Below are 51,863 nucleotides of genomic sequence, written 5' to 3'. Positions count from 1 at the left end.
ATCTTCCTATTCAGAAGGCAGAATTTCCAAGTTCTGAGTACAATCAAAAGCACCACGACTGCAGTTTTTGTGTTGGATGTAAAAAGCAGGCTAGAATCATGGCGGCGGTCAACGACGGTCCAGGCGTGGGATTTCTCTCGTGGAAATGTGCGCATTATTTTTTCCTTTCTATTGGTAGGTGGCACAGTGCACTTGTGGCAAGTAAGCAAGCTAGAAGACTGGCAGTCTGGCTGGGTATCCAGTTACGGAAGCAACACATTAACAAGAGAATTCTGAGTAAAACCAAAGTTACTTTCCCTAGTAACTAGTTACTTTGAAAGTAACGAGTAACTTGAAGTAACTGAGTTACTTTTTTAGAGAAGTAACTAGTAATGTAACTAAGTTACTAATTTAAAGTAACTTACCCAACACTGCTAAGGATCATTCATGCCTGTTACAGATGTTAAGACATATTATCAGGAACATGATGAACACTAACAAATGTTTACTCTGAGGAGCGATAAAGATGTTTCCTAAATAAACCTGCTTTACGTTTGAAGAGTCCAAAAAATGAACTCCTATCTGCTTTTCCGAACCACTTTTCCTTGTTCTTGGTGGAAAATGGTACAAGGTGAAGGAGGACAAATAAGGACTTAGGACAAGAGATAAGCAGTGCACTGAGGGTCCGACTGCACCTACACTCAGACTCCATGACAGCGTCACACTGGTAACACAATAGAAACTACAATCTGCAGAAGGCGGACTACAAAATGTTCATGTCACTTCACTCCAGTGTTTTAACGCTGTTGTTTTATGCAGGTCGTGTAAAACAGATCATGTGTGAAAAGTTTCCTTTTATTACTCATGTTGGAATTTGAAAGAAACAGGAACAAGTAGGCGGAGGGTCGGCCTGTGACTGTGGACGGGTGTTTGTGAGGGTGGAGTTAGAGCAAATGTGTCTGAAGCAGTTTCAGTTTCACACTGAAAGCCATCAGAATCACACAGTTACGGAGTTTTAGTTCATTTTAGTGTTTTATAACTGCAGACAACTTCGTGCTCTTGATCTTTATGTTGTTTTTTTAATTTCTGCAGAATATTTATTGAAACCAGAAGCTAGTGAAGGAGGTCCAGCTCGTTTCTCATATTCAGCTCTTTTGGCTCAACACTCTTAGATGGTGTCACTCTTGATTCATGCATTTATTCATGCAAGTTATTTCTTTAATTCAAACACTGTGAGTTCTTTTTGGAAGTTTAGGTGCATTTAGATTCATAAAGGAGGAAGAAACAGGAAAAGGTTGAGTGATGTTCCCTCTAAGCTGCGCGCGTGCACACTGCTGGCACGGTCTCTGCGCACAGGAAATCTGTATTGTGCACAAAAACAAATCTAACCTGAATTGAAATTAAAATTAATCCTTTAAAAATTCTGTTTTGCAGTGTTAGTCAGTAAGTAACTGGCTGCTCCTGTATGGGATTAGAACGATGCCACCTTATCCTATAGTCCAGCCAATAATGCGATTCACATTCGTATATACGCAGCTAATCAAAGTGGTTGACAGGCTATGACAGCGTCCTTATGTGCCGACACCGGTGTTTTAGCTAGCAAAGCGGCGTGGCTGATGTGGAGTGAAGCCACGTTAATGACAACGTGTACAACCATTGGAGATGTGAGCAGGACAGACGGAACAATTGACGGAAAAAGTGTGGACTTCATACCAGTTTTGATTTTGTGTTGATAGGACACGTAAAACCAGAGTTATGATTAAAAAAATGTATGCAATGTTTGGTTTTTTCCTATTGTTGTTTATTTTTACTGCGGAAGAAACGGTAAAACACCTTTTTATAAGGAAAATGCTGGAAAGCACTCTCCGCCTGTGAGCAAAAACAGCCCCCCTCCCAATTCCCCCAGCCTTTCCTATTGGTGGAAAAATGTACCATCTGGATCAATCAAAAACTGATATGGCAACATGGAATTTTGTTGTTTAGGAAGGGGGAAGTTTTAGGAGTGATGGCGGTGTTTTGAGATGTGAGAGATTTGCGATGTTTAGAGCAAATCTTGTGTAGTTAGTGTGTAGTGTAGTCAATAGTTGTGTTGTGTGTGTCAGAACAATGAGGCAGCTGCTGAATGTTACAGGAGTTACAGCAGTGATACATCTCCTGTTGTCAGGCCTGCAGGTATCAGGCTGTTGTTCTCCTTTATCTCATAGTGGACAAATTATTTTTTAGAGTGGCACAAATAATTTGTGTGGCATCAAATTTGATGCAGAACAGCTGATTGTTCTGTAAATAGTTTGAGATGTTTCTTTAAAAAAAACACCTTGGCTGCATTTTAGGTAAACAGCTGCAAAAAACTTTGTTGTTTGCAACACTCAGTTACTTTTTTGAATTAAATAAATAAAAAAAAGTTGTGTTTTCAAAATTGGAGTCCAGATTATTTTTACTTCCAATAGTGTTAACATGCTACACAGGTCATGAACAAGATTTTTTTTTTTTTTTATTTTCATTGTAAGTGGGATAAAGCAGTTAATTAAAAGTAGTCTAACATAAATGTAAATGCTGTAATTTTATTATTTTAATAAACCATGTAACTTGGATGGATTAGATGCTGGCGTGACCACAGTGCACATGTCTGATGTTGCTCACAGTCGTCCAAGGGATCGCTCAGGGAGTTTGTGTGTTTGCTCAGACACATGAAAAATTAGAGGGAACATTGAGGGTGAGTCTTTGATTTTTATTTCCTTCCTCTCTTTAGTCACCTGCTGACCCGGGTTTGTGTCAGTACAGCCTAACATTTCTTCATGTGACCGGCTGTGGGCTAACAGGACGAGTCTAATGATTACTTTTTTTAAAAGTAATGAGTAATCTGTAGCAGCTGTGTCTCTGCTCCCATCCTCCTTTTTTCTACACGCGCCCAATAAAAGCTTCATTAGTGTGTCTGCTCTGCAACCACAGAGCTGCTCTTCATGTGATGACGTGTCCTTAAGAAATGATAGGCCACAGTGACCTTTGACCTTTAAGCTCTAATCAGTTCATTCTTGGGTTCAGGTTATTGTGCTAAATTGAAAGAGGTGTGCTCACAGTGCTGAGCAGCTGTGCTGTTCATGGCCAGTGTGATGTCACATGAAGGACAGCATTTAAATTTTACAGTGATGATGGTGAGTCTCATTTTCACTCAGCATTCACAGATGACACCTTTACACTAGCTTTATACTGACAGTTATAATGAGCCCCGTATGGGAGGTCAGGTAACACAAGCTTTGATCTTACCGACCTCAGTTTAACCCACACAGAGCAGCAGCAGCTCAGCTGATCACAGCCTTAAACTAAAGTATCTCACAAAACAGATTATTGATATTTACAAATTATTATTTATCCCTCCTCTGCATCACTGCACGTGAACTTTGACCCCTGCTGATGACACATTTTATGTTTTTCTGATAGTTTCAATTAAAATCTGCTTGGTTTTTCTTTTAGCTTTTCTGATGTGATTAGGTGTTGTGATCACTTTTTCAATGAGTTATTGATCCCAGGAGTTCAGCTATTTGAAGCTTCATCCTTGTGAATTAAAATGTTTTTAGTTTAAATGTTTATTCTCATAAATTAGTTTTATTCAATCATACTTCTAAAGTAATTAGTAGTTATTTACCTGCAGTGGCTGCCTTTCTTCTGTACCTCCTCTCTTTGGTCCTCCTGGTACATTTTAGAATCTCGACCTCCTTCATTATGGAGTCTGTCACTGCGTCAGTGGGCAGAAGTAGACATGGAAACACAAACTGAGGAAAGGAAACCAGCAGTGAGAATAGAGCTTCTTAAAAAGATTTTTTTTAAGTAGATTTCTCTTTTTTATTTTTAGAAGTGACATAAAATGGAAATATTCAAGTATATATATTTAAATTTTCATGCAAAGCATCAATAGTCAAAGTACCTCAAAACTGTACTCAAAGTAAAAGTACTTCTCAGTCTGTCTAAACTGTAGTAAACTCTGGCCTCAGTGGTACATGTATTACATCTTAACTTTTTCATGTCCTTGAATCTAAAATCTAAAATGTGAGGCGGTGCAGCTGCAGACTCACAGTGCTGTGAAATGTTTATGAGTGGATGAGTGGGTCTGTTGCTCTCTCTTAATCTGGATAAAAACAGATGAATGTAAACTCAGTCACGTGCAGGCGGCTTCACTTTCTGAAACAGGGAAACATGAAGCACCATAAAAATCTTTATTTCTTTTACATCACGCACCCACTCGCGCTGTTAAAGACAAACCTGCAAATATGAAGCCGCAGGGGGCGTGGCCTCCATGATGGTTCGCCTTACAAAGGCAGTGGTGTCAAACATATGGCACATGGGCCAGAACTGACCGGCCAAACAGGCCAATATGGCCCACTGGGTCGGTTTAGATAACACGACCGGAAACGGGGGCATGGATCTGAAATTTTCAATTTATTTTTATCAGGTTTCAATTTTCTGACCAATAAAGACATCGCTTGTGATCTGTAACACACAGAGTTAAAGACAAATAATCAAATCACAGACTGCTCCTGTGATTACACCAGCTTTACTTTATAGTGAAGAAAAACTGAGACCCAGCATTAAAGATGTACTTCATTTACTTAATAAATTAAACTGTGCATCCAAAATTAATCCGTGAAAGAACAGCGGTGTTATTGTTCTGCTCCTATCCCCATGCTAGCCTGAAGCAGGGCAGATTCATTCAGCAATCAAGAGAAGAAGGAAATAAAACTTAAAAGAATAAAAAATTAATCGCAATCAAAAAGACAAATGGTCATAACGAAAAAAAAATTGACTGCAAATTAGGAGAAGCCTCAAACATTAGAGAACGTCAGCTTCAGCTTTGAGATGAGAAACTTTAAAAGCACTTAACGTTAAAAGTTTAAAAGCACAGAACCTCTGATGGATCTGCAGCACGATAGTACTGAGAGTACTGTTTCTGGTGTCTGAACTCAGTGATAACATGATGAAAACCACACGTATGTGGGAGGAAACGTGAGCCATCACTGATCTCGTTTCACCTCTCAGGACCTTTTCTGCTCTGAGAGGCCAACAAACGTCACATCTCTACTGATCCTAAAACTTCCCCACCATTCACCTAAATGATTTATTTGGATTTATCTGTCATCCTGGAGGATATGATAGGATATAGGGAGTTTATATTTCCTTCAGTGCAACACTGAGGGTATAAAATCCCACACACTAAGGGGACGAGTTCACGCTCCCTCTGAGGGAAACAAACGTTCAATTCAAACGTCTCTTGCTGAAACTTTATTAGACTCATTAACTATCTGTGTTAACACGTGCAGCTGCCGGACACCGCCCGGTGAACCGTTAATTTTCACCGTTACGCCGTTTGTTTTCCGCTGTGCTCGCCTTTCTAGTCAGGCACTGCTCAGGACACCTCTCTCCTCGCTCCATTCTCCCGCCCTCCCTGAATGGCGCCCAATCAGCGTCGCAGATCCCGTGAAGGCTGGGGCTCAACTTCGCACGCGATTGGTCACTTTTGCGGTCGAGCACGAGGTCCCTGTCGTGGCGTATAAGAGCGCGAGCTCGAGTGTCTGAGCACGATGAAGGCAGCTAGCAGTTAGTAGCTAGTCGTAGCAGAAGTCTGCTGTTATAGTTGAAGTCACGGGCCGTTACAGAGCACTCGCACACTGACAGGCACATGCACGGGGAGCTGGGTGCGGGCTTGTCTTCATGCACACAGCGGGTTTCCGGTGGTGTTTCGGGACTTGTTTATCTTTGAGGGGCGTGTGTGTTTGCGCCGTGCTAGGCGGCTAGCTGCAGAAGCTAACTGTGTTTGTTTCTTGTAGTGCAATTGAATTATTCATGAGGACTCGCAGGGATTGGCGGAGTGAGCGACGGGGGCGGGGCTAGGACGGGGTTTCCTCGGGATTTGGGGGCGCACGCACGCACACGCGCTCACAAAAACATAAACAGGATATTTCATAGACTCGGAGGGTGAAGTCTGGACGGGCGGTGATCTCTGCAGGACACTGTGAGTAGAATCGATCAGTCAGTGATTGATTATTGATCGACGACGTTTGCCTGATTTGTTTGAGTGAAGAACTTTAAAGTAATCAGATTAAATCAATGCTGCTTTAACGATATTTGTAAGAATTTTTATTTCGATTATTCTTCAAAGTAAGAGTCACAAATAAAAGTGACACTTTGACGCACTAATCAGAAAGAATTCATGGAGGTGCTTTTACTTTGAAACATCAGGATGTTGAACTTCCTTCAGAAGGTCGCAGTTACGTTTGAGATGCAGTTTTTGTCTCGTTCGCCACTCTGAAGTTTACTTATTCTGCTCATTTATCACTAAAGCCTTGTTCAGCGCATTCCATAATATGACAACTTTGTCCCTGTTTGGCTGCCCTCCGGAAGCCTGCTGAGGGGCATTAACACACACCCATCTAATAAGGTTTCAGCAAGAGACGTTTGAATTTAACGTTTGTTTCCCTCAGAGGGAGCGTGAACTCGTCCCCTCGGTGTGTGGGATTTTATACATTTTTCACAAGTCATTCATTGATCAATATTGTTGACTGATTACAGCCTCAGGGGAAATAGAAGATGCTCGATGAGTTTTTATCGTCATACAGATCAGAGCTTCCTGTGTGCTGCTCAGTGTTTTAATGTTAGCACACATCGCAGTCTGATTGGGAGGATGTCAGCCCAAAGAAAACTAAAGTTGTCAGGTTACATACAAAATGTCTGGAAACCATCAGGATGCAAAGCAGAGGTGGCAGGGATGTCTGGCTGTGTGATGGAGGCAGGTTATAAAAGAAAGTTCAAGCTTAAGTCAGTGCTGAGGGTCGTTCATCCCAGTTTCAGCTCAGATTTCCCTCAAAACTGCTTTCATTGAAAGATGCACTTCCTTATGGCACTTACACTTAAAGTCCTTTTAGGTATGAAGTTTGGGCTCCTTCTATGTGTTTTTCTGGCACTGAGGATCCATTTTAGAAAACTTTTTGAGTTTAAACGTCCCTCCGGTGTTTCAGGGTAAATATCTGATCCCGTGGATCCTCAGGAGTGGAGCTCAGGTTAATGCAGAATGAGCTTAAGGTCTGTTTGCAGATGGTGTTTGATGGGCGGTGCTGCCAGCATTCACACGTGTGTGAATGTTTATCCCTGCAGTTTGGCTTTCTCCCTTCCAGCTGATCCAGGAATGTGCAGGGGGAAATGACTGTCCCAAACAGTTAGAGGTGGAGGTCATGTTACGATGTGCCTACAGCGCAGATTTAACCATGAACATGAATCCCACTTTAGGAGGGAGAGAGACAAGTTCGCTTTGTTTGACAGGAGCAAACCCGGAACAAACACTGTTACCTAAACGGGCAGCAGAGTGGTTAGTTTGCTGAACTATCAAACACTGCCTGTTACAGTGCAGCGTGTTCATAGTAACTGATAACATTCATCACTTTTACACAAGAACATAATTTATTTAGATTGTAACGTTTTTGCAATAATCTGCTCAGCTGCTGTTTTTAAAATCAATGGTTGTCAGGTTTTTTTCTGCGATGTCTATCTGATATTGGTACATTTTAAATTTTCTTTTAGCTTTACATGAAAATCTTTCCTCAATAATAAAGAAGAACTTACTGAAACATACCTGAAAATGGGAAAAGCAAAAAACTAAACTAAACGGATAAAGAAATAAAACCCTGAGTGAGGATAAAAACACAATTAACGGATAATAAAACTTTTGGTGCATTCAGGTTCAGCTGGGTTTTTTCTGTTTGTATTCACTCTTCTAATAGAGGTTCATTAATGAGGTTACGATCAATAATTTAGTAATTATTATACAATTATGTCTCATGGTTTATCTTAAGTTGCTGAATCTGACTCCACCCCCTTCTTCTTTTGCAGGTCACTGTGATTGGCTAGACGGCGGAAGATGATGTCATTGGACAAAGAGGCGGTCCTCACCCATGAGGCGCCCATCAGACTCAGCCCCGTCTTCCCCGCTGCCATCAGCCTATCAGAGCAGCCACAGCTGGCTAAACCCCTCCCCATCATCCGGGCTAAAAATGGCCTCCAGCCGCCTGACGACAGCCAGCCGGCCCTTCCGGCGCCTCCGCCTCCTCCTCCTCCTCCTCCTCCACCGACTCAGCGAATCGGGAAGAGGCGTTACTCCATGGGCGTGGGCTTCAAGGGACTGACCAAGCGCCGACGCCGCGCCAACAGCGACTGTCTGTCAGAGTCTGTGTTACCGAGTCACTTCCTGTTGGGTGGGAACATCTTTGACCCGCTGAATCTGAACTCGCTGTTGGATGAGGAAGTAAACAGGTGAGGAGGTTATTGAAGGATTAATTCAAAGATCAATGTAACGTCACTGCTGCAGGTTACAGGTAATAAAGTCAGAATTTAACTGTGACACCACCTTTATGCTCTTCCCCTTTTCTTCAGAACAACCAATCAGGAGACACCAAAGTGCTCACCCCTGCCATCACGGGGCGAACATCCCGTAGAGATCCTGGTGCCTCGTGACATCACTGATCCTCTGAACCTGAAGGGAGGGGGGCAGGGGGGGGAGGATGGACGAGGGGTCCTGCTGTCCCCACTGAAGTCCAAGAGGAAGCACAGGACCCGACACCACAAAGTAGGAGGAGGGGACGGCGAAGGAGACAAGCAGGTGGCAGCAGCGCCGCTGTTTCCCCACACTGGTGGATTCAGAGGTGAGACACCTGCAGCTTTAATGACACCAGGTGGACAAGCAGGAAACTACAGCAGCTCAGACAGAAGATTTACAGTTTTTTCTCATATTTAATACAATATGCAGCAGGTTACGAGTTACATTTTCTTTTTCAGTTTTTTGCTCGTTTTGCGGGTTATATATATGTGTGGTTACTCGCAGTCCGAGGTTCCTCTGTATAACTGTAATAATTGATCTGCATAGCGCACTGATCGTTTTTGTACTTTTTCCTGTGAATGTCTGGTTTGAGTCTGTAGCTTTAAATCATACATGAACCGTAACAACGGCTCTGAACTTAGTGGATGAACTGGTGTGGTGTGTACACAAACTGAGAAAACAACCGGTGGGACTGTGTCCTTACACTCGCTCGTATCTGGCTGCGGCTGTTCTACCTGCGGAGTCCACCTGAGTGAAGTCTGTGCATGGACGTGTCTGTTTTGTTGCCTGCAGTACCGTTGTTGAACAAAGAGGGCAGCGTTCCTCCATCTCCTCTCCCCTGTGAGCTCAACACTGCCATCACCTGCCGAGACGACGTGGCCCCGTCCCCCATCCTGCCCAGGAGGCACACCCACCCTCCACCAGGCCCCCCCCACAAGCCTGGGAGCCAGGGTGACGGGCGGCAACGAAAGCGGCGACGCACCACCTCAACGAGGTCGGCAGATGGTGCTGGAACCACCATTGTCACAACGACTGCAGCTCAGCCAAGCAAATTCCAGACACCGTTAGTGGGAGGGGCTAAAGCTGCCAGGTGAGTGTGTCGTCTAAACTGAGTAATCACTGTGATCTGATTGGGTGTCTTTATCTCATGACATCTGTACCACCTCCTGCAGGTGTGGAGGACCTCAGACTGGTTCCGCTCACCCCAGAGAGAAGAAGAAGAAGGACAAACACCGCTACCAGTACGGGAACCACAGCCGTTACTATGGCTACCAAGGTTTCTATGGAGACAAGTGGGAGGGGCGGGTTGGGGCAGAGGAAGACCCACGGCTCCGGGTCCTTGAAGCTGATTGGTTCAGAGACAAAACAGTTCTGGACGTGGGCTGCGGCACTGGTCACATGACACTGGCTGTTGCCCGGAGATTTAACCCCACCCACATCTTGGGGGTGGAGCTAGACAAGCAGCTGGTCCGTGCCGCCATACAAAACATTAGACACTTCCTGTCACATGCCATGGTGGTGGAGGACAGAGGGAAGAGGAAAGACACTGTAGCCCCGCCTCCTCCCCAACAGGAAGGGGAGGAGGGGCAGGAGGAGTTGATGAAGGAGTTCCAACAGGCTCTCTCCCTCCTCTCCTTCCCTCTGTCCTTCAGGGTGAATCGGGGCCCTCTCTCAGCTCCTCCCCTTCTCTCTCCTCCATCCTCTTCCTCCTCCAGGTTCCCCAGTAACATCACCTTCATCCAGGTGAGTCTCACTCTCCATCAGACCCCTCGCTGGTGTCCAGCCACCGCTCACCACTGTGACTCCTCCCACAGGGCGACTACGTCTCAGACCGTGAAGCTTGGCCTGGGCGGGGCCATTATGATGTCGTCATGTGTCTCAACGTAACCAAGTGGGTGCAGCTGCAGTCAGGTGACGCAGGTGTGGTTAGACTATTCAAACGAGCCTATCAGAGCCTGTCGCCAGGTGGAATATTTATCCTGGAGCCACAACCATGGAGCAGCTACTGCCACAGCAAGAGAGCCTCGGTAACGCCTAGCAACATGAATATAATCATATGCAGTTACTGTGTGTGTGTGAGAACTTTACTCATCCTTCTGACACAGTGTGATCGATGACAGCAGGAAGTATTCACACGTATAAAGATCAGATTTTACATATAGAGATAACAGCAACAGAAAGAGACTCTGTCTCTGGTATCACAGTCTGGTCCTTTAGAGTCGCAATGGTTTCCTAAAAGATCAAAGGGTATGAGTAACTATGATCTGATATTTTGCATTAACTTTGTTAGTAAAAGTGTTCTTGTGTATTCATTTGCAACACTTTTTTGGCAGAAGAATGAATTTATTCATGGGTACTGGTTCACTAAACACACATGCAGGGAGCGTCTGTAAATATCTGTGCTTCTGTGTATATACATCTAAGAACATTCAGCAGCATGCAGCACATGTGACCAGTAAAAAGTTCATTTCTGTGGTTTTTCAGAAAACAACATTCAGTCACTACAGGAGTTTGAGGCTCAGGCCTGAACAGTTCACCTCCTACCTGACGGACAGCGTGGGCTTCAGCTCCTACAGACTCATCACACACACAGGTGACAACATACACATATACACTCATCAGGGCTCCAGTGTATTCTGGCTCATGTTTGACCACTCGTCTTGGCAGGATGGGTAGAGTTGGTTAAATTTGTTGGTTTCCGGGAATGGACCTGTCCAAAGATTTTCCATAAGAAAAGAGCTTTGGGAATGCCGTTCCAGGCGTTTAATTTTAGCCTGCTTTATCCCTTCCAAAACCAGGTCTGATGTGTTTGTGATAATTGTCCTGTTGGAACACTGAGTTGTGTTCGAGTTTTAATCATCTCGCTGTTAAATAATAAACCATTAAACATGTTTGCCGTACACTCATTCCACCCAGAAAAAAGAAAAATTAAACATTAGCCTGACACTTGTGCCTGTGTGAGTGGATGGATTAGCGCATGTAGATACAGGTACACAGGAAACCACCACAGGGTGGTGACAGAGATGCTGAAATGTCTTATAAGAATGCGAGCCACCTAATGCTACCTAGCTGTATCCATAGACTGTATGTTAGCATTACTGCTAATGATTAACATCCCAGTAAAATCCTGCAGTTTCACTGAGCACACCTGCCGCTCACACTTGGTGATGTCTCGTTAGTTAACGGCAGCAGGCCAGGTGAATAACTGCGTACGTTTACCTGTACACTGTCAGACTGTACAGGTGTGTGTGTGTGTGTGTGTGTGTGTGTGTGTGATCTGAGCTGTCTGCTTGTGTTTCCAGGTAACCAGCGGCCCATCTACCTGTTCCATAAAGGCTCTGTGCAGAAGAAGTGAGCTCACACCTTTGGCGTCCTTCTGTTTCTATGGAAACAGCATTAAAACTGTGACTGAACAAGCTGATTGGTTGCTTCTGATGATGTCGCACAGCAGAGCAGAGAGAACTGGAACCTGATTGGACAGCAGGACTCCTGCAGATGTGATTGGTTGAGTACAGGTGTCCATGTCCACCTAAACCAGTAACATGATTTTTCCAGCCAATGAGATTTCCCCACACAGAAGTGATATCATGTGTCTGATGCTGGGATTATACTGGTTGTTGATCAGATCAATAAGACTGTAAACAGACCGTTAGTGGGACTAAAGCACAAAGAAATAACTGTTTCTGTTGGCTGCTGGATACCAACAGGAAGTGGTTTTTCAAAAAATTTCTTCCACTGCTTTTTTTTCCCCTTTCAAAATAAAGCGAATTACTCAAAATCTCTGAATTAAGGCTGCTCATTTGTCTCTCAGGTTTTATGTATAAAAGTAAAACATATTGTGAATTCCTTACAATTGGCATTAAATTTGTTAAACCTGCCTCAGATTGTCTCTTTCATGCTCTCTGCTAATAAGCAGTTAGATGGAGACCTGGAAATTCAGACGATCTGTGGAAAGCTGCAACATCATAACGTGGAGGAGTACCATCTCTACTTCAGGTTCTTCCTGAAGGATCAAGCACACATCCTTCAGAGGAAGATGAACAGTGACAGAGTGCAGCACTGGTGCAGTCCAACGTGACACCATGTGAGGTCTGCAGCAAGCAGGTTTATCTAAAGAAGACATCATGAAACTCAGATATAATCAGTGCACAAAGAAGAAGTGAGGTGTGCAGTGATGGTTGGGTGGTCAGACGTGAACGAGGACTACAAACACAGCAGAGTTCATGTTCCTGTAGGAGCTCCTCGTCAACCTGCTTCGTGCGCCGCTCACAGCTTGAAACAGCATCAGGATCTCAGCAGCTTCTCTTTAAAGAGTCAGTTTTGGGGTTTTTAGCTCTTACACTAAGATGACAGGGGGAGTGTAAAGAAGAAGACACCCTACAGCAGGGATGTCACTCCAGCCCGAAGCACATTATTCCAAACACTTACATTTATTTACATTTGCTTGACTCAGGTTGGGGGTTTCCACCCAAGTATGCAGTCAGTCTTGCTAATGACCTCCTTTATTTAGGTGTGCTGTGCAGGCACACGTGTAAAAGTTTCAGCATAGTGATCCTCGTGTCCTGGAGTTTGACACCCCTGACCTAGAATGAGGCCCGTCACATTTATAACCAGACTGGGTCCTCTCCTCAACACCGGATGTGTGTGTTTGACGGCTGTCTAAACTGTGAGTGTGTGAAGGCTGCAGGACTCATTCAGATTTGTTAAGTTGTGCGTTGCCACTGAGCTTCTGTCACCAAACTGTAACCTTGTGTGTTTTTCATTCTCAGCTCGTGTTTTCTTCTTTGAGTATATAAAATGACTGCAGTGTCAGTCAGTCTGCTTCCAGCCTGACCATCCTCCTGTCAGGCCCCGCCCACCAACACCTCCAGCTTCAAATCACTTTTTTTTTTTTTTATTATAAATGATATTTATTGTCCCACAAGGGAAACTTAGTTTACCAGCAAGGGCAACAATAAGAATAAACAAAAACAACAATGAAAAGCCATTTGCCATTAAGGAGATGGGTTTAAGTAGGGATTAAAGAAACCTGGAGTCTTTTGGTCGTTCTCACAACTACTCTTAAATTATGGCCATAGGTCAACACGTCAAGCTCACTGTGAAGTGGATGGTTAAAACAATTAACATGAGCCTTCCTCAGCACGTTTGTTAAAAATGGCCAAAAGTCTGTCTTGCCATCACCCCGAGAGTTTGCTTGCAGTTTTTACCAAAAGTCCCAAAACAATTCTTGTTCTTCAGTCATGTTGCCAAACCAGGCAGCGATGCAGAAAGACAACAGGTTCAATAAAACTTCTGTATAACAAGGACAGCATTTCAGATGAGACAATACAAGATCTAATTTTCCTTCAAAACAACCATCTTTTTGGTAGTGGCATAATTGTGAGGTGCAAAACACAGTTTGTGGTCAACAACAACCCTTAAATACTTGTAACTCTCCACAATCCCAATATCAGCAGCTTTAATAATTGTAGGTGATGACTTCTAAGACTTCCTAAAATCCATAATCCTGTCTTTAGTTTTTGACACATTCAGTGAGAGGAAGGAGTCATCAAGCCACAAAATCATCCACAAAATATTCAACCGTCCACTTCTTAAACACAGAGGTCTCTGCTGTGGTTTCTCTCACCCACCTCCAGGTGAGGATGTCCTGTCATTGACCCTCACTGTAGCTGCAAAAAGCTGTTTGTCTACCAGCTGGTTTAAACACATATTCACAACTACGTTCATTATTAAAATCATTTTCTAATATAGGATCAGCTAAAGACGTAATAATGAGTGAATGTTCTGCTGTGTCCCTGAGGTCCAGGAGGAGGCGAAGGAAAGATGACGAGGAGGAGGTGTTAACAGTCCACATCACAGGTGAGACTCGTTGGTACCAGCCGGTGAGGAAGCTGCAGGAGTTTGTGTGTTAGCTGTGTTAGCAGCTACAGACTGATGTCTAATCCTCCTTTCATCATCTTTATACTGTTGCCTTAGTAACAGCTGAGCTGCAGGTGAAAACAGAATCACCCGAAAAACTCACAACGAACATCCGAGTAGCTCTTAATTAACTTTAATGGATTAAACTCATACAAATAAATGACATGCAGCCTTCCTGCAGCAGTGTCCACAGCTCCCACTCATGCAGACTGCTCACTGCCCACCGACACTCACAAAGCTTTACACAGGACATGAGTACAGAGTCAAGACATAAACTGATGAGAAAATGAAGGTAAGTGTTTCCAGTATAATTGATAACATCACACTGACTCCACTCTGACATCACTGATCAATAATCAAAGAACACACAGATCAAACTTCAGCCATCAGAGGAGTCGGATCAATGGAGCTGCTTCTGTTCCTGATGTGCTGATCTCTCCCTGCAGAGGAGACACGACAGCTTCACACACAAACACCATAAAATAATAAGTGAAAGCAGAGAGAACCAAGAGAAAGTGAACAAACACCTGTAACTGTGAGCAGCACGACTCTCCATCCGATGATAAGATAAGATAAGATGGCCTTTATTAGTCCCACAGGTGGGAAATTTGTTTTGTTACAGCAAAAGTGCAAAGTTATGTAGCAGATGTTTCCCTGGCTCCAGGCCACACAGCTGTATCTGTCTCTCTCTGTGGGGCGTTCAAGGGTCAGGCTGAACCGTCCGCTTTTCACACGCTCGTCCTTCATCTTCACTCGGTCTCTGTAATCCCGCTCCTGTTTGTCAGGCTTCTCAGGACGGTGCCACCACTCCACCTGAGTGTCTTCAGGCAGCTGAGCTGTGGTTTTGAAGAGCAGCTGGACAGACTCCGCCCCCTCCTCCACCTCCACCCGACACTCTGAGAGAACAGCAAACACACCGTGAGGAGTACAGACAGCAGCAGGTTTCAGAGGTGTAGAGAAAGCTGAAGCAGATCAGAGCAGAAGGTAACAGAGGACAGCAGTGTAGAAGAACATGTTGGACTGAATCAGTCTTATTAGGTAATGTTGAAATAATGTTATCATTCCAGTGTTTTCAGTGTGGGAGAAAGTACTCAGGGCCTTCAAGTTACACACTATGAAAGGCAGCAACAAGTTTAATATTCAGAAACCTAAAGTATGTATCAGCAGCAGGATGGAGCTAAAAATAAATGTTTGTTTCAGTTCTATGAAGCTTTGAGTATTTTGGATTAGTAGCACTGCTGTGTTTGTTGCATCATATTGCTGTAATTGTTTATATGCTTTATATATTCTGAGGTAAGTTGATCTATAGTGTTACATCATATTCTATAAGGATGTTATGTGTTTGTATACTTTCTGCCCAGTTTGACCCATTTAGCAGAAGTCAGCCTGTTTAAGGCTCTGATATCTATTCTGTATGACTTAAAGCAGTTATGACATGGTCTGATTTTCTCACCCAATAAAGGAATATTTCATATATCAGTCTGATCTTCATTCTATCAGAAACAGTTTTCACAGCTCGTACATTTCCTTTTTACACATGTATATAAGCATTGAGCCAAATTTAGTAATGCCAACATACTGAAAGAACAATATTTGTCTCTATATATACACTGTCAAAGATACTTGTCTTTAAGTGAACATTTAAGGGGATAGGAAATATAAATAACTGCAACTTGAATCTTTACTGAAGCTCAGTATTTGACACAGCTGTGGAGCTGTTTCACTGATCAATGACTGAGTCTGAAGGAGGTTTTCTGACTTCTGGAACAAACCTGGAAGTTTCTCTTCAGCTCTCTGTATCAGCTGTTTGTATCTCTCAACTCTTTCAGCTTCTGGAACAAGTTTGTGTGAGCCACAGTCAAGGAGCCACCAGAGGACACCTGCTAACCATCGGCATTATGGGTAGTGTAGTAAGGAAGACTCACATGATATGAAATAATGCCAGAATTTATAATGAATAAATGTGTCATGTAGCTGGAAGCAAAGCCAGATCAGGCCTTAGAAGGAATTCATGAAAGTCTGAAATCTGTCTGCAGTGCAGTGGAGTGATCTCCTCCCTATGAATGAAGTTGCTATGTTGCTATGCTATGTTAATAAAACTGAATGAATAAGTGATGATATTTATTGAGACTGTCTCTCTGACCCAACCTCATTAATAACTTCCAGCCAGCAGCCCCAGCCTTGCAGATGTGCTCCCTGTCCCTCAGTGCTTTAATCATGAGTTTAAACTTTCTCTACTCACTTTCATGGTGCCTCAGACTTAAAGCCTTTATTTCACCCAGCTCTCTTAGCTATCACACACAAGCTTGGACGGGTGTCTGTGTCAGCTTCACCTGACAGACATTGAGGGAGGACACAAGGGCGCTGGGATGGTGCAAAGTTAAATGTTAGGAGAGAACCTGAGCAAAGAGGAGGCCTCCTCCTCCTTCATGGGAAACACGATGAGGTGAAGGGCACTTGATGAGAACCAAGCCCAGTCCTGAGCTCTGTGGTTTCACTGGATAACAACACCTCTGTATTTCACACTAAAAGTAATACAAATAAAAAACATTAAACCCAAAGCTTAACTGAAGCATCTGAGTTGCTGTTTGTTATTATTTGTATGATTTTGATAAACTTTTATTGAGCCATGATGGCGCCTTTTAAACTCTGCTCTGCTCCATCTGCTCCATCCAGATCTTTGCATCACCTTATTTTACACACTGACTCCATCAGGTTACAGAGAGCTAAATGATGAACGATTGTTCTCATGGTGCTGATCTTTCCACCTAATGACATCTGTCATCACAGTCACATGACTTCCCCTTGTGTGAATTAATGTGTTCTATTTAGTTCTGCAGTGTTTTATTTCTAGAGTACATCTGTATTGTATTCATTTCACACAAACTATTGATGTAATGTCATCAAATGTCCACTAGATGTCAGCAGTCATCAGTGGACATCAACCTTCATGGCTCTGAATATACAAACATACATGTGCGCTTAAATGAGCTCACATTATTGATCTGGACTGATGGATCACCTTTGTTTTTATAAGTCAGTGTTGCCATGGAAACGACACTAACACACTATCTAAACATACAGTGGATTTAATAGACTTCAGTCTTGATTCTGTATGGAAACAATAACCTGACATCTTTGATCATCAGTTTCAGAGCGTCGCCTGTAACCATGGTTACTGACCTGCAGCCTGACGTCACTCTGAGCAGCTGCATGTAGGAGTGTACACACATGTATGCAGCTGCTCAGCTGGGTGGATGTGCTGGTGGAAACAGTGAGTGTGACAGTGATGGGCAGACGCATCATGAGCACGTGACTGCTGTCAACAAACACACAGGCTGTGTAAAGATGCCCCTGAGACAATCCAGCACATAACAGCAGGGTGTAAGATACTAGCTGGCAGGGCAAACATGGAACGCCATAAGCAAGTGGCCAGCATAGTACACTAGGGCTGCAACAAATAATTATTTTAATAGGCGAGTAATCATGTGTCCAACCAAATAGAGCTTATTGCACTGGCATGCTTCTGCTTTTATATAACTATCATTAGCTTACAGTTTGAAGTGTTTAAGGTGCTAACTAAAAATAAACACAAGATGATAGTTTATTTTAATGAAATCTGCAGATTGTCTTGGTTGAGTTTAATAAACTCGGCCGTCTGCTCCTTGCTATATAAAATATAAAAGGACACTGGAGTAAATTCTTGACCATCTCACACTTCTGTTTAATCAGTTTTCAGTTTGATTTTTTGATCCATCCATTTGCTTCCGCTTATCCTTTTCAGGGTCGCGGGGGGCGCTGGAGCCTATCCCAGCTGTCATATGGGGAGGAGCGGGGTACACTCTGGACAGGTCGCCAGTCTGTCGCAGGGCTAACACACAGGGACAGACAACCATTCTTGCTCACATTCACTCCCGCATTCACACCTATGGGCAATTTAGATTTTTCAGTTAACCCAACCCCACACAGCTGAATCAAAGTGATGTGTTGAGTTGAACCTTGACCTCCCGGTCAGCTAGTCTCAGAAAACGTCTGAGCAGTTTTGAAAATACACTTTTCGCTGTAACGTAATCAGTCTACAAATGCAGCCCCTGAGTTTGGACACAACTACGATATTGGTAGTGATGTGCGGATCGATCCTGAAATATCGATTCCTCCGATACCAATCATTTATGTTCTAAAATCGATTCTCACATTAAAATATCGATATTTTAGTCATTTAGGGTAAATTTGTAGTTTATCATTAACAGGAACACAGTGGAAAGAAACTATAACATTCGGATTGTCTACATTCAAAGGAACTACTTCCTCTTCCGCCTTTCATAGTCATGTGCGAAATACGGCTGTATAAATGTCTCGCAGCCCCTTGGCGTGCGCACTCACAACAATGGCTGAGCGTAATTGTGCGGACGTATTTTACCTCCACAAACAGCTGAGACGTGGTTTGCGATACATGTGGCAAGAAAGTGAGGTGTTGTGGCCATACTTGCCAACCTTGAGACCTCAGAATTAGGGAGACATTCAAAATGTAATCTAATCTAATAACTTTAATCTCAGCCAAACCGATTTACTCACAAACAAATAAAACACAGAAAAAGTCAAACAATAACATTTTTAAGTTATCAAAGTGACTTATATATCATGTTTAACCCGAGTAGCGAAAGACCGCGGGGGTTTGAAAACGATGTGTCGGTCGGCTCAGATATTTGAAGTTTACACAGCTACATTCTCACCTGAAAATATGTTAAAAGTTTTTTTGCGACCCAGAAAGAATAATAAGAGTAATATTAAAACTAAGTAGCTGCCGCCATTGGTGGAAACTGGAATTGGCTGGACCGCGCTATGAATTCTGCGACATGGTTTTTCAATTTTGTTGTCCGGGTGGAAAATCGGGAGAAATTCGGGAGAATGGTGGCTCCGGGAGATTTTCAGGAGGGGCACTGAAATTCGGGATTCTCCCGGAAAAATCAGGAGGGTTGGCATGTATGGTTGTGGTAACATCACTAACCTTGTCAAACACCTCAGAGTAAATCATATCACAGAATATGACGAGCGTATGTTGAGACGAACTGAAGAGGAGGAGAGGGACACGGAGGACTCACTGAGTCCTTTAGTGCTGCAGGCAGGCAAGGTGTTCAAATAGCACAACTTCAGTTTTTTTATTTCTATATGATGAACTCTGCATTATTAAGTGATAAGAACAAGTAATCTGATGTCCTGTAATCATTATGACACTATAATTTGAGATACAATAAATAAAATAAGTTTTTGTACAAAGTATCGGTATCGGATCAGTATCATTGATACCACCTGAATATTACTTGGTATCGGATCGGAAAGGAAATCAGTGGTATCGCACATCACTAGATATTGGAGACGGCTTCTTCTTCTTCTTCTTTGGCGTTTAACGGCAGCTGGCATCCTTGTTGGTGGAGTGCTGCCATCTTCTGTTTCTGTCTGTTACTACACTCTTAAATCCTACCACTTATTCCTGCGTGTTTCAGGATCTTGATTTTGATAGTCAATGTAATTGTGAATAGTCGACTAATTGTAGCAGCCCTATATTTCACAGGCAGATCTGTGCTGTGGCTAACCAACTGGACATAATGGTGGTAGACTTGTATATATCTATGTAGAGAGAGAAGATCTGCTGTTTGAATGACAGTGAAAAAGCCTGATGGCTGTGGGTGTCTTCTGATAATTGGAACACCTGCTCAACCTCCTTATCGACATCCACCCATCACTGACCCATCCATCAGTGTTAAGTCCAGCCGCTTGTCCTCAGGATGAATCCATCCTCTCCTCTGTGGAGAAAACAAACTCACCTGTCCACTTTCCACCACTCCAGTGACTCTGATAGTAAACCTGCTAAATGTCTGAACACCTGTGGGTCCAGTCCTGCTCACCACAGCACCTCCTTTCCTTTCATAAGGATGCTCCTGTGTATCCTCTGCTAAAGGAGCTAATAAAGGAAACTCTGCCAGCTTGATAAGAAGCTCCACAGACAAAGCTGCTCAGTAATAAATGTTCATTTAACAGAGTGTCAGCTGTTGTCTATAGTGTAACATAAACCATGACGTGTCAAAGGTGAACACCAGAGAGCAGCAAAACTGCACATGTGTCAGTCTGAGGGATGATGCACACACATGTAGTCCTGCTGCTGTGAGCGCTCACATCACCCAAACCCAAGAGGACCAAGCAGCTCTGAGCAGCGTCACCTCCACTGCTGAGAACACAAACATGTCCAGGAAAGCTGTGCTGGCTTTGATTCTTCTCTGCCTGTTTACAACTTCTGTAGGTGAGTGTTTGCATAAATCGTGTGTTTTGTCTGCACAGCAGTGATCATGCACAGGTATATGTGTCTGTTTCTACACGTGTGCATCATTTAGACTCTTCTAATGTTGGAAGGAAAATGAAAACAGCATTTTCTTCACTTCTGTGACTAAAAATCTGTTTTCTTTTCTATTCTACGTGTTTATTTTTTGCATTTTTGTGAAGATTCAGACATCAGCACTGATTATCTTTTACATATCAAGTGTTTTTATTACCGTGCGCTCAAATATGAGATTTGGAAGGAGCGCTTGATTGTTTTGTGCAAGTGTTTGAAGTCTCTGTGCTAAATGACAGACACTGATTCATGCACACGAGAAGAAAAAGCAGTGATTCGAGGCTCTTGTGTTTATAGTTTTGGAAATATTCTTGTTTAAGCATTGCCTCAGATTTCAGTGTGCAGGAAAAGGACATGAAGATGAGTGGAAGGAGCATTTTTGTGCAGAACACTTGAAGACAAATTTTGACAGCAGTGGTGTTTCCACACCTGATTTACCAGGATGGGCTCAGGGTGTTTTTTCATGGGGCACAGAACCAAAACAAGAGGCAATATTGAACTGTTTCATCTATGAAGTGAATTTATTTGGAGCACAAACAAAGTGAATGAACATTTAACAATCAAACAGGAGATTTTACACCCTGCACATCTTTAAAAAGCACTGACTGACATCACTGTGGACTGAAACATCTGCACGCATGACAACAGGCAGAGTCCATAGTTACAGAGAAGCTGAGGAGGACTTTCCTACCAGCTGGGCTGGAAGCTGCGCCTCCTGTCCCCCATTCATGTGGAGGAACGTCCTCAGACTGGGGGCTCGTCCTCTCTCCTGCTGATGTCTGAAAAGAGAACATGAGGCTGTAACTGACAAATACAGTAACTTATTACTTTATCTTTGCATTAGTGTTAATGAAACTGTGTGGAGTGTAATCACAGGGCAGTGTGAGACACACAGGTCTGAGGGCTGTGTGTCCCTCACAGCCCGTGTCCTCCTCCTACACCTACTCCACACCTGTGCTCAGTTTCATCTCTCTCCACTGCAACATTAACAAAAATGACAGGACAGAACTGCTCAAACGTAAAAGCTCTAAAGATACATGCACAGTTTTACCTAAAGCTACTGCATAATTCTGGAGAAATTAAAGGGCTGCTCTGGTCAAATTCAACATACTCAATCAAATACAACATCACAGAAAAAATAAATTAACAATCATCTGCGAACGTTAACATGAAGCTATCAGATGAACAGGCCTCTCGGTTACCTTCTCTACATGTGTGTCAACTTTCATCACAAAAGGATTCCAGATAAATTAAAGGACATTTCTACTCAAATTCAGTTTCAGCTACAGCCAGCTTGAAGGCCTGTGGTACACAGCTGATTGTTAGAGATTTCATTTTAATTTTATTATTATTTTAAACACACCTTTATACTGATTATCTACATAATGGTGTGGAGGCAGGGACCTGACAGCACAAGCTTACTGCCAACCTATTATAAGATAGTGTTGTAAATTGTTATATATTGTGCATTTTATTTATTTTTATCTCCAAAAAAACATCAAGAGGTTACAAGCGAAGGGAGAACACACCATAGCACATGTTTAAACAAGGAAGGTCAAATAATGAAGTTCTTCATTATAAGTTAGATTCAAGCCTCCCTTCATAAGTTTGGCCAGCAGATGTCACCAAAGAGGACTGTGTTGGAAAGCCTCGAGTAATGAACCCTTTTTAATATGAGCTTCAGAAAGTTTTATTTGGCCCTCACTACCACTGTGTGTGTTGTAACAGGAAGAGGAAGTGATACTCCACCACAAAGAGAGCAAACAGCAAGTGACAGCAACACCGAAAGCCAGAAGACAAAAGGTAAGAACCCCAAATGTCTTCCATACCTCACTTTTATACCTGCTCACTCTTTCTCCCTCTTGGTGATCCAATCAACTTGTTGATATTTAATCATGTGACATCCTCCTGTCTTTCACCAACCTAGCCTTTGCCCACTCTGATAGTGATGTGAATAATAAAATACAATAAAAAGCTTCACAAGAGGAGCCTACAGAAGGTCTTCTCTGCTGAAGGCTCCTGTGTTTGTCACAGCAATTAGACCATGACTGTGCTTGCTAGAAAAGCCACACAAGATATAAATAATAATGATAATAATAATAACTATAATTTTTTAAAAAACAACTTTTTTCCCTTTTATCTTCTGCACTTGTCAGAACAACAAGGTCTACATATAACTTTTTTCCTAGGAGACATCACTCAGCAGAAAAAGGAGCTTTTAGAGCCTACTTGATGTTTCACAGCGGATGAGTAATCCACTTCAGATTCCATCTACTACTTCAATTACCTGAACCGGAGACTCTGTGGATAGTCAAACACTGACTGCACTAATCATTATTTATGTACCAACCTTTAGATGCATAAAACACTGATCAGGGATTGATTCACTCTCCTGTTTACAATCCAAGTCCCAGAAAAGTTGGGACGTTCTTTAAATTCTTTACATTTGAACAGATGAAAACTGAAAGACTTTCAAATCACATGAGCCAATATTTTATGACTGTTTGTCATGAAAGGAGCTTGAAAACAATCTTTCTGTCCTGTGTTGTCTCCTCTCCTGCAGACCTGACAATCATCAGAGCTGTGCGTGGACAGGATGTCGTTCTGCCGTGTCAAGTTCATAAAGATTATCCCATCGCGGCTGTAGTGTGGAGGAGAACTGACGTGAAGCCAGTAAAAGTGCTTTTGTACCAGAGCAAGACGTCTCATCAAGCCAACAAGTATCCACCTTCAAGCCATGTGCATCTGTTGGACATCAGGATGAAGAATGGAAATTTGTCCTTGGCCCTGCAGGATGTGATGCTGCCTGAGACTGGAACATATGAGTGTCAGGCCATCGACAAAGGAAGACACCAGTGGAAGACTCCCATTGAGAACGCTGACACCATCAACACCATCAACACCATCCAGCTGATAATTGATCGAGAGGGTGAGTTTGTAGAGTCGTCCACAATCCTTTCTCTCTGATCCTCATACAGCGCCAAATCACAACTACAGTCGCCTTGGTTACGCTGCAGTCTAGACTGCTGGGGGATTCCCATGATGCACTGAGTGTTTCATCTTCAGCTACTATGTGTTAATAGACCTCTCTGCATTGAATCATACTTGTCATTAATCTCTGGCTCTCTTCCCCAGCGCGTCTTTTGTCCTGTCCACCTCTCCTCACCTCAGCCAGTCTCTCAGATGGCCCCGCCCCTCTCTGTGCCGGGTTCTGCTGGAGGTTTCTTCCTGTTAAAAGGGAGTTTTTCTCACTGACACCAAACTGCTTGCTTAAGGAGGGTAGGGGGTGCACTGCAGGACACTCGGAGCGTTGTTCTCTCAGTTAAAGCTCCTTGTATTATTTAATTAGATCAAGTAAAGAATAAATAGAGAATTTAAAGCAGTACGAAGGCCCTTTGATATAACGTCTGCACACATGAGGCTGAGGTACAAGGAGTTATAGGACAATTAGTTTAATACAGACTTACAATAAAATTCATAGTTGTTCTCAACAATCTACACTCACTGCTCATGTGTTAGGTACACCTTGTTAGCACTGGGTTGGCCCACTTTTAACTTCAGAACTGCCTTAATCCTTTGAGGCATAAATGCAACATGGTGCTGGAAACCTTCCTCTGACATTTTGCTTTTATGAAGATATTTGTGATGAGACTTTGTAGAAAGCAGGAAGTAGATCATGTCTCACACCTGTCTCTGTTTCTCACCTGCAGCTCCACCACTGACTGCTGGCGAGAGGCGGTTTGCTCCACGTATGTCTGCTCTGCTACTTCTGACTTTGGGTCTTCTCTCATATTTCTGTTTCTCTCTTTAATCTTGATGATGCTGTAAACACCGACCTCTGACCTGAAACTCCTGCCTCTGAGTTTAAACAGGAACCTATTTGATTTTTTCATTTATTTGATTTTTATTTTGCTTTGGGGTTTTTTTCCCCATATAACAGCTATCATTTAATGTGTCATTTTTCACTTACAGCTAAATACACTCACTGTGGCTGTGAGAATAAGTGATTATGCTGAAACTTATATGTATGTTTTCTTTTTATGGTTTAAAAATTGCATTCCACGCAATTATATAAAAACAAATTAAGGTGCAAATTCAAGGTGCAAATTCAGCCATAACTTTAAACTTTTCCTGCTCATACATGCTTGGAGCGATCTTGTCACTGAAGTGGACGCGCGGTGGGATATCATAGCGTGGCTCAAGCACGTTCATCACAGTTTAAACTAGTGCTGTCAGCGTAAATCTCGTTAAAATGATGTTAATGCCATAAGTGCATTAACGCGGCAAATCTCCGTTAAGCTGGGCAGACACTGTGCGATTTTTTTCAGTCGCGCAATTCAGCGGGGTCCTTAGGGACCAGAAAAGCGCTATATAAATACAGGCCATTTACCATTTACCATTTAGCTCCTGCTCAAACTGCACGATTGACTCGCAGGGGTTAGAAGTTCATAGGTCACGATGCAGGGTCTCACACTATACGGCCCGATGCTCTGATGCGACCTGAGTGCTCACACTGTGCGTCCATAAAAATGAAGGTTATAACAGAAATTCTGTTGCTCGCTCTCCCTCTCTGTCTTTCACTCACACAGACACACACACCACCACAATCAACTTTGCTAAATTGCTAATGAAAAACATTGATCAGGCAGCTGTGATTGAGCAGCAATGTAAATCCAACTATTTTCACGGTTGTTGTGGTCGTGATAATTTTGTGAGGCCACATCGAAAAGGCTCGGATGACAACTGCCTCCATCGCTTGTTTCCAGATCACACGCTGCACTGTAGTGATGGGTCGGTCGCGAACGAAATGGCTCGAGCCGGATCTTTGACGTGAACGACGCGAGCCGGCTCCTTATCGCGAGCCGTGGTTTTTTTTTTTCCTTCTCTCACCCTCTCTCTCCCACTTTTTTTCCTGCTTCACTCCGCACACGAGCCTTGTGCTTTGCGCTGGGCAGAGGGGGGAGGGGCGGTAGTTACACTCGCAGTAGCACAGGAACAGAGCCGGAGGGAGAGACAGAGAAAGAGAGCCAGGGACAACAACGTCACATTAGAAAGGTATCCGGTTGTTCAGTCTGACGTCACTGGCCGTGTCTGGGCCTAAACTCCGCTGCAGGTCCATATATCAAACGATCACTGTGGCATTACTGAGAGTTAAAACACTGTCTAAAGTCTTTCATCTTTAATAAAATGATCAGTGTTCTGCTCTACCAGGTGTAACAATTGAGTTTAACATCCAGGCATCCATGAAAATGGAATTTATGACATTTAACGGCGTTAGAAGTTAGCAGGAAGTTAGCTCACTAGCTTCTATCTAAATACAATATAGCATGTCCTGACTGCGGGGTTTAGAAACAAATTCAAATGTACTGCTCTGCTATCACTTCCAACATAAATGAAGACAGAAAACTAAACAGCAGTGACGTTTGTAGGGTTACTGAAGTTTGGCTAGCTGGTATATAATGATGTGCTACGTGACCGCTAGCGACACAGCTATGTTAGCATAACATAAACAAGCTAACTTTTTTTCCACTCGATAAAAGTTAACGTGAGGGTTCTCAGTGGTCAGGAACAAATGTAATCGCATGGCAGGATGCTGTAAACGGACCAAACTTCAGCCAGGAGAACTACTGAGATAATCCATCCACAATACGAGGTTAGTCATTCATATACTGCTGCATGGGCTGTGCTGTAGTTACATCGTAAGGTTTTAAAAACTGAGCTTAAATAAATGATTAGCGGTAATAAAAGCCGAGGGAGGTCAACGGTGATCACTGACTGTTTTAGGAGCTTTTTGAGATTAAATAGAAGAAAATACAAAACATTAAACATGTTAACAACACAAAAGCCATATTAAACGCAGACTACTTTAGGCCCGGAAGTAGGATTCGTCACGTCATCACTGAACAACCGGATAGCTTACAAGCGTGCTAAACGTCACTAATGTCTCACATCTGAAAACTTGCTCTCTCTCTTTCTTTCCGTCACTCCTAAAACGTCCCCTTCTCCCTAAACAACCAAGTGCCACATATTGCCATATCATTTTTTTTGATTGGTTGACATGGTGAACTCTAACACCAATAGGGAAGGGGTGTTTTTTCTTTTTTCACTCTCAAACGGAGAGTGTTTGCTAGCGCTGTCATTAGAAAACTGTTTTGTTCAGAAGAAAACATTGCGTGTATTTTTTATCGTGACTCTGGTTTTACGTGGCCCATCGACACAATTTAAAAACATGTATAGTTTGAAGTCCGCACTTTAAACCCAAGTTGAAATGGGTCGCTGCATCTCGTAGCTGTGTCATCTTGAATTGGTCATGTGATTTTGATGCGCCAGAGCGTCCGTCAACCTCAGAGGGTTAACATAACGGTGTGACCCAGTCTGTCTTTGCATGTGATTGGCTGCATGGTCCCACCTCTGTCTCCATAGAGACCAGCAGGGCTGAAGATTCAGCTCCACATTAATAATTAATAATAACTGACATATGAACGTGTATCAGGGCCTGATGTGGCCTGCTGGCCGTATGTTGGACACCCCTGCTTTAGCTGCTAAGTCATGGCTGAACGGGCACAAACAGAGTCACGCTCAGACTTGATTCTCACTACGCTCTGTGAAAAAAGAAAGAAAACAAACCCACTCATGATCTTCAGAGTGTACATTTGATTTATTTGATGCTTCTGTCGACATGAACAATAGAAAAGCAGCTGCTGACATCAAAAATGCAAATGTTGTATTTACAGGGTCCCTGCAGTCAGCTGAGACTGTAGAGAGCTCTGGTGTGGTGGGAGCAGCGATGTGTGTGTGTGTGTGTGTGTGTGTGTGTGTGTGTGTGTGTGTGCGCACTGCACAGAGGTACTGTGGGGATGAAGGAGCTCTCAGGGCCTCCACAGCCTCCTGCAGGAGGTGGAGGTGCTGTCCATCATGCAGGACAAATACAGCTTTAGAATTGAACAGCTCGCTTGTTTAAACACAATATCAGTGAGGGTTGTATCATATGCACTTGACAGCCACAGCGACACAGTGATGTAGAATATGAGCCAAGAGGCCACGTGCTGACTCTGCTCTGAAACTAAGTGCCATTAGAGCTGATCCAGAGCAGGCAGCTTCAATGCTGACTCAGCAGCAGTGAGCCTGATATTTCTTTGTAACATAGCTCGAGTGCTGCTTTGTTTCCTTTGCTTTGTGTCTCTATCTGTAGCATCGTGACTGTACGACAATTTTCCTGTGATGCACCGAGCGCTGTGCAAAACACTCAAGCACTTAGCCGTCTGTGTTTAACTTTACAAATCCTTCTCTGCTGTGCAGCTTCGCTACTTTCAAGAAACACTGTGTTTGTTCTCAGTAAGTCTTTTAAACTGTACTCTATAAAACCAAAACACACACACACACACACACACACACACACACATGCAAAACATGCCAAATAAATCTATTTTCAAACTGAAGTGTTTATACTTTCAGTCTGTGTAGCTGCTGATACTTAACACATGAGTGTTGTCTGAAGAAGATGACTCTGTTGCCATGGTAATCTCTGCATGAATGGATGCACAGATGAACTTAGCCTCATTTTTTCGTGTTATTATTTTTTTCTAACTTCTTCATACTTTCTTAACTCTGATTTTCTTCATTTATAAAATAAACTGTCTCTAATTTTATGGCAGTTTGGTTTTAATGGCGAGAGAAAGAAAATCAACCAAAACTCCAGAAAGTAACAAAGTGTTGACTTGTTTGTGAGCAAACCTGCAGACTGAGCAGGTCTAATGATGACGTCCCTCTGTGTAAGTCATCGTCTGTTCTTTACTGTAGAAAAGCCTTTTTAAAAGCTGCCTTCGGCTCGTGTGCAGCCTGACACAGTGTTATCTCTGGGATTTCCTCAGGTCTGCAGAAAGTGTCCTTAAAGTTGAATATTGTGACAAAGTGAATGTAACAGTGAGACTGAGCTGCTCCGTCTGTTTCTGCTGACTTCAGCTCCTTAAACATCCTGATTTATCAGCACTGCAGGGACACGAATGTCACTGTTACAGAGACGCACACAGAGCAGGAATGTGACTGAATATGGAGTCACTAACAGGAAAAACACCTTCAGCCTCAAACATGCAGTCAGGTGCTGCACTGGCCTAATGACAGACATGAGCTGAGCTCAGGGAGCAGCAGAGGGTGGAGGCTCATTTCATACGTCTTTAAACTCAGCAGTGTGAAGTCCAGAGAGACTGACATGTGACAGAGAAAAGCATCAGTGCTGTCGGTTCCAGCCTCACTTTATAGTTTGTTTTTATTTCTCTGGATGATGCAGGGAGCCTGGCTCAGCAGCTGCTGTCATGTTGTAACCATGTTCCTGTGACTGTACTGTGATAACTCTGTGACTATGTGATGGACTTACTGTTGATGGTGTCCTGTATTAAAGTGTTACTGCAGCCGACCTGTCTGTGCGTCACTGTCTGTTCACCAACCTGTGGACTGCAGCCTCTTCAGCAGCAGCTGTTTGCTGTTTGCACCATCTGCTCACATATTCTTCAGTTTAAACGTCTTTATTTAATCTGTGCTTAATACTCAACAATGAGGCTACATCGAATGTTAAATGTCTTCTTATTCTCCTCAACTCAGAAACTACTAAAATATAATGAGAACCAAACTGGAGTGCTGTAAAAATTGGTGGTGGGGTGTGGTGGTGGTGGTGGTGGTGGTGGGGGGCAGCAACAGGGTGAATGAGTGCAGCAGCCCCACCCACCAGCCTCTGAGTAATGCAGCTGGCCTCCAAGGCCCCATGTGTGTGCAAAATAACTAATTACTACATTATACTTTGCTACACTAACGAGTAAACAGGACTGTTAGCCAATTAAATCAGTGTTTGTGGAGCACCAAATATCACTGTAGCAACAATCAGCGTGTAGCACATGAACACAGTAACAGGAAGCTAGTATGGCTAATGCTAACTGCTAATGAAGGCACAGCTAGCGTGTGTCGTCAGTGACTGGGCATGCTTGCTCTTCTATATATTGATGCTATGCTAGAGCGTTAACAGTTCCTGTTCTCCATGATTCTCACCAGGGGCGTCACACTTTACATGGGGGGCCACAGACACCCCCCTTTGACCTTAATGGGCCTGACCAGTGAAACTTCCTGTTACTGTAAAGGAGTCACATATTTAACTGTTTTTCTGCATGATGAAAAAAAGGGACAATGACAGAAGTCTGTCAGCATGACTTTCTGACAGTTTAAACTGTCAGAAATAAAAGCAAAAGTCCTGATAGGTCATCTATAGTTATAAAAAAACTGAAACTTTTCTGTCTTTAATTGTTTATTGCTAACAGAGATTTGTATCAGCAGGAAAAGCTGTAAAACTATGAAAATCCAAAATGTCTGCTTGTGCTTGTTTGTAGTGAGCAGCAGACAAACAGTTAAGTATGATAAATTATAACTGTAAAGTATAATTATTATAAAGAGCTTTAAATGCACATTCAGACCTGTGAGACTCACTCAGACTCTGAGCTGTAGCTCTGTGCTACATGCTGACAATTCTGCATCTCTGCAATTCAAACACACTTTGTATAAACTTCATTGAATCTAATAGTCAATTATTATTCAGATGCTGCTGCTCATGCTTTTGGACTTCTGATTGGCCAACATTTCGTTTTTAGCGTTTACATGTGGACGGGATTTAAAAAAAAACAAAAAAACCCCCCAGAAAATCTCAGTTTTGAAAAACACCTGTGTGCATGTGGACGGAGACCCATTCTGTCCTTGCATGTGATTGGCTGCATGGTCCCACGTCTGTCTCCATGGAGACCAGCAGGGCTGAAGATTCAGCTCCACATTAATCATTAATAATAACTGACATATGAACGTGTATCAGGGCCTGATGTGGCCCGCTGGCCGTATGTTGGACACCCCTGCTTTAGCTGCTAAGTCATGGCTGAACGGGTGCTGTCCATCATGGGGACAAATAAAGCTTTAGAATTGAACAGCTCGGTTGTTTAGAATCAGAATCAGAATACTTTATTGATCCCTAGGGGAAATTATTTTTCGTTACAGTGCTCATAATATCTGACTCCTGCTTCGTTTAAGAAGTCATTGAGCATTTCTTCTACCTGCCAGCAGGCCGTATCATATGAACGAGACAATCACAGCGACACTGAATGATGTAGAACATGAGCCAACAGGCCACGTGCTGACTCTGCTTTAAAGCAACGTGCCGTCATGATGATGGTTTTAATAAAGCACTTATAAATATTTCGGTCCCTGTGTTTGAATCCTTCCTCTGTAGTTTCAAGACTTCCTCAGAAAAGGCTGTTTGTTGTCAATAAGTCAATTATGCTGTAGCTCTCAAACCAATCCAAAGCCATTTCTGTCTAAGTGCTCTCTCTCTCTCTCACACACACACACACACACACACACACACATACACACAACTAAACCTCCTGAAATAAATCCTTTTAAAAAACAGAAAAAAACACACTTCTGTATCTTCTGAGTGAAGATGACTCTGTTGCCATGGTGAATTCATGTTTGGTGGACTCACTGATGCAGTAAGCCCACTTGTCCCGCAGTTATTATGGGTTTTTTCTAACTTTCTCATAATTCCTCCAACTCTGATTTGATTTGTTAATTAAAGGAGCAGTAAAATACTAATATAAACATGAAGGCTGTGTATGAAGAGACTTTCATGTCACTGAGTGGGAAAGTAAGTTTGAAGCTTAAATGAGCTGTGGGCCACTGTCGTCTCATTGGGGGCCACGTCTCACACTGTGTGTAGGAGCTCCACAGTGTCTCAAAGCTGCTTTCCTCCTCATGTCCAGCAGGGGGAGCTGCTCTCAGAGGCATGACATCACGTACAGTGAGCTGGAGCTTTATAGGAACTCTTATATTTGTTCATCCTTATGAATGAGTGTCCACAGTTCATGTGAGGCACTCAGCAGTGTGATGTTCACAGTCCAGCTGTGGCTCTGATTCAAACAGTGCTTATTATAGATGCAGACAGAAATCAGCTACCCTCTGCTCCCTCACCACATCTGTTGAAGCTCCAGCAGCAGCTGGAGCAGGAAAACCTGCACCTGCCTGAGCAGAAATGAAGCAGTTGTAACTAAAAGAATGTAGATGCTTAAATAACGACTAAACTCAATCATAAGTGAACACCGACTCTTATCTGTCGTTAGTTACTAATTACTTTTTTCAAGTAACTTGACCGACACTGGTAACGGCCTCTGTGCTGCTGCCTTAACTCGACTTACATTACAGGATGTGGCCACGATCCTATAGGTCCAATGAAAACTCTGCAACACTAAACTTTTTTAAAGTGTCAGCATCCTCTAGAGCAGGGCTGTCAAACATAAGGCCTGGGGACCAGAATCGGCCGGCAAATTCAATTCAATTCAATTCAATTTTATTTATATAGCGCCAAATCACAACAGAAGTCGCCTCAAGGCGCTTCCTATTGTACAGGAGATCGCACAATAATACATAGACTCTGATTTGGCCCATTGGAACTCTTTCGAAAATATGAAGCAGGGCATCAGTTTCTGGCTTGTAACTTTAAATATATTAAATAAGTCTGCAGATTTAATGAGGCTGTGCTAAATGATGTGGTCACTAATTAGGAAGTACAGAAACATTTAACAGAATGGGTTGTTTTCACGTGATAATGTCATAGGCTCTCTGTCTATTACTCTCAGAGAATATGAATCACAATACAGACGCTTTTGTTTCTCTTTGGTGGAGTTTGGCTGAAATTCTTTACTATCCAACAGCTGTGATGGACAGAAACAATCACAGGTTTACCGGACTGAAGGTCACCATGCTAACCTGTGATCAGCGTGGGAGGAGTTTCAGGCCTTCAGACAGACACCTGCAGGTCCGGAGCTGCACCGACATTGTTGCGTCCTGAGACATGGGGACAGCAAAAGACTCATCAAAGCATCTGCAGGAGAAGAAAGCTGAACTTTATTAAGCAGGAAAAGGACAGAGAACCACTAGATGTCAGTAAAGAGCTGCTCCTCATCATCGTGTGCTATCATGCTGTAACTTCTACATCAGGTTCGTGCACAAACATGAACCTGAAGTGAAACTGTCCAGCAGCTCTCAGTCTTTGTGTGTCCACATCTCTGCTGGATGGACTCACCCACTGAAGCCAGGACTCAGTGTGGAAAACGTGTATCACCATCACATGACACAGTGGGGTCCATAGTGGGTGGCACCGGTGACACGTGCAAGCTCACAGTCACTGGGAGGCTGAGTGTGGAGTCAGTGTTGCTGTGGTTTTTCTGTGTGTGGAGATGAAACACACCTGTGTGTGCTGTTGCCCTCACATCTGTTTGACCTCTGTCATAATGAGCTGACCTCTGCTCCTCCTGTCGTCTCACTGGACTAACTTTGTTAGCTGGAAAACCATCGTGTCCACAAAATGTTTCCTTAGAAGGTAAAGAAAGTTTCATTTAAACTGATTCTTGGATTTTATTGTGAAAAACCTCTTTCAACCATGTCTGAGTGGTACAGAGTCTGTGGATTTTCCCACAGACGTTGCTCCTGTGCTTCCACAGCTGTCACGCAGACACATTACCCACTTCATGTCCAACAAAATCTGCCAGATTGGTACTTTTCTACGTCCACATCCATAAATGTGACTTTTCAAATTAAAAGCAGCACTTCCTGTTTCCATGGAGGAAATGTAAAACCACATGGAAGCTTTAAACATTAATGTTTGTGATGCTTTTGACGTCTCATTTTCAGTCTGACATTCATGTACACCTTTTTGTGTTTCTGTTATGATGTCATCATTTCCCTTGTTGTCGTTCATGAAGCTTCATCCTGTTTTCTGTGTTGGATTTGATTGTTTATCAGCTGATTACAGCTCACGTGACCATCCACCATGTTTCCTCCAGCCTGTGATTAGACTGGTGCTCCACCTGGTGGTGGTGATGCCTCTTAGCTGTTGCCATGGAAACAGAAACGGCTACATGAGACTGTGTGTGATTCAGTCAATGTGACGTGTTTTTCTTTAAAGATGAGAGATGCTGAGATCAAAAACGTGTCACTATGGTTTCAGTAAACATTTAAACAAATCCAGCAGGAAATGAGATGTTTATGGTGAATCTGCTGCAGCGTTTCAAACATGGGGGGGTTACTGTTGTCACGTGACGCTGATACAATTTAGCAGAACAGACAGATGGAGGATAGAAAGATGATGGATGGATGGATGGATGGATGGATGGAGGATGGAGGTATATTGTGTGCCGTACCTCTTTGGGAGAGATGAGCTCAGTGCTGCCGTGGACGGAAACCCCTTCTCCTGTCAGCAGGCTCCATGGTAACCAGCTCCTCTACGTCACAGGTTAAACTCCAGCATGAACACTGACACGAGCATTTTGCAGGTCTCCAATCCTTTTTATATATGTTCATAAATCACGGACACAATACAGCTACACACTGCTGCGTTTGAGCTTCCACACACGTGACTCACCGGGACATGTGGTCACGTGACGGAAGCTGCGGGAGGATTTTCTTGCACTTCTACACAGAGGTTTACGGTAGCTCGTGTTCTTCGCTGATTGATCCTCAAAGGAAAACATAATTACAGTTTTTTTCAGTCGCTAACAAGCGTTTGTCCAAACAGTTGTCACATTTTCAAAACTCTAAACACAATTAGCACAGCATCGGTCTGTTGTGGCCATACCATTCACACATTTCATGTCGTTTTCACCCAATATGCAGTCAGTGAACACATTTCCACAATGCTTACATTTTCTTAACAGACAAGCTATACCTCCCAACAAAATTATGGACTGTTTTTGTAGTATTTACGAATGTTAACACACAACATCCCACAATAGCAAAAACAATATTCCAAACCTTAGATACAGTATAAAAACCTCTGCTTCTGCAATGATATCAGTACAAAAACAATATCAATATCAAAAATATATCTCAGCTGATAATAAACAAACAATTGAATAATTGACACACAGCTGATTTATGTCTGGTAAATTGGGCCAACCACAGCTTATTCCATTCTGGCTTAGACTCAGTGGGGTTTATAAGGCAAGACCTTGAGGAGTGATGTTTTTGGAAACAAAAAAAAGACAAACACTGCAATGTCTGGTCGAGGAAGAGTAAGAGCAAGGGGCCCAGGAGAAGAGCAGGCCCAAGGAGAGGGCAAGGTAGAGGTGTAAGAATGCGTGGTGGTGGCATTCCAAGGGCTGCAAGAACAGTAGTCAGTGATGAAATTCGTGCCACTATCATTGTCCATGTAATCAACCATGGTCTTTCACTAAGAGAGGCTGGTGAAAGAGTGCAGCCCAATTTGAGGCGGTCAACGGTTGCCTCCATTATACGCATCTTTCAACAAACCAACAGGTAAGTATTGCATTTTACATGGATTGTTTCTATTCTCACTTGACATGTCAATATGGTCATACAGTAATGCATATGTTGAATTTTTGTCTTTCTAAAGAATGCAACGTCTCCCACCCTCTGGGGAAGAGGAAAGCTCCTCAGTAATGATCAGGAGCTTGCCATTGTAGAAATGGTTGCTGCAAATAATGCAATAAAACTGCGTGAAATTCAAACTAGAATTGTGGCGGACCATGAGATATTTGACAATATCGATAGAATCAGCCTCACAACCATTACGCGGACATTGTCCAAACACAGAGTGCGGATGAAGCAGCTCTACACTGTTCCCTTTGAGAGGAACAGTGAGAGGGTCAAGGAGCTACGACGACAATATGTCCAGGTATAGTGTATATTCAATCCAATGTCCAGTTCTATAAGCTTTGCACTTTGCAAGTAGGTAACCTACACAATACTAGGTTACAGTACAGTATGGTATACAGTAATAACATGACTTACATGAACTTTGTTTCAGTTATGGAATTGGAGGCCAACCAGGCCCCTCATGAATTCATATACATCGATGAGGCAGGATTCAATCTGGCCAAAAGGCGTCGACGTGGACGAAATGTAATTGGAAAAAGGGCCACAGTTGATGTGCCAGGACAGAGAGGGGCAAACATTACCATGTGTGCAGCAATTGCAAATGCAGGATTACTCCTTCACAGATGTCAGGTTGGACCCTATAATACAGAGCGCTTGCTTGCCTTTCTCAATGATCTCCACCAGCGCCTGGTTCCAGAGCAGGGTCAGGAGGGTGAAAACATGAGGACCTTTGTAATTACCTGGGACAATGTGGCTTTCCATCACTGCAAGCAATAACAACATGGTTTGAAGTCCACCCAAGACTGGTAAGTCTCTTCCTTCCACCCTATTCACCTTTCCTCAACCCCATAGAGGAGTTCTTTTCTGCATGGAGGTGGAAGGTTTATGACCATCAGCCACATGACCAGATGTCCCTCCTTGAAGCCATGGATGCTGGCTCCAGGGACATCACAGTTGACGATTGCCAAGGGTGGATCCAACATACCAGGCGGTTTTATCCCAGGTGCATCGACTTGGATAACATCAGATGTGATGTTGATGAAAACATGTGGCCTAACCCTGAAGATCGCAGAGATTTGATGCAAATTTTTTGCCTTTTTTAGCCCCCCTCCCCTCCCCCTTTTATCCTGGCTTTTTGCTGTTGTTTTTTGTTCAGAATGCTCTTGTGTGTTTCATGGATATTTTGTTCACTGTAAGCAATACTGTAAAACTTTCTCTGTCCTATCATACCGTGTTTCTACTGTACCTCCTGTGGTGAACAGTAAAGAAACAAAAACTTGTTTGCTTTTTACTGGAATGCTTTTGAATGTGAACATTACTGTACATGTGGACATACAGTTACCAACCAAGACATTTCTGGTGTCAAAATGGTGGATTGCATGTTTCGCATGCAAATACCTGTAAAACTGAAACATAAAAGTCTATGCAGTTTTTGTAATGTCAATAATAGCCAGTATTTTGAAACCTGGTGTACTTTGATTGACTGCATGTACCTTGTGAAGTGAAAACAAGTGTTATTCTTTGACAGACTAATTTCATTTTGAGTCAGATTTATAGTGTTTTTGTACAGTTAGTGTGGGAGAAAGATGTGTTCTATTTTGAAATGAAGAGTTAGTATATATTTAACAAAATGTATTTTTGAGAAGAAAATTATCCATTTGGCCAATTGTGTTTTGTAGGTGTGAGTCTGTGTTAAGAGTTTAGAAAAAGTATCTGAAGTATGGGTAGGCGCTTGTTAGCGATTGAAAAAAACTGTAATGTTTGTGTTAATGACTAAACATGTGATGTAATTAGACCTATTATGTTTCACCATTTAAGATAAAGGCTGTGTGTGTGTGTGTGTGTGTGTGTGTGTGTGTGTGTGTAAGAGAGACAGAGACCTACCATTATGCATAAACACAGAGGCACATGGTCATACTTGCAGCTGACACCCTAGACAAACGCACAGTTTCAACTGCAGATAAAGGTCAGAGTTCAGAGGTCATGTTGTTACCTTGTCATGTTTCACCACAGAACAGTCGTCTGTGTAACAGACTCTGTGATCCTCTCTGAGATCAGTGCTGCTATTATGCTGCTATTCATACTGTCATTATATTAATGCTGCTATCCTGTATATATCGTACTTACTATTGTTTGAGTACTTACGATTGTTTTATTGTACTTTTTATATTTTACATTTATATTTATTATTGAATCTTGCACCAAGGGAGTGGCACTCCAATTTCGTTGTACCCTGTACAATGACAATAAAGGCTATTCTATTCTATTCTATTCTATTCTATTCTATTCTATTCTATCCAACAACATTCACACAATTAAGATCCAAATCATTAGTTACAGCTGACATGGACTGGAGTGAGGACACCAGTGACTGAAAGAACCAGTGTTTCCATAACAGACTCATGAACATCATTATGTGTTATGTTAGTTTCTCATTCAGCACAGACACATTATTTCTGTTAGGTCCTGTCAGCTGTCAGCACTCTGTACAAGCACGACTGTGAACAACACAGACTTCTTTTAAATGTGTCACATAAACATTAAGTGTGTATTTGATCCAGACATTTCTCAGTATGTAAGTTACTCAGGCATCAAATAGATTTGAAGTTAAACTCTTTATGATTCTGAGGCTGATTTCAAGCAAGCAGGTCGCTTTGATCTACGAGTAGATCTCAGACTAACAGCACGAGCACAAAACTCAGTTGCTGTACAGAGAACGTCAGCTGATGGAGCAGAAGGAGGCAGACTGTGGATAAATGGCAGCTTTCTGGCCTGAGGAGGTGAAGGCCTGCAGGCCGGGGTGGAGGCAGAGGAGGTGGGGGTCACTAAGGCCTTCACTGATTCCAGACCAGCTTTCACCTTATTAAGATAGTTGTTTGGTCACATTGTGTTTTACTTACAGTTTGTGTAGTGGACCCGGGGCTTTGTGTTGTTGTTAACCCTCTTGGTGTTTAGGATTTCTTGTGTTAAGTCTGCGTCTGAACCAACAACCAGATATATGTTCAAAGTTTGAGCTAAAAAACTTCCTGTAGCCACGTCTGCTTTCCATTCTGGGATGCAGCAAAGTTCTACAGTGCAAAGATCCTTACAGGTTAGCAACAAGCTGTGACATCAACCAAAAGTCCACAGCACCTTCTTCCTGTTGTTGCTCCCACAATGAGCAGACTGAAAATTCTCATGTGGTTTATAAAGATGCATTTTCTCTGTTGAAAACAAAAAAACCACAGAAAAGCTACAAGATAAAAATAGAAACAAAGACAAATCCAAATTTGTTAGATTTAAGATGGTAAAGTAAGGGTGCTTATTGTGACAAAATAAAAGTTCAGTCTGAGTGATTGTGATTGTCTACAGCAGGGTTTTGGTTTAATGTTGACCTTTGACCTGCAGTGGTGGTGCACTTCAAAAATGGGAAACTCACAGGGCAGCAGGACAGACGACTCTCCCTCAGACAGCTCCACAGCTGAGGCATGCTGGGAAACTGAGGACACAGACAGAGTCCATGTGTCACTTTGAGGTAAAGATCAAACTAGAGATGGACCGATCCGATATTACGTATCGGTATCGGTCCGATACTGACCTAAATTACTGGATCGGATATCGGAGAGAAATAAAAAATGTAATCCGATCCATTAAATATCAAAAAAACACCTCACAAAACTTTCGACACGGCGTAACTCGGCTCATAACCGTAGCACGTCGGAGCAGTATGCGTCACGTGATAGAGCGGCTGTGTGTATTTGTAGCCTCGCTAGCAATCCTGCATTTCATCTCCGAGGAAGTTATCCCAGAGAGAAGTAAAGCAAGTGTGTAAGTTCATCTCTGAATGTTTGTAAAGCGTTCCCATGTTAAGCTTAACAACCGATATATGGAGCGACTGCCTCTCTCTCTCCCTCACCTTCCTGCTGCTACTGCAATCATGAAACTGATCATTGATCAGCTGATCGGCTTTTCTGTTGTGAGTCTGTCTCTCTTCTTTGTTTTTGGCCCACTTTGCACCAGAAAGAGAAAACCAGCGGCTGAACTTATGCTCATCAGCACGTTTAAGCTTGATAAGCTGCTGTTAGAATTTATTTAATATTACTTTCTACACCAGGATCCTTTTCTACGTAGCTGACGGCTGGTAACTGTGCAGGGGCGAATCTAGCAAAGTTTAGCCAGGGGGGCCGATAGGGCATTAACAGGGAAAAGGGGGCACAAAGACATACTTTTAGGGGTGGGTTTTTATAATCGATTTATCGATTAAAATCGATTCTGGCTTGGATAACGTAAAATCGATTCATTAAAATCCTGAATCGATTTTTTAATATAAATTTATTTTGCCCGAAATGCCAGAATCTCAGGTGAAATCTCACAAAATTTCAACAACCACCAAACAGCTAAGACAGTAAGTGAGAGCAGGAGCACGGATTCTGCACAAAGACGTAAACACACAGCGCAACACGCGGATCAGAATCAGTGAGATGTCACCTTTCTCACGGTCGGGCTGAAAGCTGACAGCTTCTGATCTGTCGGCGGGTCCGCGCTTTGTGTTCACGCCCTTTTTGCGCTGATTCTAAAGCTGTTAGTTTGATCTCTCTCCAAACAATATTGACCGAACCAGCGGCAAAAGAAGATCCAAACTACGCTTCACATAAACAACAACAACTCTGACTTTTACTGTTTTGCTTCCACCACGATGCACAGCGCTCGCTCTCTCTCTTTCTCTATCTCTCTCTCTGTACTTCAAGAACAGTTTCCCGTCTAAAAATCTGTTTTCTTAATTATTCGCTTGCTTGTTACGCACAAGTCTACCGTTGTTTACAGCGCTGTCGCCGCTGTTTTTTTCCCCTTTTACATTCTTCCGAAAAGAAAACCTCATTTCTGCCGTTCAATACTGAACAAATTTAAACTTTTTAAAATTATGCAAAATGCAAAACGCTTAACCGTGTCTCTAAACCGCTGTAACGTCAGAGGTAACGTTCATGTGTTGATTAATGGTTTTCTTTTGTTTTTGATGTACTGCAGAATATTTTTATAAAATCCCAGGCCAGGAAAACCACCTTCATGTTTTTCTGTGTTTTATCTTCAGCTACTTTGACACAAAGGCATCTGCTGTGACGCTCACACCTTTGATAAAGTCTTGCGTGTGTCAGCTTCCTTTTTATTGATACAAAAATATGTAAATGTACTGATCTGAATTATAATATTTCTGACTGTCAAAATTTCCCAGATTTAAATCGAATTGAATCGAATCGAATCGAATTAAATCGAATCGTGGATCGAATCGATTCGGGACCTTGTGAATCGGAATTGAATCGATTCTAGAAATCAGTGACGATACCCAGCCCTACATACTTTTCTTTCTTATTCTCATTTAAAATACGTAGCTTTTAATAAATAATTATCTGAATCTTACACCCAAAGTTTTAATCTGATGTAAAATGTATAGAAGTCCATTACTGTATATAGTAACTATTAAGTCTAATATAACCTAGTAAGCTATAGTACTTTTTCCTTTGGGAAGGTACCATCTGTGCAGTCTGCAATTCTGTTGAAGAAAGATGTTGAATCTATTTAATTATTATTGAAAAATAATTTATTTCTGTGCATTTTTTTTCCACCCTGCATCAAATTAAAGTTGATTACGTCGATTAAGCATCATGAGGTGGAGGGTGGTTCCCTATTTATTTTGCTGGGAGTTTGCAACGCTATTAGTTAGGTTGCTTAATATTTCTGCTAAGTACTCTTTAAAATACCAGAATAGGGAGGATGGAGTAGGTTTAAGTTTATTAGATTGATCAGTGTTGCTGAACTATGAAATATTTTGGGTGCAGTGTATTTTTTACATACAGGTATAACAGAATAGATTTAGTGTTGTTGTTTATTTAAACTTGAGTATGAACTTATACAAAATGCAGCAAGATATTGAAAAAAACAGTTTTATTGATTAAAAAACAAACTATATCGGATTCATATCGGTATCAGCAGATATCCAAATTTATGATATCGGTATCGGACATAAAAAAGTGGTATCGTGCCATCTCTAGATCAAACGTGGACAGTTTCAGTCACAGAATATAAAATATCTACATAAAGAAATAAAATCACGTTTACTGAACAGTGATACTAAAAAACTTTATTTAACTCAGCTTGTGTGACAAGAAGACAGGAGAGTCTGAGTTTAAGGCTCTGACAGATGAATCACACAAGCTCAGCAAGTTTCTATGGCAGCTTCACCTGAGACACGAGGAGGGAGGAGACAAGGACACTGAGGATGGTGCAAGGTTAAATGTAAGGAGAGAACCAGAACAACAAAGAGGCCTCCTCCTCCTTTATGGGAAACATGATGATGCGAAGGAGACCCGATGAGAAAGCGCTCAGAGTACGTGACTGCTCTAAATGGAGGCAGCTTCATGGTGTGATGGTGGACAACAGGCGTGGGTCTGTTGAAACATCCTGAGGGTGGTGTTTGACTGCAGGCTGGAAGCAGTCACACTTCATGACAGCGCTCGTCTCCCTGCTGCACACACGGCTCCGTCTAACTCTTCTTCTTTATTTCCAGATTAGAGATCAACAGGCATGAAGTCATCACCTGTGTGGGCCTCATTTATTAATGTTTGTATGGAAAAGTTCAAACTTCTTGGAGTTTTCGCACAAAATTACCATCAGATTTATTGAATGTGTCTGTTTTGTTCTCACCACTGTGTGTATGTTGGATCAAGCACACACACAGTGGTGCATATGTTAGTATCTCGAAACACTGGGGGCCAAGCTCACCCCTAACGCTCTGGAGTTTCACTGGATACCAACACCTCTTGAAATGTATTTATTGTATTTTACAGCAAAAGTAATATAAATATAAAACATTAAACGTCTCGATGCATTCTCAATCATCCAGGAAAGTAAAGCTCCAAAAGTTGAATCTGTTCATCTGGACGTAGCGTTTTGTGGGAGAAACGTTTCGTCACTCATCCAAGTGACTTCTTCAGTCTCAGCTGACTGCAGGTTTCCCCAAACCTTATAAACAGTACATTTGCATAATGACTGAAACCAGCCCACTGAAGGAACAATGGGCTGGGAGGTCAGTTCCTTAATCATAATTATGCAAATTCCCATGACCATTGATCAACAACCACTGATCAAAACCCACTGATCAAAGAACACTGATCAATGGCCATGAGTACCATTCACAGAGAGTTGGGGAATGGCTGCAATCACAGCATTGTAAGATGGTGACAGATGTACCCTTAGGCCCCCTCCTCGATTCAGAGATGGTCTTTCCCTTTTCACGTAAATGGCCTCCTTGACTCCGCCCTCAAACCAGCGTTCCTCCCTGTCCAGGATGTGTACATCCTCATCCTTGAAAGAGTGTCCACTGGCCTGTAGGTGTAAATAAACTGCAGAGTCCTGGCCTGATGAGGTTGCTCTTCTGTGTTGTGCCATCCGCTTCGCCAGAGGTTGTTTGGTTTCCCCGATGTATAAATCCTGGCAATCCTCCTGGCAATGTTGAATGTTGAATCCTCCTGGCACTTAAAAGCATACACTATGTTACTCTGTTTGTGTCGGGGGACCCGATCTTTGGGGTGGACCAATTTTTGGTGCAGTGTGTTTTGGGGGTTTAAAAGCCACAGAGACCCGGTGTTTAGAAAAAATGCGTCTCAACTGTTCCGATACTCCTGACACATATGGGATCACTACAGGTTTTCGCTTAGGCAGCGGTTGTCCTTCTCTCCTGGATCGGCTGGAGCTTTCTTTAGGTGTCTTTCCAGCTTTGACAAAAGTCCAGCTGGGATAACCACATTTACTCAGGGCCTTCTTGATGTGCTGTTATTCTGCCTCCCTGGCTGCTGTGTCAGTGGGGATGGTGTTCGCTCTGTGTTGTAGCGTCCTGATGACACCCAGTTTGTGCTCCAGTGGATGATGAGAGTCAAACCTTAGATACTGATCCGTATGCGTAGGTTTACGGTACACGTCAGCTTTTAGATGTCCCCCATTACTGATGGAAATCTCACAGTCTAAGAAGGCTAACCTGCCACTCGTTATTATTTGTATTATTTTGATATTATTGAGCCATGAAGGCGCCTTTAAAACTCTGCATCTGCTCTTCTTCTGCTCTGCTCCATCTGCTCCATCCAGATCTTTGCATCACCTTATTTTACACACTGACTCCATCAGGTTACAGAGAGCTAAATGATGAACAATTGTTCTGATGGCGCTGATCTTTCCACCCAATGACATCTGTCATCACAGTCACATGACTTCCCCTTATGTGAATTAATGTGTTCTACCTTGTTCTGCAGTATTTTATTTCTAGAGTACATCTGTATTTTATTCATTTTACACAAACTATTGATGTAATGTCATCAAATGCCCACTAGATGTCAGTAGTCATCAGTGGACATCAACCTTCATGGCTCTGAATATACAAACATACATGTGCGCTTAAATGAGCTCACATTATTGATCTGGACTGATGGATCGCCTTTGTTTTTATAAGTCAGTGTTGCCATGGAAACGACACTAACACACTATCTAAACATACAGTGGATTTATTTGACTTCAGTCTTGATTCTGTATGGAAACAATAACCTGACATCTTTGATCATAAGTTTCAGAGCGTCGCCTGTAACCATGGTTACTGACCTGCAGCCTGACGTCACTCTGAGCAGCTGCATGTATGAGTGCATACACATGCATGCAGCTGCTCAGCTGGGTGGATGTGCTGGTGGAAACAGTGAGCGTGACAGTGATGGGCAGACGCATCATGAGCACATGACTGCTGTCAACAAACACACATGCACAAGTGTATAAAGGTCTGTACCCCTGTAGTCCTGCTGCTGTGAGCGCTCACATCACCCAAACCCAAGAGGACCAAGCAGCTCTGAGCAGCGTCACCTCCACTGCTGAGAACACAAACATGTCCAGGAAAGCTGTGCTGGCTTTGATTCTTCTCTGCCTGTTTACAACTTCTGTAGGTGAGTGTTTGCATAAATCGTGTGTTTTGTCTGCACAGCAGTGATCATGCACAGGTATATGTGTCTGTTTCTACACGTGTGCATCATTTAGACTCTTCTGATGTTGGAAGGAAAATGAAAACAGCATTTTCTTCACTTCTGTGACTAAAAATCTGCTGTTTTCTTTTCTATTCTACGTGTTTATTTTTGCATTTCTGTGAAGATTCAGACATCAGCACTGATTATCTTTTACATGTCAAGTGTTTTTATTACCGTGCGCTCAAATATGAGATTTGGAAGGAGCGCTTGATTGTTTTGTACCAGTGTTTGAAGTCTCTGTGCTAAATGACAGACACTGATTCATGCACATGAGAAGTAAAAGCAGTGATTCGAGGCTCTTGTGTTTATAGTTTTGGAAATATTCTTGTTTAAGCATTGCCTCAGATTTCAGTGCAGGAAAAGGACATGAAGATGAGTGGAAGGAACATTTTTGTGAAAAACACTTGAAGACAAATTTTGACAGCAGTGGTGTTTCCACACCAGATTTACCAGGGTGGGCTCCGGGTGTTTTTTCATGGGGCACAGAACCAAAACAAGAGGCAATATTGAACTGTTTCATCTATGAAGTGAATTTATTTGGAGCACCAACAAAGTGAATGAACATTTAACAATCAAACAGGAGATTTTACACCCTGCACATCTTTAAAAAGCACTGACTGACATCACTGTGGACTGAAACATCTGCACGCATGACAACAGGCAGAGTCCATAGTTACAGAGAAGTTGAGGAGGACTTTCCTACCAGCTGGCTGGAAGCTGCGCCTCCTGTCCCCCATTCATGTGGAGGAACGTCCTCAGACTGGGGGGTCGTCCTCAGACTGGGGGGTCATCCTCTCTCCTGCTGATGTCTGAAAACAGACGAATGTGGAGTAAACATGAGGCTGTAACTGAGAACTACAGTAACTTATTTATCTTTTCATTAGTGTTAATGAAACTGTGTGGAGTGTAATCACAGGGCAGTGTGAGACACACAGGTCTGAGGGCTGGTCCACTGTGTCCTCCTCCTCTCTGTAGTTCCCTCACGCTCTCCATCAACATCTTTGCTATCAGGGAACAAATGTCTGCTTTTCTTTAATGTCAGCTGATGTTGTTCCAGCTGTGACACAGACCTCCTGTCTCATTATGAGCGACAGCTTCATTTTTGATGTACGGTTAAAGTAAAAGGATGAAGTCTGACCCTGTGCGGACTGGATATGCTAGATTTCACTGTGACGCCACCAAACCGTACCGCTTACCTTCGTCTCTTCACCTGTTTTTTCACGTTAGTCTGCTTTAACGATTCGCGCTGCTTTCTGAGCGCGAATGTGCTGAGAGTGTGCAGCGCCCTAAAGAGTCCGGGTTGAACACAAAAATGAACACTAGTTCCAGTTCCGTGCCAGCACTAATCAGTGTAAGAAATTAAATCATCACCGTCTCTTCAGCCTTCACGCCTCTCGTCCGCCCCGCATGTTTTCTTGCGCTTCTACACTCCGCTTTACGGCAGCGCGTTTTCAACTGCGCTGATCACAATCATGGACGCGCGCTCACATACCAAACATACGGGCGCGCGCACACATACAAGCAGCCTGATTGCATCATATTGAAAAAATCATTAAAAATTATCCCTGAGACTTGACTTGAAACTTTCAACACATTCTTCCTCTGCTCCACCTGCTCTACACCTGTGCTCAGTTTCTCAACCTGCTTTCATACTCCCGAGAAATTAAAGGGCAAGGCAAACTTGCAACTTAAAAACTTTAAAGGAATGTGATAATGTCATGTTAGACATTTAACAAAAATAATCTGTGACAGCTGACGTACATTTATCAACAGACTCCTCTTCTTTGACATCCACACTACGTGTGCACAGTTCAATCCACTGCATAATTCCGGAGACGTTTCAGGGCTTTTCTGGTCAGAGTCAACATGCTCGATCGATTATACCATCACAGAAATTATTTTGGTCATTCATAGTAACCCAGGTTTACATATGTCTTATGGTTTACTCTTTACTCTTTACTCGTATTATACAATATATACACTATTTAATGTTTAGTTTAATGTTCATGATGATGTGAACAGTTTTAATGCAGGAGTTTTATCCAAATACAAGGAACATAGATTCTAGGGAAAACTATGGGTACTTAACCCTGGCACCAAAGAGCAGGAAGCCCACAACTGTGACCCTGTGGAACTCCATGATTATCCTCAGTGTGTGCAGAGGACTCTTCATTTACAGCAAAAAAAAAAAAAAAAAAAAAAAAAAAAAGGATTGTTTTAGATCGATATGATACAACCCACTGAAGCACAGTACCTGTAATACATACAGCGTCCTATAATCGTTTTAATAGGATATTATGGTCAGATGATCTGTTAGCTGTTTGACAACTACTCTTTCAAAGATGTTTGATATGAAAGGAAGGTTGGAGATTGGCCTGTAATTAGCTAAGACAGCTGGGTCTAGAGATGCTTTTTAAGTAAAGGTTTAACTACAGCCAGCTTGAAGGCTTGTGGTACATAGCCGATTATTAGAGATAGGTTGATCATATTTAAGATTGAAGAATTAATTAATGGCAGGACTTCTTTGAGCAGTTTTGTAGGAATGGGGTCTAAAAGACACGTTGATGGTCTTAAAGCAAGATCTAGAGTGTGATTAAAGTGGTGGGTGGGTTCTTTTACATTTTGAGAGAAGCCAATTGAGTCTAATAACAGACTGAATGCCATGTTGAGGCTGTCATTTTTAGCATCTACATGGATGTTAAAATCGCCCACAATAATTATTTTATCTGAGCTGAGCACTAAATCAGATAAAAAGTCTGAGAAATCAGAGAGAAACTCTGTGTAAGGCCCAGGTGGACGATAGATGATAACAAGTAAGACTGGTTTCTGAGTTTTACAGCTGGGGTGGACGAGGCTAAGCATCAGGCTTTCAAATGAATTAAAAGTCTGTCTTGGTCTTTCGTTAATTAATAGACTGGTGTGGAAAATTGCTGCCACACCGCCCCCTTGGCCTGTGCTTCGAGATTTTTGGTAGTTAGAATGACTCGGGGGTGTTGATTCATTTAAACTAACATAATCATCCTGCTGCAACCAGGTTTCTGTAAGGCAGAGTAAATCGATTTGTTGATCAATTATTAAGTCATGTACTAACAGAGACTTGGAGGAGAGAGACCTAATATTTAATAATCCACATTTCACTGTTTTACTCTTTGGTTCAGATGTGGATACTGTATTGTTCTTTCTTTGTGATTTTTTATGTTTAAGTTGTTTATTGCTGGTTTTTAGTTTCTTTGTTGTCATTTTGGGAGCTGACACAGTCTCAATGGAGATGGGTTTTTGGGGGGGTAGCAGGAGGAGAGAAGCTGCAGAGAGGCGTGTAAGACTGCAACTCTGCTTCCTGGTCCCAACTCTGGATAGTCATATTTTGGGGGGTTTAATGAATTTGTCCATATTTCTAGAAATGAGAGCTGTTCCATCCAAAGTGGGATGGATGCCGTCTCTCCTAACAAGACCAGGTTTCCTCCAGAAGGTTTGCCAATTATCTATGAAGCCCACATCGTTTCTGGGACACCACTCAGACAGCCAGCAATTTAAGGAGAACATGCGGCTAAACATGTCACTCCTGGTCTGATTGGGGAGGGGACCAGAGAAAACTACAGAGTCCGACATTGTTTTGGCAAAGTTACACACCGATTCAATATTGATTTTAGTGACCTCCGATTGGCGTAACCGGGTGTCATTACTGCCGACGTGAATTATGATTTTACTGAATTTACGTTTACCCTTAGCCAGCAGTTTTAAATTTCCCTCAATGTCGCTGCTCTGGCCCCTGGAAGACAATTGACTATGGTTGCCGGTGTCTCTAGCTTCATACAGTGGCTGTAGCTCAGGTGGGAGAACAGGTCACTACCAATCAGAAGATTGGTCTGCATCAGTCTGTGTGCCAAATATCTTCGGGCAAGATAATCACCCCAGGTTGCTCTCTGATGCATCTATTTGAGTATGAATGCATGTATATGTTAGATAGAAAGGACTTCTAGAGAAAGAGCACAGAAAAAAGTACTTGTGCAAAAGAGTGTTAATAGCTGAATGGGGAAAGTTGAGTAAAGCACATTAAGTGCTCAGATAGAGTAGAAAAGCACCATATAAGAACCAGTCTATTTACATGTCTCAGAACAGCATCGCCAATTACCAGAGTTTGATCCCCAGCCGGTGTGTTGCCGAGTGGATCAAGAGGGCAAAGCATGGTCTCCAATTCAGTAATCCTGGCCTCCAGAGCTGCAAATAGGCTACAGTTATTACAAGTATCATTACTGCTAAAGGAGGCCGAGGAGTAACTAAACATCCAACACAAGGAGCAGGAAAGTGCAGGAGGGACAGGTGAAGAGCTGTAAGCGAGTCAGCTACGAACTAAGCTAAGCTAGTGAAACCCTAAAGACACAATAAGTGATTACTGAGATGTGTCAAAATGATTGATGCAATGCTTCAGAAACACTGTGCCGAGGCTCGTCTGAACAGAGTTAGTGATCAGTCAATCAAGTTCCCCTTCAGAACCTGATTCAATGGTTTATAAAGAAGTGAATCATTGGTGGGATTTGTGCTGTGCTGTGATGTTTCTGTGGGAGAGATAGTGAACCAGCGTGTGTGGTAATGAGAGTTGTCATGGAGCCAGCGAGGAAAAGGGGACGCTCTGCCTGTTTCTAAATAACAACCTGGCCATCAGCAATTCTGCCCCCAGGTCTGAAATGTACAGTGACAAAACTTTAACATGATGTTAAACAGAAGCTGTCAGCTTGGCTCTGTTAAGTGGACAATCACAATGAAGGTCTTTGTTAGAAGTTGTAGATTCAAGCCTCCCTTCATAAGTTTGCCCACCAGATGTCACCAAAGAGGACTGTGTTGGAAAGCCTCGAGTAATGAACCCTTTTTCAACTTGAGCTTCAGAAAGTTTTATTTGGCCCTCACTACCACTGTGTGTGTTGTAACAGGAACAGGAAGTGATACTCTACCACAAAGAGAGCAAACAGCAAGTGACGGCAACACCGAAAGCCAGAAGACAAAAGGTAAGAACCCCAAATGTCTTCCATACCTCACTTTTATACCTGCTCACTCTTTCTCCCTCGTCTCCTACTGGACGTCACGTCTTCACACTTTGGTCACCAATCAAGTTGTTAATATTTAATCATCTGATGTCCACCCACACCTTTTAGGTCTCTCTCTGACTTACATGATTTAACACAAAGTTTAAACTTTAAAGTTTCTCCAGTAATTCCACCATCAGGCTGGGCTCTGTGTTTGTTCCTCCTTAGTTAGATTAGCTGGTAACAATAAAGTGCCTGTAGGTGTGAATGTGAGTTTAAATGCCTAACCCTAACTTAGCTGTAACTCTGACACTAAAACCACATTTTTGTCTCAACAAATGACTTCAAACTCGTGAGGCCGAGAATCTTAAGGGCTGTTGGTCCCCACAAGTATAGTAACACACACACACACACACACACACACACACACACACACACATGCACGCACGCAGGTCTTAGTGAGGCCTGTTATTAGAATCACTGTTATTCTACACATCATCATTAGACCTGCTCAGTCTGCAGGTTTGCTCACAAACAAGTCAACACTTTGTAACTTTCACCTGTTTTTTTCTCGAGTTTTCTTTCTCTCGCCATTAAAACCAAATTGCCATAAAATTGGAGACAGTTGCTTTGCTAAAATATGATAGTGATTATGTCCTGGTGTGTTATTTTCAGACATGGGAAAATCATGAGAATTAGAGAAAAATAATAACAAGAGAGAAACGAGGCTACGAGTATCCATTCATGCAGGGGTTACCATGGCAACAGTCCTCTTCTTCAGACAACACTCATGGGTTAAATATCAGCAGCTACACAGACTAAAAGTATAAACACTTCATTTCGAAAATGGATTGTGTGTGTGTGTGTGTGTAGAGAGTACAGTTTAAATGACTTACTGAGGACAAACACAGTCTTTCTTGAAAGTAGAGAAGCTGCACAGCAGAGAAGGATATGTAAAGTTAAACACAGACGGCTAAGTGCTTGAGTGTTTTGTACGGCGCTCGCTGTTTCGCGGTGCATCACAGGAAAATTGTCGTACAGTCACGACGCTACAGATAGAAACACAAAGCAAAGGAAACAAAGCAGCACTCGAGCTATGTTACAAAGAAATATCAGGCTCACTGCTGCTGAGTCAGCATTGAAGCTGCCTGCTCTGGATCAGCTCTAATGGCACCTCAATGAGCTCCTTCATCCCCACAGTCACGCACACACACACAGTACATTCAGACCATGGTTCTGCTTCCTACATCAGCCAGACAGGATTTAACAAATAATAATTTAATTTTTTTAAACATTTTTTTCTGCACTTTTTCAAAACAGCGGAACAAAAAAGAAGCAAAAGGAGCTTTTAGAGCCTACTTGATGTTTCACAGCGGATGAGTAATCCACTTCAGATTCCATCTACTACTTCAATTACCTGATCTGGAGACTCTGTGGATAGTCAAACACTGACTGCACTAATCATTATTTATGTACCAACCTTTAGATGCATAAAACACTGATCAGGGATTGATTCACTCTCCTGTTTACAATCCAAGTCCCAGAAAAGTTGGGATGCTCTTTAAATTCTTTACATTTGAACAGATGAAAACTGAAAGACTTTCAAATCACATGAGCCAATATTTTATGACTGTTTGTCATGAAAGGAGCTTGAAAACAGTCTTTCTGTCCTGTGTTGTCTCCTCTCCTGCAGACGTGACAATCATCAGAGCTGTGCGTGGACAGGATGTCGTTCTGCCGTGTCAAGTTCATAAAGATTATCCCATCGCGGCTGTAGTGTGGAGGAGAACTGACGTGAAGCCAGAAGAAGTGCTTTTGTACCAGAGCAAGACGTCTCATCAAGCCAACAAGTATCCACCTTCAAGCCATGTGCATCTGTTGGACATCAGGATGAAGAATGGAAATTTGTCCTTGGCCCTGCAGGATGTGATGCTGCCTGAGACTGGAACATATGAGTGTCAGGCCATCGACAAAGGAAGACACCAGTGGAAGACTCCCATTGAGAACGCTGACACCATCAACACCATCAACACCATCCAGCTGATAATTGATCGAGAGGGTGAGTTTGTAGGGTCGTCCACAATCCTTTCTCTCTGATCCTCATACAGCGCCAAATCACAACTACAGTCACCTTGGTTACGCTGCAGTCTAGACTCCTGGGGGATTCCCATGATGCACTGAGTGTTTCATCTTCAGCTACTATGTGTTAATAGACCTCTCTGCATTGAATCATACTTGTCATTAATCTCTGGCTCTCTTCCCCAGCGCGTCTTTTGTCCTGTCTGTTGTAATAGTAATTTTACAATGTATGTTGAAGGAATATTACTGCCCTCTGTTGGTGTGTTTGTGCATTACATGCAATAAAAAGGTGTTCGTTAAAAACATCAGGTTATGGGCCCAGAGGTCGCCAAGGGAAGCTGCTAACACGTTTTTTGGGAGTCATAAACAGGATTGTGGGATTCACAATGGAAGATAGAATGTTTATTGACAAGCTGAGCGGACCGGAGAATTGGGCAACCTGGAAATTTCAACTGGAGCACCTGTTGAAGGCAAAAGGACTATGGGGTATGGTACAGGAGACGGAGCAGCTAGCTGCGGATGCTAATGCCCAAGTACGAGCTGAATTTGAACGGAAGAAGGAAAAGGCTTTTTCAGTGCTGGTACTGAATGTAAGTACACCCCAATTGTACTTGATAACAAACTGTAAGACCCCAAAGAAGCATGGGAGATGCTAAAAGCACAGT

The 51,863-nt window shown here is 42.6% G+C and overlaps 1 protein-coding gene and 1 long non-coding RNA gene across 2 annotated transcripts; one reads left to right on the top strand and one right to left on the bottom strand.

Moving 5' to 3' along the window:
- Positions 1–5,531: 5,531 nt before the first annotated feature.
- LOC116331592 (7SK snRNA methylphosphate capping enzyme-like) lies at positions 5,532–12,186 on the top strand. Its single transcript, XM_031754323.2, has 8 exons — positions 5,532–5,983; positions 7,855–8,274; positions 8,395–8,663; positions 9,131–9,428; positions 9,511–10,081; positions 10,153–10,365; positions 10,823–10,931; positions 11,641–12,186. The coding sequence occupies exons 2-8, from the start codon at positions 7,883–7,885 to the stop codon at positions 11,691–11,693; spliced, it is 1,905 nt and encodes a 634-aa protein (XP_031610183.1). The 5' UTR covers positions 5,532–5,983; positions 7,855–7,882; the 3' UTR covers positions 11,694–12,186.
- An 8,919-nt stretch (positions 12,187–21,105) lies between these two features.
- Positions 21,106–34,066, bottom strand: LOC120438720. Its single transcript, XR_005612079.1, has 3 exons — positions 33,872–34,066; positions 32,439–32,553; positions 21,106–21,424 (listed from the first exon to the last, which is right to left on the bottom strand). It is a non-coding gene; the product is annotated as an uncharacterized LOC120438720 (long non-coding RNA).
- Between the last annotated feature and the right edge of the window lie 17,797 nt (positions 34,067–51,863).

Source organism: Oreochromis aureus, linkage group 3, assembly GCF_013358895.1.
Source record: "Oreochromis aureus strain Israel breed Guangdong linkage group 3, ZZ_aureus, whole genome shotgun sequence".
NCBI classification, from domain to species: Eukaryota; Metazoa; Chordata; class Actinopteri; order Cichliformes; family Cichlidae; genus Oreochromis; species Oreochromis aureus.
This window is presented reverse-complemented; position numbering and strand designations above follow the sequence as displayed.

Coding starts and splice junctions, on each gene's coding strand:
- LOC116331592 (XM_031754323.2), top strand. CDS start 7,883: ATGATGTCATTGGACAAAGAGGCGGTCCTCACCCATGAGGCGCCCATC. Junction 9,429..9,510: donor GGAGGGGCTAAAGCTGCCAG/GTGAGTGTGTCG, acceptor CACCTCCTGCAG/GTGTGGAGGACCTCAGACTG. Junction 10,366..10,822: donor GCCACAGCAAGAGAGCCTCG/GTAACGCCTAGC, acceptor GTGGTTTTTCAG/AAAACAACATTCAGTCACTA.